Source organism: Bos mutus, chromosome 22 (assembly GCF_027580195.1).
Source record: "Bos mutus isolate GX-2022 chromosome 22, NWIPB_WYAK_1.1, whole genome shotgun sequence".
Taxonomy (NCBI): domain Eukaryota; kingdom Metazoa; phylum Chordata; class Mammalia; order Artiodactyla; family Bovidae; genus Bos; species Bos mutus.
The window spans coordinates 49,811,325-49,881,204 of NC_091638.1; the positions used below are offsets into that span (position 1 = coordinate 49,811,325).

The 69,880-nt window shown below is 51.9% G+C and overlaps 3 protein-coding genes across 12 annotated transcripts in view; 1 reads left to right on the top strand and 2 right to left on the bottom strand.

Annotated features, from left to right (window-relative positions):
* The window catches only part of DOCK3 (dedicator of cytokinesis 3), a 304,753-nt gene extending 303,054 nt beyond the window's left edge, over positions 1 to 1,699 (bottom strand). For 7 of the 8 annotated variants that reach the window (XM_070359225.1, XM_070359222.1, XM_070359224.1 and 4 more), the window contains exon 1: positions 1,301 to 1,699. In XM_070359225.1, the coding sequence (XP_070215326.1) occupies positions 1,301 to 1,685 (385 nt within the window). In that variant the 5' untranslated portion in view covers positions 1,686 to 1,699. The remainder of the gene's footprint in view (positions 1 to 1,300) is intronic. The other variant, XM_070359226.1, reaches the window with a different exon arrangement.
* Positions 1,700 to 24,850: 23,151 nt separating this feature from the next.
* Positions 24,851 to 53,000, bottom strand: MAPKAPK3 (MAPK activated protein kinase 3). Of its 3 annotated transcripts, none has more exons than XM_070360341.1 (11): positions 52,849 to 53,000; positions 52,297 to 52,572; positions 33,238 to 33,377; positions 31,973 to 32,037; positions 31,478 to 31,557; positions 29,568 to 29,691; positions 28,274 to 28,349; positions 27,822 to 27,946; positions 27,284 to 27,369; positions 26,935 to 27,015; positions 24,851 to 26,288 (listed from the first exon to the last, which is right to left on the bottom strand). In XM_070360341.1, the coding sequence occupies exons 2-11, from the start codon at positions 52,519 to 52,521 to the stop codon at positions 26,136 to 26,138; spliced, it is 1,155 nt and encodes a 384-aa protein (XP_070216442.1). In that variant the 5' UTR covers positions 52,522 to 52,572; positions 52,849 to 53,000; the 3' UTR covers positions 24,851 to 26,135. The 3 variants fall into 3 exon arrangements, with proteins under 3 accessions (XP_070216442.1, XP_005891515.2, XP_070216443.1); XM_005891453.3 differs by having other exon boundaries at positions 52,834 to 52,989; XM_070360342.1 differs by lacking the exon at positions 24,851 to 26,288 and adding an exon at positions 26,321 to 26,485 and having other exon boundaries at positions 52,834 to 52,990.
* Positions 53,001 to 63,079: 10,079 nt separating this feature from the next.
* Positions 63,080 to 68,674, top strand: CISH (cytokine inducible SH2 containing protein). Its single transcript, XM_070359240.1, has 3 exons — positions 63,080 to 63,396; positions 66,630 to 66,850; positions 67,092 to 68,674. The coding sequence occupies exons 1-3, from the start codon at positions 63,377 to 63,379 to the stop codon at positions 67,613 to 67,615; spliced, it is 765 nt and encodes a 254-aa protein (XP_070215341.1). The 5' UTR covers positions 63,080 to 63,376; the 3' UTR covers positions 67,616 to 68,674.
* The last annotated feature ends 1,206 nt before the right edge of the window (positions 68,675 to 69,880 follow it).

Consider the following 69,880-nt stretch of genomic DNA (forward strand, 5'->3'; position numbering starts at 1 on the left):
AGAATAGCGGTGTCAGTTGCCATTTCCTTCTCCAGGGAATCTTCCTGACCCAGGGGTTAAACCCATGTCTCCCACACTGGCAGGTAGATTCTTTACCACTGAGCCACCAGGGAAGTCCTGTTGTGCCCTTAGAGCATAACAGATTAAAAACTTCAGAAAGTTGCCTTTCAAAACAAGATTTTCTACCAGCACAGATCTCTCTGCAGGTCCTTAAATTTAAATAATTCAATTTCTACATAATTTGCCTGATGGGATTCCTAGACGTTTGTTACAACTGACAGTTTAAAAGTTACTTTGTAGTGAACTGTGAACTAAACCTTCATTGAGCTGCAGAAAATATGGGAAACAAAAGTTTACCTTCAGACAGATTTCACCATCTAAAATTTTCCATTAAAACTTCAGGGGGAAAAACCTGTACACTCATTTTTCTATCTAACTGAATAAGATGACAGGTGACTTACAATAATGCAATGTGGCTGAACTCTCTTGCATAATCACCACAAAACACACTGTAAAACTAATGTTCAAGCCCTTAAATTATTGAATATTCTTTTCAAAATAATTCAACACTGTAAGAATTATTTAGCTTCTGGAGTTTAACACTTGTAACAGATTTTTTTAAAGGAGATTTTAAGAGGAATAACGGTCTCATCTAAAAACAGATTCATCTGTTTCCTAACAAAACCATGACTATAATATACACTAAACACTGGGGCATGTGCAAGAACACTTCCTATTGTAACGTAATTACTCTTTCTAATATTGAAGGCAAAACAAAGTAAAACGGATCAAACATTTCCAGTCAAATGTCTGCAAAATTCTGAATAGAGAAAATGATGTCAACGTATTTTATCCCTTTTTTTTTCCCTTAAGGTTGAGTCCAAAAATAAACAGTCATCCGGCTCATCAACTCAGGATCAGAAACTCATTAAAACTGAGGTTCGAGAGCAGAGAAAACAGATTCTCAGAAACTGGCTTCTTGGGTAAAACTGCCCCGTGCCCCGCACCAGAAGCCTCGGGCGGCCGCCGGGGCCCTGCCCGCCCCTCCCGCCGGCCGCACCTGCCGAGGCTGCGCTGCCAGCGCCCCCTGCCGCCCTCCGCGCGCCTAGAGACCCACTCCCACCCCCGCGCCTCGCGCCCGCGCCGCCCCCACCCCGCGCACACCTCGCGCCGAGGCCGCGCAGCCTGCGGGCCGCGGCGGGGGGCGCGCGGGCGCGAGTTGAGGCGGGGCCCGCACGAGGCCGAGAACACGGGCGCGTCCCCCGAACCCCCGCAGCGACCAGGCCCGAGCCTCACCTACCTACGCCGTATTTCTCTTCCTCTGTGGGGGTCCACATGGCCGGGCCGGGCGCGGCCCCGCGGGCGCGGCGACCGGGCGACAGCGCGGCGGGGACGGCCGCGGGCCCGGCTGTGGCGCACCGCGAGCCGAGGCGGGGGAGGTCAGGCGGCGCGGGGCAGTGGGCGGCGCATCCCTCACAGGCCGTCCGGGATGCCGCCGCCGCCACGTCTGGACCGTGAGGCTCCGCGGGTGGCCCGGCAGTCCTGGTCGACGCGGGTGAGGGCTCGCCACCTGTCCGTCCCCGCTGCTCTCGCGCCGCCGCTTCGTCCCTCACAGCTTCGCTGCTCGGCTCCCGGCGCCGCCGCGGTTCGGCTCGCCTCAGCGGGCTCGCAGGATGCCCGCGCATGCGCCGCTCCCCGGCGCGCGGGGCTCGCGCCGCCCGGGCTCGCGCCGCCCGAGCCCGCGCGCGAGCCCCCACGCGCCGGCGCCGCCGCGCGCCAGCGGAGGGAAATCCGCGAGAGGCGATTGGACGGCCCGGCGGGGTCAGGACTGGCTCTCAGGCAGGCCTAAAGCCCTGGGTGGCCCCAAGCTCCGAAGGAGGCGGGGCTGGACAGGTGGGATGCCCTCGGGCCCCCAAGGGCTTCGAGGTCCAATTCCTCCTGCACCCAGAGATCGCAAGTGGAGAGGAGAGAGCAAGGAAGAGGGAATAATACCGCTTTAAGACCCATTCAGCTGCCATCCACAGCCCCGTCACGACCCCATCCCTAAAAGATCCCTGGTCCCGCAGGGCGGGGTCGCCGTGGGTGAACGAAGTCGGGCACACTCATGGCCCTCGCTCTTTGGACTCTGGGACTCCTCCTTGGTTCTTGTCACCCTGAGTTGGCCTGTGTGGTAGATGTTTGGGGTCAGAACAATCACTGCACCCTTCCTAGTAAGGAAGCACTTGTTCGTTGGGGGCGTGGGGGTGGGGGATAAGGGGTGGTTGTTCCTGCACTGGGCACCGCCTCTGCTGCTCCTAGGTCTCTGTCTTACAGGCCATCCTGAGTTTCTGGTTTGGTTCTGACACTTTCCTCCTTTCTCTCCTCCCTAAGAATCCATTCACTCTTAGGTCTGCAGATATCACTTCGTGACCCTAGATCAGTGGCTCATCAAAGACCAGGAAGGTCTTGGCAACTGCAGGACTTCTCCTTTCCATCTGCATCTGGATCGCACAGTGTTCTTAGCCCTAATGACAGCAGATCCGTACATTTCTGTCACCAGCACCACCAAGTCAAAACCCTGGTGTCACCCCCCACTGTCACTCCTGAGCACTCCGACTCTTCAAAAGCCAGTCCAAGGCATCACCTCCAGAAAAACCTTCCCTGATCCTGCAGCTAGCAGACTGGATCCTTCTTTTGTCTGGGATTCAAGCTGTGTGCCTTTGGGTCTTACTTTTCCTGGAAGACTGTCAGCTCCCAAAAGGCAAACTCCAGGCTACAGTTACTTTTCTGGTTCATCATGATGCAGCCCAGCACCTGACACACACTTGTTGAATAGGAAGTGAGGCTAATACAAGAATATCTTGGTTATCAACAGATCTTGTTGATTCTTCATTCACCATATTCTTTATGATTCATAACTCCTCCCAGGCCTGATTGTGCTCACCTGGATCTTGCCACAGACTCCCATCTGCTCACCTATACACCCCACCTCCCACCAATGAAGGCTGCCCACTCCTGCCCCCTGAAAAATGTTCTGTAAATGACTGAGTTTCTTAATAGCTTGATACATTTTGACCCGAGAACATACTAAAAGACATATCCTCACTTATGTTGCTTTCTCTTCCAGAGAGCTAGACCCCTGCCCAGTGGCCACCGTTGGATGTTTGCCACAGAATGAAGCCCCATTCCCACAAAGCTCTCTCCAGGGAGCTATCCAACAAGAGGTGCCAAGCTACACAGACCCTCTGAACAACCTTTTAAGAGCTCTTATTTCATCCCGTAGTTCTACTCCCATTGACTGATATATGTGATGATAATCTCGGAGCCTAAGAACTAGTTTTCCCAAAGTTCACTTACTCCCTGTCTCAATCCATCCTAGATGATGCCTTCCCCATATAAAGACAATTCCAATCCATGTCTCCACAGTTCAGCTCAGGGGTGGGAGGGCTTTAATCCCAATTGGCAGAGAAGAGAGGGAGCCAAGGTGAGAGGGAGGGCATCTGATAAGTCCCAGACTCCTACAGTCTTGCTGTTTGCACTAAATTTAGCACATTGTCTTGAGTTGAAGCAAAAGGGCAAAGCACAGGTTGTGGAAAATCAGCATTTAGCAGGACAATGCACCTGCCCTCCTATACCTACAGCATCTGCTCTGAGCCTCTCCTCAGGTTCTCAGTCCACTCACCTACGGAGGCTCTCAATCCACTCTTACCCTGCACAAACATACCCCTTCTGGCATATGAACCGACTTCCAGCTTGCCTCTGAAAATCAGGCCCCTCAGTGCCCCACCCTCTCTTGCTTTCCACACACTCTTCCATATGTTCTGACCACCAGGAAACCACTGCACCATTGCTGCTCCCTGTCCCCCATCTTCACCCTTTGTGCTCCACAGGCTCTTTCTGTGGTCCCAGGAACACCTGTTGGTACTCTCATCCCCTATTCCCTCTTGCGTCCTTTTCTCTCGCCCTGACTTCAGAGAAGAATTATCCATTCCGAACCCCTTTATTTCAGCACAATGTATTTGACTCTCAGTCCCCTGTGTTCTGGTTTCTGACACTGTCACCTCCAGGAAACTGCTCTCATATGAGTCCCTGCTGCTGCTGCTGCCAAGTCGCTTCAGTCATGTCCGATTCTGTGCGACCCCATAGATGGCAGCCCACCAGGCTCCCCTGTCCCTGGGATTCTCTAGGCAAGAACACTGGAGTGGGTTGCCATTTCCTTCTCCAATTATAAGTCCCTGCTGCTGCTGCTGCTAAGTCTCTTCAGTCGTGTCCAACTCTGTACGACCCCATGGACTGCAGCCTACCAGGCTTCTCCGTCCATGGGATTCTCCAGGCAAGAACAATGGAGTGGGTTGCCATTTCCTTCTCCAATGCATGAAAGTGAAAAGTGAACGTGAAGTCGCTCAGTCATGGCCAACTCTTCGCGGGGCTATCCCAACTCCAGACACAACCATATACTATTTCCTGGCTCTTATTGGACCTTTGTATACAGTATCCCTCAGCCTATGTATTTTCCTCTCTTGAAACTCATGGATCCTCCTCACCTTCCAAGGACTGCTTTCCCCAGGAAAACTTCCCCAGCTGCCTCTGGCTAAAAGGGATTTTGCTCTTCCATAAGGAATTTTCCTGTAGCCGTTACCCATCCCACCCTCCTCCAAGAGATCAAATATGTCCACCTTACACATTGACAAACATTTGTGTCCTTCAGTGGTAAAGATTGCTCTTCACTTATTTTTACCCCACACAGAGACTAACATGGTGCCTGCCACCTAACAGGAATTCGGTATATAGTCTTGGATGGATGCTCTTGTATGTTTTCAAGGAATGTAATGAAGTAGATAGGGAAAGAGAACTGAGAAATTTACTTCAGGGAGTTACAAATCTCCAAATTCAGAAACTTGAGTTAATTAGGGTAAATTTCTCTGATACAGGCACACTGGCTTTAATTAAAAATTCATCAAGACATGTTACTGAGTATCTATTCAGAAGATAAACATGGCAGAGCAATTTATCTAAGAAATAGAGAGAAATGGAGAATTTTCAAACAGTTTGACTTAACACATCACTATTACTTTCGGATTGAACTGATTACCTCATAATAAATCACATTGTAATAAATGAGTGAAGAGGGAATCAAGTTTTCAACAGGATATTCTTTAAGACTGGTGACTATCAAAAATAGCCTAAAACCAATGGATAAAGAGGGTGTGGTACATATATACAATGGAGCATTACTCAGCCATTAAAAAGAATGAAATAATTCCATGTGCAGCCACATGGATGGACCTAAAGATTGTCATACAGACTGAAGTAAGTCAGACAGAGAAGGAGAAATACCATATGACATCCCTTATATGTGGAGTCTAAAAAGAAATGAGACAAATGAACTTACTTGCAAAACAGAAAGAGACTCACAGACTTAGAGAATGAACTTACTGTTGCTGGAGGGAAGGATGGGGGGAAGGGATAGCTAGGGAGTTTGGGATGGACATGTACACAAGGTTATATTTAAATGGATAACCAACAAGTTCCTACTGTACATCACTTGGAACTCTGCTCAACGTTAAGTGGCAGCCTGAATGGGAGGAGAGTTTGGGGGACAATGGATACATGTATATGTATGGCTGAATCCCTTCGCTGTTCATCTGAAACTATCACAACCTTGTTTGTTAATCGGCTATATTCTAACACAAAATAAAAAGATTTTTAAAAATTTAAAAATAGCCCATAACCAAACAGATTTTGTAGTAACATAAATGTGGACAGTATCATCTTTTTGTCTTAAGTGGAACTCAAGTTAATCAACCACTGTTTAACAGAAGCAAATTCTGTAACGATGATCCCCCCTCGTTATCTTTGCTGAATGAGACTGGCCCTCTATAAACTCAAGGAGCTACACTTCATATCTCCTCTCCTCATTTTCTGCTGCCTGGAGAATCAGACAGCAGTATTTAAGGAGTCAGCCAGTCTGATGACTCAGCTTATAAAACAATGTGTGGCCACAAAAATGATGTTTATCCAGGAGCATCCTGGAGGCTTTTGCAACTGAAGTCGGCAAGCAGTAAGGCAAGTGGTACACGATGCTCATTCTCCAGAGAGATTTTGGCCATGGTGCCAGAAGCACTCACTTCCCTCACCCAGCAGCTGAGCTCATCTGGTGCTCTGTCCAAGCAGAATGATGGGAAAGCTTCAGAGAAATGCAGCAGGTAGAGAGGCAAGCCCAAGCGAAGTGCAGGTGAGAGTGGCGACAGTTTGCCTTCTCTTCGTCAAGAGGTGCTGCAGCTACAGCTTATGGCCATCTGCACCCCGGGGACAGGTGGCTAAGAGGCTCAGAATACATGTTATCCAACTTCTCTCTCCCCTGCTGGGCTCAACTAGGAATGGGTCTGCTCTGGTTAATAAAGCATCTACAGAGCGGGTTTCCTTCATGGTAAGCTAGTCTCACTTCACCACCAACCCTTATGCTCCTTCAAAGCAACATCTTTTAGGAAACCTTCTCTCGGGAGGTAACACTAGAATAAAAGGCTAACAGAGTAGGTTAACACAGAGATGGCTGACAAAGTTAGGGTCCTTTCAGGTGAAGAGACCTAAGTGACAAAGATATTATTAGTATTTTCCTTTAAATTTTGTTGCATCTGAATATCTTTGCAGTGGGGAGGGGACAGGGAAGAGTGTGAAAAAGAGACAGATTAAGCAGTGCAATATTTCATTATTTTCCCTAAAATGACAAACTTTAACCATCTGTTCCTATTTTACCAACCCATTCAAAATATCGTTAAAATGCAGATTACTTGCAGTTAGCCAGGGTCTTTCAAATGAGAAGTGACCAAAGCCTCCCTGATTTTAACCACCAGAAATTGATGTGACACTCCTGGATGGGCTGTAGCTATCAAGCCTCACCAGGGGAAGCACCTTGGGATGTGTCACAACTTCAGCACCTTAATCCTGACCATTCAGGACTTTGAGCTGGACTTCCCTGGTGGTCTAGTGGTTTAGGATCTGCCTTGCAATGCAGGGGACACGGGTTCAATCCCTGGTCTGGGAAGATCCCACATGCTGCAGAGCAACTAAGCCCATGCTCCACAACTACTGAGCCTGTGCTTTAGAGCCTGGGAGCCACAACTACTGAAGCCCACCCACCATAGAGCCTGGGCTCCACAACAAGAGAAGAGACCCCAATGAGAAGCCTGTGCGCCATAACTAGAGAAACCCCTTGCAACAATGCAACCATAAATAAATAAAGACTATGAGCTACCTAGAGACAATGGCTTTTTCTTTTTCTGCTTCCTTAGTGCTTAACAGGATCTGACACATAGTATGTACTCTGTAAATATTGCTTGAATGAATGCATTAGTGAATAAGTGCTTTCCCCCTCCCCCAAGAAATGTAAATCTTTGTTCCAGTATGGTTTTTGTTTGTTTCCTGTTTGCTTCTGGCTAGCAAAATAAAAAGAGATAGAATCAAAAACAAGATACCCCTTGGAAGGAGGAACAAGGTGGTAGAGGCTCGGCATCACTTAGCTCACCTTTCCCTTTGGGGGAAATAACTGTGCCCTTGAATTTCTGCACTAAGTCATCAAGGAGGAATTGAAATTAAAAACCTTGGAGAGTAATTAGCAACAAAACGTTCTAATGTCAAGAAGTGAATTTTATGGGACCATCTTTGTAATATTAATTGGGCCTCTGCGTAGCCAAAGGGTGAAATTATTGCTCCAATACAAATAGGCCCAAAAGAGAAAAACAGCCCAAAATAGCACAGATATTGCAAATCAGGACAGAGGTAATTTCTCCACACATAAAAAGCAACCAATTGCAAAGCCTTTACCATTTTGCTTAAGTGCGAAACGCAGGCTGTTTGTTTGGTGTAGCACCACCTACCCCATCTCTGAACTGCTGTGGGGCTGGAGCGAGAAAGGGAAGGCTTCATTTTCACCAGCTCCTCATACTTTTTACCTCGAAGTTTATGGAAAATTTTAATCATTCATCTACCAAATATTTATTGAGCACCTATTGTGGACCAGGTCCAGGGCAGCTGTTCAGTCTTTCCCATCACAGAGTTTAACCATTCAGTTGGGGGGAAGAAACCCTGAACCAATTATCACACAAGCAAATCTCTAATTAGAGACAGAAGTACTAGGACAAGAGTACACTTACAAAGGGAGCATTCACCAAGGGAACCGACCTAGTTTGACAAGTCTGGGAAGACTTCCTGGAGGAAATGATGTTTAAACTGGGACCTAACAAGAGAAGCCACCGCAATGAGAAGGCCGTGCACCGCAACTAGAGCGGAAACAACAAAGACTCAGCGCAGCCAAAAGTAAAAAAAAAAAAAAAAGCTGGAACCTGACAATGCAGACAAACCAGCCAAGTAAAGAAGGGGAGAATGTGCCCCAGGCAAAGGGAGCAGCATTTGGGGAGGCAGGTCAGGTAAGGAGTTCAGCGTCTCTGAAGAATGGAAAGGCCAGTGTGACCAGGATGCGATGAGTGAGCAAGCAAGTAAGTGGAGAGTGGGGAGAGATGTGGCTGGAGTGGGAGGCAGGGCCAGGTCTTGGGACCTGACCGGGTCTCGTGACACTGGGACACCAACCATTGCCAGGCTATGGGTCAGAACCACTCCCCAGCCAGGGCCACTCCAGGCTGCCCTCCCCTCTTTGAGTCAACCGTTCCTTGATTCTCTCACACCTGAGTGGAGACTTAGCCCTCATCCCTGAGGCTCAGAGAGGAAGAGTAACTTACCTCCTACAAAGCACATCCCAGAGTCTAGGAGGGGTCCTGGGCCCACTGGTTAACTGTGACCTCAACTCTTGGTTTATCCCCCGGATCTGCCCATGCCAAGGGGTTAGGGCAAGAATATCACCAAACATGCCAAGAAGCAACTGGCCCTGAATCTGATCAGGAACCACTGCTAATCTCTTTCTTGAAGAACATAATGAGTCCTCACTCAGTCGTGTCTGACTCTTTTGAGACCCCATGGACTGTAGCCTGGCAGGCTCCTCTATCCATGGGACTTCCCAGGTAAGAATACTGGAGTGGGTTGCCACTCTCTTCTCTAGGAAATCTTCCCAGCCCAGGGACTGAAGCAGCATCTCCTGCATTGGCAGGTAAACTCTTTACCAACTGCACCACCTAGGAAGCCCAACATTTAGAAGAGGATGCAAAAAAAAAACAACACCAAGACAACAAAAACCTCTAAGGAACTCTCTGTGGAACTTCTCTGGTAGTCCATTGTCTAAGACTTTGAGTTCCCAACGCAGGGGGCTTGGGTTAGACGCCCGGTCAGGGAGCTAGATCCCACATTCTGCAACTAAGAGTTTGAATGCCGCAACGAAAATATTCCACATTCCCTAACTAAGACCTAATGTAGTCAAACAAATAAATTAACTTAAAAAAAAAAGAAGGACTCTTTCCTGAGAACAAACCTTAAGTGAGTACTCAGAACGTGTAAGACCCTGATCGAAGAAGCAGCAACAGTACTCACCCTCTTACCACTGAGGAAAAACAACTCTAAGAAATGTAGATTATTTTGTTCTCCAATTAGCACTGAAGGTGATGGATCAGAATTTATAATATGCAGTCATGAATTATGGAACAATCGTGGAAGTGACTCCGACCCGGAAACCTGCCATGCCAAGAGCCATGGCAATTTTTCACAAGAACTTGTCACCAGGTGGCTCGTGCCAAAACCATCACCCATACTCAGCCTCCCCCAACCCCGACCCCAACCTGTCACTTGAGGCTGCTGCCAGCCCTTGAGCTTTCTCAAGTTGTCATTGACCAAGCAACAGCAAATAAGAGTTTGAAGGCTCTGGCTTCACACCCAGCTCCAGACACTTCCCAGCTGGGTGACCCCAGTTTCCTTCTCTGTCAAGTGGAAACAATAACAGCTTCTATATCAGGCATTCTTCTGAGGAGAATGCCTAGGAGGCTTTCAACACAGAGCCTGCTCCTGCTATTTAGTCACTTAGTCGTGCCCGAGTCTTTGAGACCCCATGGACTGTAGCCCACCAGGCTCCTCCATCTGTGGGATTTCCCGGACGTGAATACTGGGGGTGGGTTGCCATTTCCTCCTCCGGGTATCTTCTCGACCCAGGAATCGAACCTGCATCCAGCCTACCAGAAGGTAATTGTTCACTCAACATTGTAACCTTGCTCCTATCCCATCAGCTCAGATTGCTTCCCAGAAACACTGGGTCTCCTTCTGTTTGGGGAACCTACTTCTCCTCCGAGCCAGCCTGTAAGAACTGGTTCTGTCACCCCATCCAGCTGGGCTGGCCTCCTGGATCCACCTCTCACCAGCCAGCACTTAGCTCAGCCCCAGTCCCTTCCTGCTATTTAACACCAAAAGGTATTGATTTCCTTGAGCTATTTCCATAATGCAACACTACTGAAAACTGCATATCCCATCAGTTTCCACCATGACCATCATACCCCTTGCTCACAGCCACTTCCCCTAGAGCCCCAGCTGCCAAGGCTCAGGTCTGTTTCATTTTGCACTGGTGGAAAGGTCAAACATGAATTTCTCCCCATTATTGTACTGTGTCTTGTCACACAGACTCTCTCTGTTTCATGCATTAGTCACAGTCTTGCTATCAAATTAAATATTCCTCGGTAGTTATTTTTAGAGAAATCTTTTTCTAACGCTACATGGTGCAATGATGTGTGTGCACCCACAGCTCTGGAATCCAAGCATTACCAGGTGGGCTCCAAATTGTGTGAGGGCTCAGATTCCTCTGGAAAGCAGCAGCAGCCAATGGAACAACGGTCTGTAACCTGGCTCTGTCCACGGAATCCCCTGCCCAGCCAAAAATAATTAATCCTCCAGACCTTGGACGACCCAGTCATTCATCATTCGGTCCAGGAAAGGCCCAAAGGAGGTTCTCAGCACAATCGTGAGTTAAACGGAGCATGTCTGTACCATCCCAACTGCTTGTTTGGCTGTCTCCTGATTCCTACTACAAGGACACCAAGACTAATTGCACTCCCATGCCCTGCACCCCCATGGAAGCCTGCCTTCAGGAGGCCTGAGTTAATGACAGTGGTTACATCCCTACTCACTCCTATAGGGTCTTCATCGACCAAGGCCAGCATTGATAGAGAAATGAAGCCCTCAGAACAGAATTTCTAACTTAGCTGGGGCATGTGTACAGGAAGAAGGAGGGGCTTGCTAAAGCAAGTCCTCTTCATCCACTTGAAGACACTATGAGGAGAAGTTATGCATACCTGAGCTTTAGAGCTCACAGTGGAAGTAAAGAAACAAAGAAAGAAAGTGAAGTCGCTCAGTTGTGTCCAACTCTTTCCAACCCCATGGACTGTAGCCTACCAGGCTCCTCTGTCCGTGGGGTTCTCCAGGCAAGAATACTGGAGTGGGTTGCCATTTCCTTCTCCAGAAGATCTTCCCAACCCAGGGATTGAACCTGGGTCTCCCACATTGTAGGCAGACGCTTTAGCATCTGAGCCACCTGAAATTGACTAGAAAATAATTCAAGACACGATTAGGGGTGGACTGTGGGGGAGGGTGGATTTCTCACTTTCTTCGATGTTCCCTTCCACATGCAGGTCCCCATGGGTTGTGGTACCCCAGTCCTCACTCACCCAGGGAAAGTGAGACTAGGGGACCGGGAAGAGGTGAGCCTAGTTCTGGGCTTAGTTCACCAGCCCCTGTGTCCTCACACTAAGCTTCTTCTTCCCCCTCAGCCTTCATCAGTGAAGAAGGTGATGCTTTGGCCTCCAACTGGGTTTTTATTTCACAAGTTCTTCCAAAGCTGAATAGAGGACAGGGGATGACTTACTGAAGACCCTCTCAAAGAGCCCCTATAAACTATATACGCTATAGACATTCCGAAACAGGAGGCCTGGTAGACCAGAAAAATCCAGGTAAGGCTCAGATGAGGAGGCAAGATCACAGATGACAAAAGTGACTGAACACGGCTCAGGCGTAAAGAGGGGCACTCTTGACGGAGGTTTCACAAACCCAGGCACAGAGCAACAGAGAAGCAAAGACAGGCAGAAAGCAGTAATAAGGCCAGGGTGACTGGAGCCCAAGAGCTCCTTGGGGCAGGCAGCAGGTGAGTGGAAGCAGATGACAGAGTTCCTAGCAGTCAATAGAGACTAGATTGGTCAGTTGGTCAAGGCATGTTTCCCAAACACTCTGCCAGGTCCAGGGCAAGCAGCCAGGGCAGAGTTGATGATGGCTCAGAGGAGAGTCTGTGCAGCAGGCTGAGACACTGCTGTAACTATTCCACAGTTCCCTGATGTGGGGATGTGGGTCTGGCCTGGGGAGGGACACTGAAAACTGGGCATCAGGAACTACATGAGACCCTGAGGAGGAAAGATGTGACGGTAAAAATTGGTTAGGGCAGTGGAAGGGCATGGAGGGTGGAATCAGAGAGCCCACTCGGAAAAGTACAGGTGTGGGTCCCTTGATAAGACCTGCTTCCTCCCATGAGGACAAAAAGAACCAGTAAGTGAACATATAGGAAAATGAGTATCTTCTATAACCTTCAAGAAAGGCAGCTTTTTTTAAAGATTTTTTTTATGTGGGCCATTTTTACAGTCTTTATTGAATTAGTTACAACATTGCTTCTGTTTTTTTTTGTTTTCTGGCCGCGAGGCATGTGGGATCTTAGTTCCCCAACCAGGGATTGAACCTGCACCCCTGCAGAAAGGTGAAATCGGAACCACTGGACCACCAGGGAGGTTCCCCAAAAGACAGCTTGGAGCTGGAATGAGACCCCATCTTGGGCCCATCAAATAAAAAGAAACATCTTAAATGACAGTGTGCAGGCAGTTAGGAATATGAGAGTAGGCTGCCTCATGTAGTGTTTTCTCAGCAGGGTGGGTGTAGCTGACTCCCCACCAGCAATATGGCAAGTGGGTATCACAAACCCCAAAAAAGTTAGTTCTGTAAAAATGGATCCAGGGAAAACTCCACACACATAGATAGCCAATGCAGGACTGTCTCTAAATACTGGAAGTAACCCCAATGACCACTGGTAGGGGATGAGTTAACTGAACACGGGGCATTCCCACATACAATTTTATGCAACTGATAACAACAACGAAAGCTATATAACAACATGGAGAATGTCTATTATGTAACATTCAGTGAAAAATAATCAGGCCCAAAACTCTGCTCACAGCATGGCTATAATTATGTAAGAACAATTGCATGCAGAAACAAACCAGAGTCAAATACACCAAGAAGTTAACCTTTCCCTCTTTTCTGCAATTTCCCAATGCATATGTGGTGCTCTTAGGACAAACTAACCGGTATAAACCAGTGCAGCTTTCTCAGGAAAATAACATACAAAAGGACATGGAGCTGCCCTATGAGTCCACCCTCCCCCCCTGCCTTGGAGCCCATGCCTCGTGGTGATGAGCATAGAGGACTTCTTAAAGCTGGACTGATATCAAGCCAGGGACAGTGCTGGGCATGGATCCTGTGCCTATTTCATCCTTTCCTCTCTCCCCAGCCTGTCTCATCTACTCATCCACATCAGCTGGTGCAGGCTGTAACTTCCAAAGCACAGGGCTCACTTTTCTCTTTTCATGTGGCCAGTGAGAGCTTTGGTCTCTCAGAAAATGCCTAGAGCCCTCAAGGCTCCTCACCAGGTGCTTTGGAGAAAGGCTGCCACTCCCTTCTCTGTGCTCACTGCCACTGCTTCCATGTCTACATTTCCCACCTCCCCAGCTGGGCTTTCAGCTCCCTTACTCCATATTAATGCTTGTGTTGAGGTCACCAAGATGCCTGCAACAGAACATCTTGTGTTTCTCTAACCTCCTATTTTTCTTGCTTAACAGCATCCAACACAGTGACCGTCCGTTTCTGGGAACACTTCCAAATAACTATACTCTTCTGGTTTTCATCCTACCTCACTGTCCCCTCTCAATCTACTTTCCTGGCTCCTTCAGGTCTTCCTATCCTCTACTCCAGGATGAAGTCTCCTTTTCATCCTTCTCTGTGTTCTCTCCTCTCTTGTCTGGTCTTGTGGCTTTAGAGTCCATCTAAATCATGATGTTACCCAAAAGCTGTGCCTCAAGTTACATCGTTCCAGCTGCCCTCCTGAGACCTTGAAAGTCTAACAGTATTTGGAAATGAAAGTGGTCAAGGGGCTTCCTTGACCGCAGTCCTGGAGACCCAGGTTCAATCCCTGGGTTGGGGAGATCCCTTGGAATAGGAAATGGCAACCTGCTCCAGTATTCTTGCCTGGAGAATTCCAGCCGGGTGGGCTACAGTTCATGGGAATGCAAAGAGTTGGACATGACTGAGAGACTAGAGCCAATGCAGGAGACTCACATTTGATCCCTGGGTGGGGAAGATCCCACAAGACAAGGAGCACCTAAGTCCATGCACAACAACTAGTGAGCCTGTGCTGGAGCAACTGAGCCCATGTGCCACCACTACTGAGCCTGTCCTGTAGCGCCCGGGAACCACAGCGACTGAAGCCTATGCACCCCAGAGCTTCTGCTCCACAGCAAGAGAAGCCACGACAACTAGAGAGTAACCCCCACTCTCCACAGCTAGAAAAAAGCCCTCGCAGCCGTAAAGACCCAGCACAACAAAAATAAAAAAGAAAGTGGTCAAAGCTGCACCCTCAGCCCCAATTTCCTCATCTCAGTCGATAGCCTTTCCATCCCCATTCCCCCCAGCAGCTCAAGGCAATACTCCAGCGTCATCCTTGGTTCCCCTCTCCTTCCCCCACAGTGAATTCTGTGACTGCAACTCCAAATACATCCCAGATCTCCCATCATTCCAGCCTAAACGACCCGCCTCTCTCACTTGGAATTCTGCAGCCTCCTTATCAATCTCCCTGCTTCCCCTTTTGCTGTTACAATTCTTCCCAGGCAGCCAGAGGAATTTTTTTTTAAGTGTAACTCACAGCATGGTGTCAATAGAATGGCCTTCCAAGAAACAAAGCCTCAGCCACACTCGCTCCTTCTCTGCCCTCACCACTACTCTACATTGTATTAGAAATCCCAATCAGAGCACAGGCAAGAAAGATAAAGGCATAAAGATTGGAAAGAAAGAAGTAAAGCTCTCGTTATTCACAGATAGCCTTATTGTGAAAGTGAAAAACTACTAGAGCTAATGAGAAAATTTAACAATGTCACAGAATACAGGTTAATATATAAAAATCAGTTGTATTTTTATAAACTACTCATAAAATAGTAATAAACTATTGGGAAATTAAATACTTTTTAATTCTACTTACGATAGAATCCAAAAACTAAAAATACTAGGTAGGAATTAACATAATGCTAGATGTTCAAGATGATAAGATATTGCTAAGAAGCATTAAAGAAAACCTAAATAAATAGGAAGATATGCCATGTTGATGGACTGAGCAAAGTCAAGACAGTATGGTATTGGCAAATACATAGACAATCAATGAAGGAGAATAGAGTCCAGATTTATATGCAAGCAAGTGGCTTTTGATGAGTGCCATGGTAAGAAATATTTATTTTTCTTCAAGAATGCTGTTGTTGGGACTTCCCTGGTGGTTCAGTGGTTGAGAATCCACCTGCCAGTGCAGGGGACACTGGTTCAACTCCTGGTCCGGGAATATTCTACATGCCAAGCTGTGGGGCCAACTAAGCCTGTGCACCACAACCGCTGAGCCTGTGCTCTGGAGCCTGAGAGCTGCAACTACTGAAGCCCATGTGCCTAGAGCCTGCACTCTGCAGCAAGAGAAGCCACCACAGTGATAAATCCACATGGCGCAAAGAAAAGTAGCCCCACCCACTGCAGCTAGAGAAAGCCTGTGCACAGCAACAAAGACCCAGTGCAGCCAAAAGTTTAAAAAAAAAAAAAGAATGCTGCTGTCTAGATATCCATATGGAAACATATAAAACTCAATCCTGAGCTCTCGCCATATTCAGAAATCAATTACAGATGGCACATGGTCCCAAATGCAAAAACTAAAATTATACAGATTCTAGAAGAGGGGAAAAAATTGAAGAATATCTCTGTGACTTTGGGATAAGTAAAAATTTCAGGTCAGAGAAAACACTAATCATAAGAGCAAACAATGATAAATTGAATTTCAAAAAAAACGAAAACCTTCCCATCAAAAGCACCATAAGAACATGAATAGGTAAGCCCTGGTGTAGGAGAAAACATTCCCTAACTCATATCCTTTGACAATGAATGTATATCCAGAATATATAAAGAACTCCCCAAACTCAATAATAAAAAGACAAACAATCCAAAGCTTGAAAATAAGCTACAGACTTGAACAGATATGTCAATTGCCAGTAACCACATGAAAAAGTCCTCTACATCATTAATCATCAGGAAAATGCAAACTAAAACTACAATGAAATAATACTCCATATCCATCAGAATAGTTAAGATAAAAAAGAACAATAATACCAAATGTTGATGGGGACGTGGAGTAACTGGAAGTCTTGTAAATTGCTAGTGTGAATGTAAAATGACACAACCACTTTGAAATCTGGTAGTTTCTCAAAAAGTTAAACATACACTTAATGTATGTCCAGAGACTTAACTAGGTATTTAGCAGCCATTTCAGTCTAAAAGAAATGAAAGAATGTGTGCCTACAAAGACATGTACATGAGTATTCATAGCGGCTTTACTCATAGTAGCCAAAAACCAGAATTAAATAACCACCAAACTGTGGTACCTTAGTAAAATAGAATATTCTTCAGCAATAAAAAGGAACAATAAAAAGGAAAGAGCTGCTACTCCATAAACATGCATGAATCTCAAATGAAGCAAAAGAAGCCAGACACAAAAAAGCTATCTACTTCCATACTGTATAACTTCATTGATATGAATGTCTAGAATTTATCTGTGATGATAGAAATCAGATCAGCATTCTGTGATGAGGGGTTGGTTATTGGAGACTTTCTGAGGTGATGAAAATGTTCTTTATCCTGACTGGGATCCTGGTTACATGCGTATATACGCATGTTTAAAATAATTTAATTTTTAAAAACATTTTTATTGGAAGATTGAGAGAGTAGCATGGAAACATATACATTACCATAAGTAAAATTATTTACTTTTACATTTAAGATTTTATTTTGTATAAATTATACCAAAGAATCAAACTTTGGAAGCTACTTGTTTGACTGTAACAGTGGCAAGCAAACCTATGGGCTGTTATTAAAGCCCCATCATAGACCCAATGCTATTCCTTTTGAAAATCAAATAGTATGGATATAGATATAGCATGGATGTGGTCTGGCGGGGTTGGATAAATCAGGCCTGGGAGCACACTGTATGTATTTGATCTGATTCATTCATCAGGACCAAGCCAGGCCTTGACTATTGGACTCAGAATCTCACTCCTAGAAAGCAGGTAGCTAGCAGACAGGGAGGCTGCACGTGGTGGGCAGTCTAGGTTGAAAGGCTGGCTTATGAGCCTACATTTACTCATTTATAAGATGGGGATTAAATGCAACAAGGCACTTTCCAGCTCTGACTTTCTCAGATTCCATCTATTCATCCATTCCAGCTCTCAAAGCCATGTCTGAACCACACCTGTGTAGATTTTTCATTGCTCCAGGATCTACTCCCATCCTTGGAGGGCTAGGGTTGGCCAGTCCAGGAAGGCACGCACAGAGGGGAGAAAGTACAGGGGCCCAAGAGTTACCTTTTCCCTTCAGGTAATTGGACTCTGAAGAGGAAACATCAGAATCCCTGAAGCTGGAACCCACAAGTTCTTTTAGGTCCCTCCAGTCCTGACACCCTCTTTCCCTACCCCCAAATTTAGGGGTATCTCCCAGGAGCCTTCTTTTATTCACAACTCCATTACTATATTAACCTATATATATATATATTATATTATATATATATATAACCATTATATATTAACCTATATAATTAACCTATATTAATATATATATTAATCATATATATATATGATCTGGGACAAATCAGCTCACCCCAGACTACCTTCCTTCCAGAAGGCAGAGCCTGTCTGCCTGTCCTTCTCCGAAACCTCTTCCCATCTATTGCATCTTCGCCATCTCCAGGCACCCCTCCCAACTTCAGGTGAGTGGGATGTATTCCTCAGAATTAGCTCTCTGAGAAGACACACCCGACTGCCAGAGTAATGGAAGAAAGCCTTCAGGTCAGACCCTTAAAAAGCAGGAATGAGTGGGACCACTCATTCCTTGGTAGTGCTCCCAGCCCAGTTCCCTAGCCTGCATTGATTCCTGGGCTGGAGAAGGGAAAACCTTGTCTCCTGCTGATGGAGATTATTGTACACAGCCATTGTCGAGAATCTCTGCACAGCCTACACCCCAGGATCTCCCACCCAAACATTCACACAATTCCAGTAAGATCAAACCCCATTTACAGGAGCCCACTAAGAGGAATTGATGCCGTCTCTGCTGGGCCCAAGGGCTTCTCTGGTGGCTCAGATGGTAAAGAATCTGCCTGCAATGCAGGAGACCTGGGTTCGATCCCTGGGTCAGGAAGATCCCCTGGAGAAGGGAGTGGCAATCCACTCCAGTATTCTTGCCTAGAGAATTTCATGGACAGAGGAGCCTGGTGGGATACACAGTTCATGGGTTGGTAAAGAGTCAGACATGACTGAGAAACTAACTACCTTCTAGGCCCAGAAGTCAGGGCCTTAGCTCTCTAGAATCTATATCCAGAGTTAAGTTATATGTCATTGCATCTTCTCCATGCACAAATAGACACAGTACTGGCTTTGCTGATATTAACAGCCCCAGAAAGTTTTGCATGCACAGTTTAGTGAGTTCAAATTATTGTCAATGGTGAGATATTAAAGCCATCATCTCAGGGGAGTCGAGGGTTGATTCACATCTGGCCAAGCTGCCCTGAGTCCTGGATCAGACCCTGTGCTGGGTGGTCAGTGGCAGAGCCTATAGAAAGGCACCTCCAAAAAGCCCAATTTCCTGGGCCCCCATAAGGCCATCCATACACTCACTTCTGTCCAAGAGAGGCTGAACCAGCACTCTCCAAGCATATTACACTCATGTTTGCTCCTCAGATAACTGAAGGTCTTTTCAGCCCCAGGGCCTTTGCACTTGCTTTCCCCTCTGCCTAGAATACCCTTCCTTCTGTTCTCACAGCAACTTCTTCTGGTCATTCTTCCTCAGCTTCATTCCCCTTTGCAGAAACCTTTTCTGACCCTCCTATCCCTGTCTGTCACCCACTTTGGCTATAAACTCTTGTCATTAAGAAGAAGTTTCATCTTAGGTTGCCCCAGTCGATAGTCCGAGAGGATTGCCCAAAGCAGACATTCTAGGCCAGGCCGTTCTCATCATCTGGCTGGTATGGTGACCAGCCCTGTGCCCTGCATTCCCTGGATACCTTCAAAAGCCTGTGAGGAAGAGTTCTGTGAACCTCCCTTGGCAGCCTCCTCTTCCTCACTGTCTCCCCAGCATCCCTGGCCAAACCCGCTGCAGAGCCCACTGGGCCTTGGCCTGGCCTTGGCCTGACAGGGACCTCCAAAAAGAGGTCACCAGGGCAGGTGGGCAGCATACTGACTGCAGCTTCTTCCAAGAAGACAGCCTCCTCTCTGACAGATTTTAGCCTACAATTCAATTCATCCCAAGACACCATCAGATACTACGGCCTCTTGTGTGACGTGACATTTTCCAGGATCTATGATAGGCTACGAGCTCTTCAGGGCATCCTGCCTTACCTTTCCCAGTCTTACAGCCCAGGGGGCAGATGTCGCTGTCCACATGTTCTAATGAGATGGGTTCAGAGGAGTTAAGGGAGCTGTCCATGGTAAGCAGAGCTGGAAGGGGCCCCGGGCTGTGTAACCCAGCTCAGCTTCCATCTCTTCTGCAGGGAAATGCCTTGGCCTTAAACCATGCTGACAGGTGCCTGGCACTCCCTGCCAAAGCTGTGGGGCCAGAGAGCAGGGGAGCCCCAGCTCCAAGGGCCCTTCCTCTGGCAGCCAGGGGCACAGAAGATCAGGGAAGAGGTCAGGCAGGGTTGGCATTCTTTGGGCAGGGACAGCATTTCCATTAGGGATCATAGAACCCCATGGAGAAGGAAATGGCAACCCACTCGTTTTCTTGCCTGGAAAATCCCATGGACAGAGGAGCCTGGTGGGCTACAGTCCATGGGGTTGCAAAAGAGTCAGATATGACTTAGTGATTAACAACATAGAGCCCCAAGATCCTGGGTTTAGACCCCCGCCCTGCCACTCACCACATGTAGGAACTTGGGCACTTGACCCCCATGCTACTCAAGCCTCAGTGATTTCATCTGTAAGATGAGCATCACCCCTGCCTAGGAAAGACAAGTAAGTAAAGGTCACATATGAGATATCCTGGCTCACTCCAGATGCTCGAAGCACGGGCTCCAGCATGTGACTGGAGCAGGCCAGTCTGAGCTGGGTAGCCTGGCTCCTCACTCACTGAGCCTTTCCTTGGTGGGGAGATGCGTGGCCCATGGTCGAGGTTCCATCAATTAGAAGCGAGGCTGCACTAGGGAGGTTCTCCACACTGGGAGTGACTCCAGGGGGCGGCTGAAGGGCCCTCCTTGCTCTGCTCAGAGGATCTCTGCCAGGTCTGATGGCTGACTGGTTTGCTGGTCTCTTTGTCTTGTCGTGAGCACAGCTGAAGGCTGGGGGTGCGTCTGGGCATGTAGTCTGCTTTATACACACGGCCCCTGCAGCAGGGACAGGTATTTGGGGATGAGGTAGGATCCACAATTCCTCCCCAGTGCCTCCTCATCTCTATCACTTCCTCTTTGTCCCAACCTTCTCTCAACTCTCCACCAGAAAGAGGAAAGAAATCCAGCCTAAGACAGCACGGATCACCACATCATCTCTGTTCCCCTTTTTAGCGCCCACTTGCCACTCATTGCAGATGGCTGCTCTCTGCCTGTCCCCATGGAGTCGGGACCCTCTGAGGACAGTGGAAGAAAGGACAATCGTGAGGGCATTTTTCCGTATCAGAGCCTAGTCCTGGACCTCAGGAAGCTACTAAGTCACACTGAGCCTCAGTTTCCCATCTGTAAAATGGGGTCATAAGGCAGGATTTAAGATAAATGTTAAGTGTCTTGTTCAATGGCCCATGATTTTTTTTTAATTTTTTGGCCATACCATGTGTCATGTGGGATCTTAGTTTCCTGACCAGGGATTGAACCCATGTCCCCTGCATTAGGACAACAAAGTCTTAATCACTGGACCACCAGGGAAGTCCCCCATAAGCTTTTTAAAGCACACAAACCCTTGTTCAAATTAAACCTCAGAAGAAAATACAACACAGAAAATAGCTCTGTTGGAAGCACAGGCCACATCCTGAGGGTCCAGGAAGGCCAGTGTGAAAAGATTCAACTCTGGAGCCACCTGAAAAGGCCAAAGCAGCAACAGGAGGTGGACACATTGTTTGATCAAGAGCCGGGTATCCCACTAGGAGAGGGAGATGTGGATATGAGGAGGAGGGAATGTAACCTCCACACACAAGTTTGGCCTGGGAGTGCTAAGACAGAGAAGCTGCCACCAGGTGCCCACTTCTCACCCCTAAGGCCCCCACCCTGACTTCCTACAGGAGATGGAATTAGAAAATGAGAGACTTCCTGCCTCTCACACTTTAAACAGACTTTTCTCTGGTCTTCACATGGCACAGCCCATTCCTGCCTCCTCACCTCACCTCATCCTATACCTGCTAGCTCAAATGCCCTTTTCCCAAATCTCTTCTATCCAGATTTGCCCTTCAAATTCACATGTCACCACCTCTTGAAGCCCTCTATGATTGTCCCCAGCCAAAAGTAGCACCCCTTTCTCTGACCCCCTCCGGCTGAGACTGAGGGCTCAATTTCTCCATCTGTAAGATGGGAATGTGAGATCCATGCAAAGCACCCAAGTGGGCCTGGCATGCAATAGCCACTCAGTAAATGGTAGCTATTTGTTATGATTCTATGGTCTCCCCCTCCACCTAGGCAGGACCATAGATGCCTCAGGCTCTGGTACACAGTAGGCGTCTACTGAATACTCACCAGGTGACCAGCAGGTGGCCCCACACCCCAACTAACCTGCCCTGACCAGCACCTCTGAATCCCAGTAAACTGGTTCCACTGGCTCCTCCTCCTGGTCAGGGGAAACAGAGAGGGCCCAAGTGACGGAGTCCTCATAACTGGATGTGGCACCTAGTAGACACTTAATTTGCATTGGTGACCAAGGTCTTGGGGCTTGACCACACCCTCCCTTTTCCAGGTTTCTCTAGTGGCTCAGACGGTAAAGAATCTATCTGCAATGCAGGAGACCCGGGTTTGATCCCTGGGTTGGGAAGATTCCCCTGGAGAAGGGCAAGGCAACCCACTCCAGTATTCTTGCCTAGAAGATCCCATAGACAGAGGAGCCTGGCGGGCTACAGTCCATGGGGTCGCAGAGTTGGACACAACTGAGCAACTAACACTCCCCTTTCCACTGCAGCCCTTCCCCACCCTTAGGAGTATTACTCCCATTAAACAGGTAAGAAAACTGAGGCTCAACAAAGTGCATTACCTGACTGAGACCATAGAGCATTCTCACAATCCACCAACCAGTGGCAGCATGTCCACCAAGGTGCAGAGAAGAGTTGGCCCTGATTAATCAACGTCTCATTTTATTGATGGGGACATCAAAAAGTGGAACAGCTTTGCCCAAGGCTTCATGTAAACCGGAGCTGAGATCTCCTGGCTCTAAACTAAATAACCCCACCCTACCCTACATACAGGGTGGGAGGGGGCTTCCCAGACCCTTTCTTGCCTGCTGGCCTCGATTCCAAGGGGTGAACATGCAGGCTGTCCAGAGGGACAAAGCGGAGGATTTTATGCTGCTGGGTTTGTGGGCATCTGCGAAAATCCACTGGGGGTGCAAAGGCTCAGACCAACACAGCCAGGTCTGGAGGGAGACAGCGACCTGTGCCCCTCCCATGTCTGTCAGAGAGAGAGAGAGCTTCTAGCAGACCTGGAAGCATCAAGACCCCTGCAGAGGTTGCAGCAAGCTACGTTTTTGAGGCTCAGTTCTGACACTGCAATGGAGGGGCTGAATCGAGGGCGGAGAGGGGCTGGTGCGGAATAGCAATGAGCCAGGACACTGGAGACCGGCCAGCACCAGGTCTGCAAGACAGAGAACGCTGCTGTCAACTGGGTCAGGGGGAGCATCACTGGGAAGAACTCTCTCTCTCTCTCTCTCTCACACACACACACACACACGTGAATATACTTCTTACCGATTCTTTATTGAAAGCTCCTAGGGAAGCCACATGAAGTCCATGTGAATGCAAGTGTCTGAATAGGCTGATGTGAAACATGAGGCCCCTTGGCTTCTTAGTTCACCTGGTAACAGCTAAGTGTAAGGATTTGCTCCCATTTCACAGACAGCCACACTGAGACCCCGGGAGAAGCACAGACTGGCAGAGTTGAGGGCCACACTGAGTCCTTCTGTCTCTAAGACCCTGGTTCTCCCTGCAGTTCTGCCTTCAACCTTGCAACCTATCAGGCACCCTCCCCAGACCCTGGGACATAAATTGCCTCTTTGATTTAAACTACACAGTGACAACTCCTCTCAAGCCTTGCCTTTCTTTGGGGATCATATCAAGCCCATGATTCAACATGCGTTTGTGAGGTATTTTGTCCTTCTCCCTCACGTGTTTAAACTCCCTGAGACTCTATCCTCAGCTTCCCCTGCTGCCTTTCTTGCACACAGCACAGGGTCTCCAGCGGTGTGCACTGAGCAGTCAGGGGAAAGAGTCGGTCTCTACTGCTGCAGCTTTGTACTAGACAGACTTGACCTGCCTTCGCATCTGACAAGCATTTTACTGAGCTGAGTGCATGACAAGGGTTGGTCGGAACCACAGGCTCTGCGAGGCCCCCAGAATTCATTTAGGGAGTCCAGGGGCCCTTCAGAAGGAGGGGCCGCCCTCCTTGAAGCCCAGGGCTGGAACCAAGGTCCAGGAAGCCCATACAATGCTGTTCTGGAGAGCAAGCCCTTGGGAGTAAGACCCCTATGGATGGAAAAAGGTAGAATTTCAGGTGGAAAGTCTCAGAGGTAGATTTGGGGCTGGACTGCTTTTCCCTTGAGCAACTTCAGGTTCTTCTCTCCTTCCTTACAGCTAAGGATGCTAGGGTGGCAAATGGGAGCCAGCCACGTACCAGGCACCCCACTGAGTGCTTCATATGTCACATGCCTACATACCCTGTGGCCTCCCCACGGTGGACAACCCCACTACACAGTCAAGGGAATCTAGGCAGGAAAGCTGGGAGGCTTGTCCAAGGTCGCCAGGCCAGGAAGTGGCACTCAGCTCAGGTGACTTGCCTGTCCAGCCTTCTAACATCACCCTCCCCTACAGCCTGAGGGGAAGGGAGGTGGGGAGGGAATGCTGTGGGTTCCAAAGGAGTTCTTGGGGACTCGGGAGGACAGAAGCTGGGGCATCTGCCACAGTCCGGGCCCCACTCGGGCTGCCCAAAAGGGCTCCCGGGGGGCAGAGGGTGCTCTGTTGCTGGAGTAGTCAAAAGACAGTCTCCAGCGTCCCGCCCCCTCCCCTCCCCGACACTCTCGCTGCCAAATGAAATCTGGCAGCTTCTGAAAATAGCTCAGCGCTGCAGCAGGCGCTCTGCCCGCCCTTCAGCAGGCTGGCACACAGCTGGGGGTGGCCACTGTGGGCAGACGCCAGCGCACACCAGGCCGGGGGTGGGTGTCACACACACGGTGTACTGGGAGGCATAGAGCTGGGGACACGGGGCAGCTGCCATCTCTTCGCCCCCTTGACCTCTCCAAGCTGGTGAGGCCATGGCCCTGGAGCCAGCCTGGCATGTCTACCAGGCCTGAAGCACCCTGTCCAGCAGGAGTGAAATTACTAGTAGGTGTGAGCACATGCCCTTGGGCTGCTTTTGTTCACTTGTGTAGATGAGAAACCCAGGAACAAGGGAAAAATGCCAAAATGCTCTTTATTAATACCTGGATATAAAACCCAGCAGTGTTGTCCTCCCTGACATGGTCTAGGGTTTCCCAGCCAGTGAGAGAAGGGTGAGGAACCAGGAAGCAGACTGGGGCCAGGCACTGGCCAGGCCCATATCAGGCATTCAGCATCCTGAGGCTCCTAGGGAAGTGTGGGGCTGGGTGAGCCTGGAGCAGCAAGGGAGGGGCCCTGTCTGCTCCGACTCAGGCCAAAAAGAAAGGACCAGACCCTCTAAACAGCAGCCCTCCACTACCTCAAGTCTGACCCAAAGTACAGAAAGAGGCCCTGGATTAAGGGGGAGCCTCTTAGCCCTGCCTCCAGACATCCACTCTCACAAAAGTACACCAGGAGACAAGCCCTGTCATCAACCAGGACAGAGTAGGGGGTGAACCCTTAAGGACAGGCTTTCCTGCCTGGGATCCGATGAGCAGGTGGGGGCAGGGTAACTGTACTGGCTTTTGTCACAGTGACATTTTCCAAAGTAAAAAAAGGGTTAAAAATATCTGCCCCCCCTAAACCCCTCACTGAGATGAGAGGCCACTCTGGGTGGGGGTAGGGGGGTGTCGTAACAGGATGGTTGGGCTCAGGCACTCTGTGGAAGGAGACTTCCAAGGGCCCTGTGGGATGGGTTGCAGCAACACAGCGCTGGACCACCCAGGGAGCCAGGCAGACTGACCCTGACACTTCAGGGAGACCAAAGATGGAAGGGTGGAGGGGAGTCTGAGAGGGGTGAGTGGCACAAGGAGAGCATCCTCCCCAAGAAGGCAGGCAGACCCTCAATTGCCCCCCTCCCTCCCTTGCTCACTCACTCAGCATTCGAGACTGGCAACTCTGTCCCTGGTCGCCATGACAACCAGTGGCCGGATGCCTTTCCCAAGGCCAGGCCCATCTGCCCACCCTCTGGGGAGCTTTTTCCACAGGAAGGAAGACCAACCACAACGCCGAGGGGCCTAAAACTCTAAGGCCAGGCCCTGAGCAGGATGCAGCCACAGGGCATTCAGGCCACCGTGATCAAAGGCACTGGAGCTGCAGCACGTGGCTCCCTGGGGCCCAGGTTTTGGCCCTTCTCTAGGGCCTGACCCCGGGGTGCGATTCTGAAGGACTTGGGGTCATGTTCCCCCATCCCGAAGTTCCAAGTGACAAATTACAACACAACACAAACAACTCTTTTGTTAAAAAAACAGGGCCCTGAGCCCTCCAGGTCAGGGCTTCGGCCCACTCCAGTGTGTCCTCTGGCTCCCCCAAGGTCGCAGGAGTTACTGATTGTTGCAGCCCTGCGAGCCGGAGGAGCTGCCTGCCTGCTTCTTCCTCCGCTTGTTGAGGAGCCGGTTGTTAGAGGTCTTCAGGTCCTTGATCTTCACCTGGTCATAGTCCACCCGCATGGTTGCCAAGGCGCTGGTCATCTCCTCCTGGGGATGGGGATGGGGGGGAGCAGGTCTACTGACCTCAAGAGACCTCACCTCCTGCCTGAGTGGCCCCTTAATAGTGTCAGTGACGGCAGTGGCCACCTTTGCTGCCCGACCGCCCCCATGTACCCAGCTCTGGGCCCATCGCTTTGCCTCACGTAGTCCTCACTCCAGTCCTCTGTGGTAAAGACTGAGCTTACCTGAAAAGTCACAGGAAGTGTGGTGACTCCCTGGGACTACACCAGGGGTAAGCAGGACAGGGACTTGGACCAAAGGCCTTCAGGGGACACCATCGTGCTGTGCACCCAGGTTACCAGCGCCTGAAGACTGTGCCCAGATTGCCCCAGGCTCTGAGCCACTGCCCCACAGGCTCAAATCTGGCCTCTCCCGAGTCTAAAAGCAAGCTGACCGCCCTCCCAGACACTGCAGATCATAAGAGCAATTATGGCCAAAGCTTGAGGCCAAAGCCCCACTTCACTGAGAGAACAAGTCGGAAGCACTGCCCTGAATAGGGTAGTGTGGCCCAAAGACCACTATGCGGTCACTGACACGAGGCGAGAGGGGGCCTAAGACCCAGGTTCTGGGAGGTCACCACCCTACAGTCCCTTTTTCCAAAACCCTGAGACCTGCGGGGAGATGGTCCACCCACCTTGACTTCATCCCAGTGGTCTCTGTCCTCCTGCAGCACTCGGGCCGTGTGGAGTGGAGTCTGGGGCACCACCATCGATTGCTGGAAGGAGCCCCAAGCCCATGGATCAGACCCTGCAGGCACCTGGGACAGCACCGGCTGCCCCCGACCCCGAACCCCTTTCTTTTGGGCTCATGGGGAATCTGAGGCTCAGGGTGGTGAAGGAGCCTGATGAGACCAGGAGCAGGCAAAGGCGGGGCACTACCGCATATCTGTGGCCCACCCCAGGGCCTCTGGAGCCGTCGACCACCCCCCCGGCAGCCCTGCTCAAGCTCATCACCCGGCCCGCCAAGGACGAGGAGGCACTCACGTTGATCCAGGGATGGTTCATGAATTTCGTGATGGTCAGCCTCTCGGTGGGGTCCGTCTTCAACAGGAGGCGGATCAGCTGCTTGGCTAGGGAAGAGAGGGCAGTGGTGAGGCTGTGGAGCTGCTCAGAGCCAGTCCCCCCTCCCAGAGACCGCCAGCTCTGCAACGCGCTCCCAAATTCCTAACCCACAGGAACAGTGCGCTGATAAGGGCTTCTTGCCGTAAGGCGCTAAGTGTTTGGGGTAATTTGCTAGGCAGCCATAAATAACTGATACAGGCCAGCTTTGTTCATGGTCCCCAAAGGGAAAACATGAATGAAGGACAAGAACTAGGGGAAGTTTTGAGGAGGCAGGTTTCAAGCCCATTTGGCAGACATAGAGAAGGACGTTCAAACGGTGAGATGACTTGCCTAGGATCACACAGCTGGGATGTGGAGGAAGCCAGGATCTAAACACAGGTCGGTTTGACACCTAAGTGGTCTCTCCCGGAAGGAAGGCGGCTGGGGTCCAGTGGAGCGAGCTAAGCAGAGAGTCACTCACCATCCTCGGAGACCTCGGACCACTCAGGGCTGGGGAAGCCATACTGGCCCAGGCGGATCCTCCTCTTCATCCCCGGGGAGATGGCCTGGCCCGTGTTGGAGTAGAAGGGCGGGAAGCCGCACAGGCTGGGGGAGGGCGGAGGTCATTCAGCACGGGTGTGGGGGCAGTGCCAGGGCGGACCCATTCTCCTCCCCAAGACCCTGACTGGGAGACAGGCAGCTAGACACCAGGGCAATAATATCAGCCCCCTGTACTCGGGGATTCGTCCCCAGGAACACCAGCTGCCCTCGCCATGGGGAGGCCTTTGGGGAGCCTGAAGGAGAGGTGTCCCATGACCAGAAGGGAACAGCAGACTGCTGGAAGAGTGGCCCGCTTGAGCCCTTCACCCTGCAAGGTGGGGGCAGAAGTGGTTCCAAGGGTACCCGCGGGTGCAGGAAAGGGATGGCACTCACAGGATGTACATGATGACGCCCAGGGACCACATGTCACATGACTTGTCATACTTCTCTGGACCCAGAACCTCAGGAGCTGCCAGGGCAGAGGGCACAGGAGGACCCTCAGTCCAAGGGTCTTGGGGCACCGGCAGGAGCCTACAGCCTGGGCAAGGTGGGAATAGGTGCCCGAGCCGGGGATGGGGCAGAGCAGATTGGTGTCTGGCACTTTCTGGGAAGGCAGCATGTGTGTGAAGTTGGGGGAGGAACAACAGCTCCCAGATAAAATAAACCCGTTTTCAGGCTGGGCTGTAAGAGATGATAACCTCCTAGCTACCTTGGGCCAATCTCAGCCATGGTGCGGTAGGGGAAGGAGAGAAGGACAGTCAGGGGTTGGGTGGGGTCCTGCCATAGCAGAGAGGGTCCCAGCCCAGCAGCTGCCCCGCATCCCCTGTCTCCTGAACAGACAGCCTAGGTCATGGGCAAGGAAGGGCCATGGCCAGGGCTCTGGGTTCCACTGTTCACCTGGCAACCATCCCATGGGGCCTTGGTCTTCCCATCTGTGTGATGAGATCGGTAGGCCAGGAGATTACTAAGTCAAAATACTGCAAAACACATCCTGGTAAACAGAGTGCCATTCCAGCTGTCTCAGGGGGCTTCCCACCCCTTCAACAGCTCTTGGAAGGCTTATCCTGAGGGAGAAGAGTCTTCTGTAAACAAGTCATCACCCCACTCTCCACGAAGGGGCACTTTCCGGGGGTGGGTGGGGTAGCTTCTCCAGGTCTAGGGGCTACCTGCTCACAGGGGAGCAGGGAGCTTTTCCAGGAAGTATGAGTGTGTGTGAAGCCCCGGGGCCCATCCTGGCCCTCACCTAAGGGATGCTTTCCCAAAACGCAGGTGGCTGGCCCCCTGCTTCCCTCTCATGTAGGAGGGCGCGCCTGCCCACTTTCTGAATATGACTCCCAGGAAGATAAAAACCGGAGAAAAACAACCGCACTTGGACTCCATCCCAAGCCGACGGCAGCCTTTTATCACATATATATTTAGAGCCACTGTGATGTCATTCAGCTCACAGGCCAGAGCCAGAATTTTCCTGAATCTATTTTCAAAAGCAAAAACTGAAGTTTGGGAGAATATTTTTGCAGCCTCCGGCCCCCCAGCTGCCACCTCCACACAGACAGAACCCCCCACTTCCCTCCTCACAGCGCTTTAACCCTTTGGCTTCTGCATCCCACAGGCTGCCCCAGACCACAGTGAGGCAGGGGTGGGGGGTGGGATACAATAAAGAGGTACCAGCCACATCCCAGGGACTCACCCACATAGTAGGGAGTGTAACATGGAGTTTGCAGGGCATTCTGGGTGGTCTCTTTGGCAAAGCCAAAGTCCGTGAGCTTCAGCACCGCATCTTTATCCTTGGACGTGTAGAGCAGGTTTTCAGGCTGGGCCAGGGAGAGAAAACATTAGTCTGGAGTCAGGCACCAAGTGGGGGCAGATTTCCACAGTGATCTGCAGTCAGATTTCCTTCCTCCCTCCCTCATCCAGACTGAGGCAGGAGGAGCTGGATCCATCTCACTAAAAAAGACCTGGGTCTTGGCCGCCAATGATGTGGGCCAAAGGTGGAGGAGACTAATGTGGCTGAGAGGTGACACCTTGTTTCACAGAGGGGAAACTGAGGCAGTGGTTCCACCAAGCTGGGGATAACTAAGTGCCACAGAGAGCCCAGGGGTAGGAACTTCTGAGCTTGAGTCGGTGATGCTGCCATGAGATGCCAAAATGAGGGTTCCAGGGGAACGGGGGGCTTCTTATGAGCCAGTGCTGCCAAGCACATATCCTGTACGCAGCCCAGAACAAGCCTGTATGACAGGCCCCTACCTGAGGTTGCTTGGGGAACTCAGGCCCCAGGAGCTGCATAGAGGCCAGTCTTCCTGGTTATAGGGCACAGAGGGTCTGAGGGATGAAGGCAGTGGGGAGGTCTGCATGGAGGAGGCAGCACTCAGGCTGCTTTCTAATGAATGGGTAGGACCTAGGCCCACAGAGAGAAGCTGCAGAGCTGGGGCAGAGGCATGGAGTGGCACATGGAATTTCAGTTTGGAGCCAGTGAAAGCTATTTCTCAGGTTCTATTTGAGATGATCCAAACTTGGACTGGGGTGAAAAACAGGGAAGCAGTTTTTGTATAGGAATCTTCTCCATAGAAGGCTTTTCTCCCCTTAAGGGAAAAAAAGGAGGCCAGGGCCAAAATAAAGCAACAGTTCAGAAGGTGAGACTGTTGTGGCTCCACGTGTATCCAAAATCAAAGGGTAACTGCAAGACTTGGTGATACTCAGCCAGGGGAAGAACCTGATGCAGCAGCTGGACCTTCGGGTCTCCTCTGCCCGGCCTTAGGAGGAAATAAGTCTGGGGGACAGGGCAGTCAGGGTCTAGGTGGGGGCCGAGGGTCCAGGAGTCGTAACTCTGCTCTGACAGTGGCTGGCACATGCAGGTGAGTGTGTGTGTGCCTGTGAAGCTGCCTCGGTTTCCATTTCTTCCATCTGATCCTGATCACCTGTAAGATCCAGTCCTCCCTGGACAGGAAATTTGGAGAGAACATTCTCAAGCCCGTCCACTGGAGGGACAAGCAGTTCCAGCCGCTAGGATCACCTCCGCTCCTTTGTCCAGTGCCCAGCAAAGGGCCTCCTTCCCCTAAAATGCTGCCATCAGAGGCTCTGCCTACAGGAACTATGGCTGTTACTTCACACAAGCTCCAACAGTGTTGGACAGCCCTGTCACTGAAGCCTGGCACACTGTCTTCACAAAATTCTTGCTGAGTGAACAAATGAATGCATGAATCCCCAGTGAGGCATCTGCAGAGCCTTGAGCAAGACAACTGCTCTCTGAGCCTCAGTTTCCTCATCTGTCAAATGGGTAATGGCACCCTCTCACAGGACTGGGTGAGGATTAAACGAGATGCTTCTCAGGACACAGTGGCTCAAGGTAGGCACTAGTTTATTCTTATGCCTACTGGGATTATATATGCTTGAAGGAAACTAGGAGACCTATCTGGCTAAAGCACAATGAACACACTGGGACCGTGGGAGGAGAGGCTGAGCCATGCAGTATGGGCCGCGGGGAGAGGCCTGGAATGCCAAGCAAGGAACATGGCCTCTATCCAGTGGATGTTGGGGCCACTGGTGTTTGTGGGTAGCACTCTTTGTCCTGGTCCCCCAACATGAGTCCTGGAGCCTCACCTTGACATCTCGGTGGGCGATGTTCCGGCTGTGCAGAAACTGGATGGCAGTGCCAATATCCCGCATGATCTCTGCGGCTTCTGCAGACACAGACAGAGGAGGGGGCCACGGATGCCACTCAAGGGTCAGGCAACCCAGGGGGCCCCTCCCCATCACCCCTCTTTGGAGAGCACAAGATGGTGCACTCCTGCCACCCAGGACCCCACGTCAGACCCCAACCCTGGTCCCCCTAGTTTCTTCTGGAGATGCCCCCAGCTCAGCTGCTGGCTGGCACCAAGAAGCATTGAGGCCTCCATCCCAGGCCCATGGGGAGTCCATCTCTGACAAGCTGCCACAGACTCACAGAACCCCTTGGGGGAAGAACACTCTCCCCCCAACCCTTGTTCAGGTGGGGAAACTGAGGCACAGAGAGGGACAGGGTCTTGCCCAGCATCACAAAGAAACTCTGTGTGCCCCATCTCAGCCCAAACTCCCCATGCAGCGGCACATACGTACCTCTTTCAGTGAAAGCCTGGTCACCACGCTCCTGAATCCTGCTGAACAACTCACCACCTTCCATGCTGTCAGAGAAAGCGGGGACAGACGGGGAGAATCAGGCGTCGATCTGCCCCTGCCCCAGGTCATGGGCCCAGGCCTCCAGCCCTGCTGCTGCTCCCCTGGGGGATGGTCACTGTCAGCCTCACCATGTCTTGAAGAGCCTTGTATGTGGTGGGCTGCTGGCTTGGGTGGGTTGAACTCAACTCTTCAAACTAGGGGAAGATCTTCCCCAGGGAGAATCTATGTTCCCAGGGACACTGTCTCGATCTGGCAGCCCCACCTTTATCCAAGTTTACCCAGGTGAGGAATGAGATGTCAGTTATCATCCTCATGACCACCGTTTTCTGAGCACCTACTGTGTGCCGTGCCCTGGGCAAACCCTTTGTGTGCACTGCTGTGTGATCCTGGGTGGGTCCCTTCACCTCTCTGTGCCTCAGCTTCCTCTTCGGTAAAACAGGGATTATCGCACCAACCTCACAGAGTTGGGAAGACTGATTCAGCAGTACACACAGAGCACTTAGAATGAACAGGGTGAATGCCACACTAAGATCTCCCTCCATGTAACTTTACATGAAAGTTACAGTGATCCAGAGAGGTGAGAGGCCTGACCAAGGTCACATAGCTAGTGAGTGACAGAGTCAGGATCTGAACCCCAAATCTGACTCAAGAGCTGCTACCCTATGGGGTGAGGGGGAACTTGAAAGGCAGACAGGGAGGAGCTGGAGGCCAAGACCCAGGGCCCAGGTTCTGAGGAAGGTTAGGGCTGAGCCACAGTGTTCATGGGAGAAGCCTAGGATGGAGGAGGCTGCTGGCTCCTGGATCCAGGCCAGGATCACCCAGCATCGGGAGTGGGGGGCGGGGGGGAGCCATGGGAGTGCAAATCCAGGCGAGGAGAAAGCCGAGGGACAGCACATATCTGACTCCTCCCCCAGTCTTCCCCCATCCCAGCCACATTCAGGGCTTGGTGGCCTTCTCCGACAGCTCTCCCAGCCCCTCCTCACCGAGGGGGAATCACACCCAGGGAAGCCATATTACAGTCACTGAGGATTCCACCCGTGCAGGAGTGCCCTTGGGGCCAGCTGCCCAGGTCCATCACCCTTCAGGGGCTGGGGGGCCCTGCCGGGGCTGCTATCTGAAGAACAGAGACCTCTAAAGAACGGTGGGAGTTCGGGGGGTGGGCACAGGGGTACCAATGAGATGCTGAGAGAGGATGGGCAGCATACCATTCCATGATGATGAGGAGACAGCGTTTGCTATGATGCATATTCTCATAAACATCCAGGATGCGCACGATGTGGGGGCCACCGGAGGCCTGCCAGTGGTGGTCCACCTCCTGCCGGGCCTTGGGGCTGTCGTACAGGAGCTGAGGGCAGGGAGGCACAGACAGTGTCAGGCCCAGAATCCACTTTCCCAGGAGCCACCCAGACAGTGCCACTGCCCTCACTTGGCAGACAAGGACACACAGGCTCAGAGAGGCCTGTGACCTGCCTGAGGTCACCCAGCTGATGAAGGGCAAAAGGAAGATTCCAGTCCAGGTTGGATGCGTGGTCCAATGAGCCCCTGCACTTGGCTGAGGGTCAGCTTCAAGCAAGCTTAGCTCGTAGCTCAGGAAGGCCTGGGAGGTAGCTGAAAGCTTGGAAGGGCTCAGAGGCCAGAGAAGCCCCTGCCTCCTTTCCCAAGGGGAAGCAACTAAGGTGGAAATTGAGAGGATTTTGTAGTCAAATCACACATCAGTGTGAGACCCTGTGCCAGGAGCCACACATCCGTAGAGCCTCATGTTTCCAGTGGGATGACATGAGGGTTGTGGGCCAGAGGTAGAGGCTGGCGGGAAGGAGGACCCTGCTTGATGGGGGTGACTCCTTGGTAGGGTGAGGTTTCCGGGCTTGGGGTTAAATTCCTCCATGACTCAGTGTGACCTCAAGCAAACATTCACAGCTCCAAGCCACAGCCCACAACTCCGTAAAATGGAGTAATAACAGTCATCCCCACAGGATGCATCATAGCGAAGCAGGCAGCAGGTGGGTGGGCGTCAGGATCTTTGTTCGGGTTAACTCAGCCCCAGACTGTGGCTGCCAACCTTAAGGCCAATCGCCGGAAATGAGCAAGACCTTGAAATGGTCATGCTCAGAGGTGGAGGGGGTGGAGAAGTTGGCCTTCTGGGGGAGGCAGCCCAGAATGGGGAGAACAGGGATGAGGCATCCCCAGGTAAGGCTGCTCACATCTGCTTCCTGGTTGAACAGGGCTGAAGAGCAAGGCTGCAGACCAAGACAGGCTGAGCCCAGCTCTGTCTGGCTCAGTACCCACAGGACCCTGGGCCACCATGGGCCCTGCTTTCCTCCTGGGCAGGATGGTCTCCCCTCCTCTAGGGCATGTGCGGGGCAGCCTCTGGGACCAAGCTATCCAGGCAAAGATCAACTGGGCTGGAGAGGGAGACAGTGGGTCTCCGCATCTGTCTGATGCTGGTCTGGGGGGCTGTTCCCTTTGACCCTAGTGTGGAGTGCAAGGAGGTGGGGAAGCCCCTCCACCAGCTTGGGGCTCCCGCTCCGCTAACAGTCCAGAATGGGGCACACAGAGGCGGCTGTAGGCAGACGCTCCCAGCCTGGAAACCATGGATCCCTTGCTCGTGCTGCCTTTGCCTCCTCTGTTCTCTGCCCACACAGCTCCCATGCACCAGCTTCTTACTTAACAGCACTGGGGGAAAGAGGCTTGGTCACATCGGCTCCCCCTGCCCCCACTGCGTCCTGAGGTGCCTCCACAGGATCAAAGATGCATTTTCCCTCCCTGCTCTGTCCTTTCTGCACCTCGTCTCTGCTTGGCCTCCCAACACCTCTTCCCTAGCCGACCTGCCCATGTCCTGGCAGGGCCTCCAGGGGGGTTCCTGGACCCTCACTCTGTCCTGCTTCTGGTACCCCAACCCCTGTACCAGGGTCCTCTCTCTCCTCTCCTCAAAGGCCCAGCCCACAGCTGATAGGTTTTCTGTGGGGTCCTCAGTCCCACCTCCTCCCCTCTGGCTCTTCTCCACCCGTCCCCACCCTCACTCCTTAAATCTCTAGCCCTCATGCTCCAGATAAAGACCACCTTCTTCCCTGGTATCCAGAGCTTGCCTTCCTCTCCGGGCTCCCTTTCTGCTGCCCTGGCCCCAGAACACCTGGCTCAGGTCGGAACACCAGACGCACTGGCCCCAAACAAGCCTCACGCTCTGCCCACACCCTGTGCTCTCTTGCTCCATCTCCTTCTCCACTGGGCCAGCTCTCCCTTGTTGAGGAACGTTCTGGGCTCGGTTCAGATGTCTCCTGCTCTGAGAAGTCCTCCCAGCACCTCCCTCAGTGGTTTTTGCCTCTGCACCTCCACCAGGCTGGAGGGAGCATGAAGGTAGAGGGAGGTGGGGTTAACCTGGGAGTCCCCGGCTGGGGTCTGGGAGAAAACACTGAGCTCCGGAACAAAGGATGGGATGATGGGTTTGATCCCTGGTCAGGGGACTAGATTCCACACGCCGCAACTAAGACCCAGTGCAACCAAATAAATAAATATAGATTTTTTTTTTAATCTTAAGAAAACATTGCCCGCTCCCAGAAAGCTCCTGCATCATCTCCCTTTTCTCTTCCCTCCTATGCACCACTTTCTCATGACCTACAATTAGCCTGTTCCTTTGATAACTCTATAAACACACACATACACATTTAGACAATACACTTTCAATATGCCTGGCTCTGTTCTGAGCCTTTTACAAATATTAGGAGGAAGGGACTTTATTACCACCATGGAGGCAGGGAGAGATGAGTAACTGATCCCAGATCATGCGGCCGTTTCCCCAGTCAGGCTGGCACTGGGCCGTCTCCGGCTTCAGACTGTGGGCCCCCATGGGCAGGGCCAGTCTGGGTTCCAGTGCTGACACAGAGCACTGGCTCAGATAATACTTGGGGATTTAATGAACAAACCTATCAAGTCGGGGGAAAGGGAAGAAACCCTCACAACCCACCATGAGGAGAGAATAAGAAGAAACTGAGGGAGGAGCCAGGAAGGCTCAACAAATGAGAGACATGACAACCCAGCCCAACTTCCTCCCCGCTGTACTCACCTGCGCCCTCTGGCGAACCAGACTTTACCTCTTCTAGGAAGCCCATCCTGACTCCTCCGGCCCACAAGCCCATGGCTACAAGTAGGCTTCATTCATGCAAGTACCTGAGGGGTCACTATCCTTCATAAAAGGGGTCCTCAAGCAAGAGCCCCATCTTCCCAGGCATGGAAAAGGGCACAGGGCTAAGACAGGAGGCCTGGGTTCTACTCCTCTTCTCCGTGTGACCTGGGGCTGGTCTTTTGCCTCTCTGTGCCTCTGTTTCCCTGGTGTTAAGATGCAGGGCTTGGTCTGCACTGGAAGGATGGGAACCACAGAGGGGACCTCTGGTCAGGGGCTCCTCAAAGTACCTACTACAGCCCCTTGCCAACATCACTGTGCTCACTGAGCAGCCTCTGGGTCTCCACTGACCCCCATATCCTAACACCTGAAACTGCTGGAGGCCACTCAGTATCCTGGTCCCCAGTCACAGCTGGGAAGAAAAGAAGATGGGGTGCCCAACAGATCCACATCTTGGTCTCACTCCCACTCGATGCCCCTGAGCCCCCCCAGAGGTACACCAGAGTTGGGAGGGTCTGTGATGTCTCCTGAGTTGCTCCACGGTTCCAGCTAGTGCCCAACAGGCTCCCCTGCACACCTGTGGGACGGAACCCTGGCGTCTTCCTCTGTGACGGCTCCCAGCTGTGCTGGAGGTGTGCCCCCGCCCCCCCACTGATGTCAGGTAAGTACTGAATCTGAGATGACACTTCCTTGATCAAATGACAATGCTCTAGTTACAGACTCTGCTGAAGTGGTTTCTACTTCTCCCTTCTCGCCTCACTCTCCTTTGCCATTTCTCATCAACCCCCAGAACCCACAGTCAGACGGCTGAGATGCTGACCAACCCCACCAGACTGCAGACCCCCTCACAGCTTGAGGACAGAGGAGCCTGCTTCCCAGAGACACAGCTGCCCATGCCCCTCTGGCTCTCCAGGTGTAATGGAGCCTCAGAATCGGCCAGACCACTCCACTATCTCCACAGTGTCTCTTCCCACTCAAGCACAGGGTTTACGGCGGGTGGAGGGATTCTTGAGTTCAGGAGCTGGGAAAACAACTGCAGCAATTGACTGTTTGGAAAACAATTTATAGTTTACAAAACACTCTTTTCCTTTATCTCATGGGAATGCTTGGTGCCACCCTGTGAGGCAAGCAGGGCGGAAACCAACAGCCCCAGTTTGCAGACTGAGGCAAAGAGTCTCTGGAGGGTGAAGTCACTGCCCTGGGGCCGCCAGGCTGGAGTAAGGTGAGGCTGGGAGAGCAGGACTCCACACAGAGCATCCAGACAACCCCTCCCAGAGCGGGGATGAGAGGCCAGGGTGGCCCCAAGTCAGAGAGGCAGTGGCCAAAACTACTGCTTGCAAGACTCGGGAATCTTGCTCCAAAATAAATGTGTGCATAGGGGCGTGGCGTGCACACGAGCAGGGGAGTATGTGTGTAAGTGTGTTCATGTGCTTGGAAACATGGGTACCTGAACACATGAGTACATGCATGCAAGGGGTACGTGCATGGGTGTGTACGGGTATGAGGAATGTGTGTCAGTGTGTGTGGGCCAAGGTATGTGTGCGTCTCTGAACTCTATGATATTAACTTTGAAAATAAGGCCCATCGATCTGTCCATTTGGGTTTCCCAAGTGGCTCAGTGCTAAAGAATCTGCCTACCAATGCAGGAGATGTGGGTTCCATTCTTGGATTGGGAAGATCCCCTGGAGAAGGAAATGGCAACCCACTCCAGTATTCTTGCCTGGAAAATCCCATGGACAGAGGAGCCTGCTGGGCTATAGTCCATGGGGTCGCAAAAGAGCTGGACACAACTTAGTGACTAAACAACAACAATCTGTCCATTTATTTGTCTATTTTTCTCAATATTTTCTATTTTTCTGAAGTGTCAAGCAGAGAACTGGGTATAGACAGGTGCCCAAGAAATACTGGGGTCTTGCTGCCACAACTCAACCTGTGACAGTCTTGCCTGGGCAGGTGACCAAGCCTAGACCCTTCTGCTCAGACCTCCTCTCCCACTGAGATCCTATCTCCACTGCAGGACCCTCCACCTCATGTTGCCCAGAGCTGTGAAAGCACTCTGTCTGCCTTCCCAGAGCATCAGACAGATCTGGGGTGTCTGCAGTGACTCTGTAAGACACAGCCTAGGGACCAACCCCCATCACCCTTCTTCAGCCATCTCCCAGCCCAGGAAAGGCTACCTTCCCAGACCCACATGCCCCTTCACATAGCCAGTTCACCCCTGGACATCTTCTCTAGTAAAAATGTTCACAGTATCGCCCTCTCTCTCCGCCCTCCCACACACACAGGACGCCCCAAGGCCCTGGGCTGGACAAGCAGCCTCTCCCACTCCACCCCAACCTCCACACTCCCAGCCAATTAACCTACAGCCTTGGCCAAGCTGCTGGGGCCTCTGCCGGAACACCCACTCCTTCCGGGGGAAGATAGCTGGTTTATAATCTCTCCCATCAGTGAAACAGCAGCAAATTAAGAAATATGAACTCTGGATTTCAGGACGGCCCACAGCCTGAACCTCCCAGAGGCCAGGGATCTACTTCCTCTCACTGATCTGTGGGTCAGCAAATTCCCATGATTTCCACTTTCTTGGAATTCCAACTTTGTTTGGTGCCCGAGGAGAGAAAGGCAGGAAGGATTGCTGAGCTCCCCCAACACCTTCTCTCCCACGCCGGGGTCTCAGCCCAGCCTCAGGCAGGGGTAGGCTGGAATTCTCAGGAGTGGCATCTCTGGGTCGTTGATTACACCACAACACGCACGCTGGGTGTCAAACACTCAGGCAGTGGGTCTGCACAGAATGTTATGGGGAAATCTAGGTTTGCGACGTTTTTTTTTCCACTGTGGAGAACCCCAATTCTCTACAGAGTGAGGTTACAGGTGAGAAAAAGCACTTTGGACTTACTAAACCCCCTCTTGGTAAGAGTTTTCAACTCAACCATATCTGAGGTTCTTTCTGGCTCCAAGCTCTGTAATTACTTGGGATTATTTTCCCATGGGGACATATCTAACTTTATGAAACACCACTGGAAGAGCAGGATTCATTTCAGAGCCAGATGTTGAGACCACCCGCCCTGTGCCATTAGCAGCAGGCATGGCATTCCGGCCCCTGGCCAGCTCATGGGACCCGTGCTGGCTGCTTTGCCTACTTAGAACGGAGAGCATAGCCTCTGATGGGATGGTATAGACTGACCTCAAGTTCAGGGTTCTAAGCAGGAATTTCCTTCTTAAGGTCTCAGTATCTTCATTATAAGGGCTTCCCAGGGGGCTCAGATGGTAAAGAATCCACCTGCCTACGTAGGAGATGCAGGTTCCATCCCTGAGTTGTCAAGCACCCCTGGAGGAGGGAATGGCAACCCATTCCAGTATTCTTGCCTGGGAAATCCCATGGACAAAGAAGCCTGGCAGGCTATAGTCTATGGGGTCACAAAAGAGTCAGACATGACTGAGCCACTAAATAACAATAACAGTTTTCTTTATAGAGCCAGACTCGTCCCCTCCTCACTGGCTTCACCCTCTCCTTCCCCGCAAGGGCATCAGTGCTATTGGAGAGCTGTTGGTCACGTCAAATCTGACTTTTTAACCACAGTCTCAAATTAGAGCCTCAGACATGTGCCATTACTCTCTCACGCACTCATTTCCCCGGCTTTCGTAGCTCATTAAGGGAGCTAATGGAACCGATTTTGCAGCTATGGATGAGTTGGCCCCACGCCAGATGAGACCTCGCTTCATTAAGTTCTGGCTGTATCCTGTCCTCCTCAGCGGCTGAGTTCCAGGGAGGTCGGCTCACATGATGCTCCTGACCCCAGATGCCTGGGCCCCGTCTGAACGCCGGATGACTGATGGAGTTACACCCCCTTTGCAACAACTGTCCCTCCCTGGTGCTCGGCCAGTGCTGCGTTGGCCACGGTGCTTGGTCACAGGCACCACCTCATTCAGGACTCACCATCTGCTGAGGAGAACCAGCATCGTCCTTTTCCTGTGGGGAAGCCGTGACTCTGAGAGGTGAAATGACCTGCCCAGAGTCACACCACTAGGTCGTGAGAGTCAAAACTGGGACCCGCAATGAAAGAATAACAGAACTCTACATTGCCAAACCTACGATTTAATAGAAAAACCTGTAATCACTTTTTAAAATCCAGATGCATATCAGAATTATCCTGAAATTTTTTGGAAAAAAAACAAAACTTAGACCCAGACCCGCTGGCTTCTAGGCAGTGAGGACAATGCAGGCAGCTGCTGTGCTCCTTTTGTTCATGGAGCTCAGCCCCACAACCCTGGGGCTAGACCAGGCTCTGCCATTTAATGATTGTTAACAGCGGCTGCGACTGCGGCAGTTCACAGAGCGCCTCCTGGGTACCAGGCACTCTACACACACCTGAGCTTTTGTCCTTCAACAAGGACACCACTGACCATCATTCTCAACTGAGGAGACAGAGGCTCAGGAAGGTTTTATAGCTTCTCTGGGTCACAAGTGTCACACAGGGCCACCTCTGAGTCTAGGAGTCCTTTGGGAACCAGGAGTCAACCGTCATGCCCAGGGAGGACTGCCCGTTTTACAGATCTCTTCCTGACCCCTACGAACATTTACTGGTCCTTCCTGGGGGCCAGGCTGGGAGCTGAAGTTGGGAATGCTGCCACAGACTGTCCCCCGGGACCAGGGTCTATGGATGAGTTACTGCTGGTTAGGATGCCTGATGAGGATGTAGGCACTAAGGAACTGGGCCTGGATCCTTCTCCTCTCTTTTTCTTTCTTTCCAGATTTAGAACCTGGCAGACCAGAACCAGGAACAAGGAGGGCCCCCAAAGAGCTGCTCCCAAACCAGGCCAAGGCTGGGGTATCTGATGGCTGGGAATGAGAGGAAAGTGGCTTGACTGGCTTGGAGCCTCCCTAATCACCTGCCACCAGAGTCCTGGGAGGTGGGAGTGGCTGGGGCTCTGAGCCCAATATCTGCCTGGGAAGCTCTGCCAGCAGGAGAGCCAACACACATTTTGAAATTGTGAAATCTCAGGGGGCTTCCATGGTGGCTCAGTGGTAAAGAATCCACCTGCCAATGCAGGACACACGGCTTCAAACCCTGACCTGGGAAGATCCCACATACCATGGAGCAATGAAGCCCGTGCACCACAACTGCTGAAGCCTTGCACTCTAGAGCCGCTGCTCCGCAACAAGAGACACCACTGCAATGCGAAGCCCGCACATCCCAACTAGAGACAGCCTGTGCAGCAGTGCGACCCAGCACCACCAAAAAGAAAGAAATAAAACAATTAAAAAAAAAAAAACTAAAGAACACAAGACTCCTTCAATTTGCTAAATTTTGGTGGCCTCAGTTTGTCTGCCTCCTACCAGCCCCAGAAAACCTAGAAACGAAAGTAGAAGTGCCAGGTCTGGGTGAGGGTTGGGGTAGGGGAAGAATGCTTCTGGAAAGAGGAAGCTAAGCCAGGCTCCCAGTGAGGGAGGGGGAGGGCCGGTGGGAACACAAGCGCTAGCTGGAGCAGGCGCGGGTCCCACGCATAGGAAGGACCAGCTATGCCACAGGGCTCTGGGTCAGACAGACCTGCATGCTGGATGCAGGGGCCAGTTCCATCCGATCCGCACCGAACCAATCTGGAAAATGGGGACCGTGACAGTACTTACTGAGAACACACAGAGAGCTCAGACAAGCACAGTGCCAAGTGCAGAGTAGAAATGGGCTTTGAGGTTTGCTTGGCTTCACGAGTCCCCCTGGGTCTCGCTCTGATGTGGCCTCCTGCTCTTCACCTCTCTGGTCACCAGAATTGGGGGCAATTCAGGCACAGCCTCTAGGACCCAGGGAGGCTGATCCCCTCCAGTCCAGCAGGTCACAGGAAACAGATCCTGAGAGGGACAGGACCAGGCTGTGCAGAAGTAGACTAAGAGTCAAAAGTCTATGGATATTGGGACTTCCCTGGTGGTCCAGTGGTTAGGCCTTTCCAATCCAAAGGTACGGTACAGGCTCCATACCTGTCTGGGCTAAGATCTCACATGCCTCGCAGCCAAAAACTCAAAGCATAAAACAGAAGCAATATTACAACAAATTCAAGAAAGACTTTAAAAATGGTCCACATTAAAAAAAAAAGAAGTCTCTGGATACCGTTTTGCTGTGAAAGACTCAGTGAGGAGGGGCAGGCCCTCCAGGGTGTGGGAAGATCAGGGCTGATCTCAGGGAAGGGACCCTGGGGCACAGGAACCATGGCTGAGTGCTAGGGACCTAAACCAGGGGACTGACCTGGCCCTCAGCTTGGGCAGACTGGAGGTAGGGGCACATTCCCACTCTCCCAGGTGGCAGATACCTTTACATCCTGGGCTCGTTCGTGCCCCTGTTCAAGCAATGTCCCCTTCTGCAGAGTATGTAGTGACCCTGACCTTAATGACCTGAACCCCAGCTCCTCATCTGTGAAATGGGCCTGCAGTCTCCTCACCTATGGCACTGAGGGGAGGGGAGCAGGCAGGTCTGAGACTATGGGCACCCGTTTCATAGGTAGGGAAAGAGGCCCAGAAAGAGCTAGAACCTCCTTCCACTCCCAGAGGTTACACAGTGTGTAAGTGGCAGGATCAGAGCTCCCTCTGCCCCAGGAGGTGGCAGACCCCAGCATCTGGCCCACAGCCTTCCCACAGCAGGTGAGGAGAGGCCATACACGTGCCTTGCAAGCCCCTGAGCACATACTCAGAGGGTCTGGCTTCTCTTATCGTCTAACTTCTTAGAGGAAAAGAGGATTTTTCTGTCAAAATCAGGTACATAACGGTGAAACATTACCCTGGTTCTGTTTCTTCTGTGATAGCATAAAAATAAGACATCTTCATCCTAAGACAGGAAAATTCTTAGCAAATGTGTTTTAGTTTAACCTCAAAAAGGTCTCTTCTACCTATGTCTGATTCATGTTGAGGTTTGACAGAAAACAGCAAATTTCTGTAAAGCAATTCTCTTTCAATAAAAAATAAATTTAAAAAAAGGAGGATCTCTTCAATGGTCCCTCCTCATGAAGAGACCCCACCTTGGCCACAAAGTCTGTGCCCCCAGCTGGCCAGTGGTGCCCATAGAGCCCGCGCAGGGCTACAGAGGACTGGCAGGTGTGGAGAGGGTGACTGAGGCCATGCCCAAGCGACCCCTGCAGAGGCCCCCAGCTGGCCATGCTGTGGTCAGCTCTGGAGAAGGGACCCAGCACACCCGAGCTCTCACAAGAATGACAGCTGGTCTCTCCCCTGGAGGACGAAGATGACAAAGGAACACAAAGTGGCTCTGCATCTCTCCCGCTTCCCTTGGCTTCAGCCAACCTCATATCCGCTCTGCATCTCTCCCGCTTCCCTTGGCTTCATCTGCGTCCCTGCAGCTCCCCACACAGACCTGTGTGAGCACCAGCAGCCAGGCTCCTCCCTGGGGAGGCAGGGAAACCGGCTGCCCAGGCTTCCAGCCTCGCTTGGCGCCTGGCCCCTTTCTCTCTGCTGCTCCTGTTGGGTTAGAAGGCTCCAGGCCTTCGACACCTGACCCCTGGCTCCTGGCAGAAGTCTCTGGAGCCACAGCCATGAGGAAGAAGTAGAAGGGGAGGAAGGCCCCGCCCTGTGGGCAGCCAGGGTGACAGCCTGGCAGCAGGGACACTCCTGACACGGGAATGGGCTGAGTGACTCACCCTCCCTCTCCCAGGCCTCCAAGGGTAAGGACACACCCCAGTACAGGCTCAGCTGACTCAGGGCGTGAACCGAGTCATACAGAGCAGTGGAGAGGGGTCTTCGAACCTGAGTCATAATCGCCCAGCTCCTGTCCCTAGTAGGACACATACCCAACCGGTGGTATCACCACAGCTGACTGTTCCCCTGGCAACACCACTGCCAGCTGGCCCAGGAGCGGCATCTTGGGGTATCCTCTTCATAGCCGTCTTAAAAGGGGGGCCCTTGAGAAGCAGAGCACCCAGCCCCTTACATTACTGACCCCCACTGACAGGGCACACAGGGAAGGAAGGCTGAGAGCCACCATCTGGCTGCCAGACAGGCCAGGGTTCCAGGGCTTCTTTGCCTTTCTGAATCTCAATCTCCATATCAGTGACAAGGTGGTGATAACAACCCATTCTTGGATTCTGTATTTGTGTTCAGCATGTTGGAAGCATTCAAAGGGACAAGTGGGTGCTCTTACCCTCACCCCCACCCCCTGTGCCACTGCCTGCCAGAGGGCATGGAGAGCACCCGCCAGGCCCTCAGGCACAGCCCAAGAAGGGGGCTTGTGTGGGTTCACGGAACAGCTATGGAATAAACTATGAGTTCCTTGGGGGCTTCCCTGGTGGCTCAGATGGTGAAGAATCTGCGGGAGACCCGGATTCAATCTCTAGGTCAGGAAGATCCCCTGGAAAAGGGAATGGCTACCCACTCCAGTATTCTTGCCTGGCGAATCCCTCGGAGGCTGAGCCCTTAAGAACAGGGCAGTGCAAGTGGCAGGTCAAGGCTCTGGCCCGTCACACTCCTGAAATAGACTGTGAGCCACACTGAGGTGGGGGTGGGGGCAGGGGCCGGGTGCAGGCTAGAGGGCCAGCGGCTCAGGGGTGCTCAGCCCAGGAGTGCGGGGCGGCACACAGTCTCACAGGTGGCCCCATCGAGTCTCGGAGCCCCACTCCAGGCTCCTTCAGCCCCTCTCTCCCCAACTTCAACCCAGGAATCCTGGGGGGTCCCAGTCTTGCACCACTGTCCCAAGCAAAAGGCTCAACCATTGAGCCATAAAAGGAGACCCACCGGCGGAGGCCACAGCCAAGGCTGACTTCCCACACCCCACGGGGACGCCTCAGGTTACAGGTTTGACGCTACTGCTCCAGGAGCACCCGGTCAAGGCCGGAATCAGGAGGAAACACTGAGCAGCAAGGGTGTGGGCGGGGCTCCTCCTTCTTGTCCTACCCTCGTCCGATCCCTGGGGGTGGAGCAGACTTTCAGGGTGACTAGGATGAGTCCTGAGCACCGGACCAGCCCCCGTCTGTCCTCTGCCTGCCCTCAGCCAATACCAAGCCCGAAACCCACAGGACAGAGGGGCAGGGTCTGAGAGGGGAGCAACCAAGTGACAGCAGGAGAAACAGAGCTGGGAAAGAAGAAAGGGAAAGGACAAGGAGGCGGAGAAGACAGAAAGGGAGAGCATCACAAAGGGAAAGCAGCAAGCACAAAGCCACAGTCAAAAGAGAAAAGCGATCCTAATCCCAAACCGGCAAAAAATAAAACCCAAATCAATTTTCTCAGCGTCTCTGACCTGTCCAGTGCTAAAAAGGCCTCCTGAGGTGCCCTGTTCCCCCAAAGAGCCACCTGGTACCCCTGCCCTAAACACACTGCCACAGTTCCCACACAGAAGGATTTTAATCACAATTACACTAGGCCTAATCCAATTAGTTCCTGAAGGGCAGAGGGTGGGGAGGGGATTCTTTCATACCATTCTTTCCAACCCTGGAAGCGGCTGGCTGCCCCAGGTGCAGTGTGAACACAAGGGAGTCCTGACGAAGGCCAAGAATGTGCCGCTAAGAAATGCTCCATAAAGAAGGCTGAGCACCAAAGAATCAATGCTTTTGAACAGTGGTGTTGGAGAAGACTTTTGAGAGTCCCTTGGACTGCAAGATCAAAGCAGTTGATCCTAAAGGAAATCAACCTTGAATATTCATTGGAAGGACTGATGCTGAAGCTAAAGCTCCAATACTTTGGCCACCACATGTGAAGAGCCAACCATTGGAAAAGACTCTGATGCTGAGAAAGATTGTAGGCAGAGGAGAAGGGGATGACAGAGGAGGAGATGGTTGGATGGCATCACCAACTCAGTGAACATCAATCTGAGCAAGCTCCAGGAGATGGTGAAGGACACGGAAGCCTGGCGTGCTGCAGTCCATGGGGTCACAAAGAGTTGGACACGACTGAGTGACTGAACAACAACAACAAAGAAATGTACTCAGGCCGCCCCAAATGACAGCCCTGGGCCTTACAGGCTCTTGCTGTCTCACGACAGGATCCTGGGGATGTTAGCCACCAAGACCAACTTCTGCTTCCCACCACATATCCAAACCCCTTGCCACAAAGACAACTGTTTTGCAAAAAATTCCCAAACTGCCTTTTTCCAAGGTTACTCGGGGAGAAGGCAGAAGGAAGCCCAGAGTCTGGTCCTCTCTCAAGCCCAGGCAGCCTGTCATGTGGAGCCACACATGGCCCCAAAGAGGCAGGAGGGAGGGCAGCAAAGTTCTCCTCAGAAAAGGTGGGAGCCTGTGGGAGCTGACTGGGGCTGTGGTCTCTGTACCCCTAGAGCAGCAGACCCACCCATCCACGTAGCACCTGGCACCCACTTTTACAGCACAGGTGTGCTGGCAAGGTGCCTCACCTAAGGACAACCGCTGTCCCCAGTCCTTGCTTGGTGGCCATCACCTTTGGACACATGGCAGCCAGTTGCCAGGCTGGGACCAGATGAGGCTGGGGGCCTGCAGAGCCAGACGCTCCACCTGCTGCACCCTCGCAGGGGCCTCCTACGAGGACGTCCCAAGGAGGCCCTGGGAGAGGAAGATGAGGGATCCGAGTAGGAGAGCAACTTCCCCAAGGGCAAACCTGGGGACCAGGCAGACACATAACAGACCTCTGTTGTCAGGGAGACCAGGCTGTGGGCTGAACAATAGCCCAGGTGACCCAGAAGACCCTACAGCATCCCTGGAAATAGCATTTCACAAGGGTCCTGGTGACACTACGAAAGAAAGTTCTGGGAGAAGGAGGGCAGGTTTCTGCCCACCTAGTGAGGGAGGGCACCAAAGACAGACAGACGCCTCAATGCGGGAGACCCGGCTTTGATCCCTGGGTTGAGAAGACCCCTGGAGAAGGAAGTGGCAACATACTCCAGTACTCTTACCTGGGAAATCCCACGGACAGAGGAGCCTGGTGGGCTGCAGTCCATGAGGTCGCAAAGAGTCAGACATGACTGAGCAACTAACACTTTCAATTTCACTTTCTAGTCTAGTGGGATGACGTATGAATCTGAGTTCTGACAAATGGCGAGGGAGAGCCACTGCTGACCTTTCCCCAATCCTTCAAATCCTACCTAACTGCCTCTTCTTCCACAGGGCCCTTTGGTCCCTCCACGGCTCCCCAGAGTTTGTTAGGGCCTGGACATCACTTGCTGAGATGAGGACACAAGACTGGGAGTGGGGAAGCAGTACCCCACAGCAAGTGCTGAGTTGTGCAAACCAAGCATGTTGTCACACACACACAGCCCCTGTGCCCTCCTCTGTCATCCACATGCTTCTCAGACCAGAGGCCTGCATGGAAGCTGGCAGTCTCTTCCAGGAAACCTCCCCTGGCTGGCCCAGTCCTGACAGTTTCCTCTCGCCCACTCACCAACCTAACTTCCTGCCTGTGGCACCCTGGACTTTTGCTGGGCTGGGCTTGTCTGAGACTCACAAGGCTTGAGATGAACCATACACCCTTTCTGAGGCATTCCCACAGCTAGCACGGTCCTTGTGTGCTGGCTTTGTGGGGGGGGGGGGACCACCACCTGTCTACTCCCAAGCATAGCACCCTGCACAATGAGGAGAGCTAGACAGACGCAGACAAACAGCAGCAGGACCGCCTGGGGCCCAGTGCAGTCATGGAGGACGCTGTTAGCCTTCTTCCAGGAGCCGAGTGTCAGAGAGCCTCCTACGTCCCCACAGACTTGCATGAGGCATGAGGTGAGTTAGGCACTAAGACTCTGGGATCAAACTGCCTAGACACATGTCCCAGTCCTGCCACACAGCAGCTGGCCATCTTGCGCAAGTGAATCACCTCTCTGAGTATCAGTGTCTTCATCCATAAAATGGGAATGAAAAGAGTTAGGTAAGATAACGTGTACTGTGCACAGGGCCAGGGCCCGGCAGACAGAACACTCCGGAAAACTGTCGGCCATTCCTGGGAGTATCAGACCCCACAACACCAAGGTCTGAAGCCTGGAGAGATAGCATCAGTTCCCGGCTGGGGTGGGAAAATGATTCTGAAAGTCCCAGCAGAGGGGATCCTGACAGCAGGCTAGGAACACAGCTGCTGAAGCTGTGAGGGAGGCCAGCTGGGCCGGGCCGGAAACATCTCAAAACAATCCCCTTCTGGGACTTTCCTGGTGGCTGAGTGGAAGAGAATCTGCCTGCCACCAGGGGACGTGGTTTCGACCCCTGATTCGGGAAGATCCCACATGCCACAGGGCAGAGAAGCCTGTGCACCCCAACTATTGAAGCCACAACTACTGAAGCCTGTGAGCCCTAGAGTCCGTGCCCTGCCACAAGAGAAACCACAGTGAGAAGCCTGAGCACCACTAGAGAGTAGCCTCCACCCGTCGCAACTAGAGAAAAAGCTCACGTAGCCATGAAGACCCAGCATAGCGAAAAATAAAGAAATTTTTTTATTAAAAAAAATAAAGAAAAATTAAAAAATTTTCAAACTGTCCCCAAATCCTGCTATTTGCATTTCATAGGGCTTGACACCCTCCCTAAGATCCTCATTTCAAAAAACAAACTGCCCACTTCTGGCAGTTCAGAAGGCTACTTGAGTCTGGTAGTACTGGAGTTACTCAGATTCTTTCCTTTCAGGAGAGGGGCGGCCTGGAGAGATGCAGTAAAACCACTAGGGGGGACTCCATTGTATGAGGCGGCCAGCCCTCCACACGCTTCCTGATGTGTCAACTCAGTAAACGAGGCCCTGCAGAGGGTGATCTGACCGGTCTGGAGGTGGTAGGTGAAGGGGTGGCAGCTGCTAAATGAGAAAGTACCTGGCCTGCCAGGCAGCCCCACCCAGCCTCAAATCCAGCTCCACAGCACCAGCTCCAACAGGCCAGCCCCACCCATGGAGCAACGCAGGGACCTCCTGGCATGTGGATTCAACACCCCAAAACTCCACTCCGACAAAGACAGGACGAGGACGGCACTGGGAGCCCCAGGGGCTCCTAACATTTTTTAGTGGACCCAGAGGCCGGAGAGCAGGACTGGGAAAGAAGACTCCCACTGCAGACCCCCTCAAGCTACTCAAGCCTTTGTTTTTTTGTTTTCTATGATTTACTTTTAATTGAAGGATAATTGCTTTACGATATTGTATTGGTTTCTGCCACACATCAGCATGCATCAGCCATAAGTATACATACGTTCCCTCCTTCTGGAACCTCCCTCCCACAAGCCTTTGTTTCCATTTATCTAACTGTCACTATCATTTCTGCCTGCCAGGCGGCCAGGGATCACACGTGTACTTGGCAGAAAGTCAGGAGGGGAGATGATTCTGGTCTCTGCTATAATTTCCCATCCCAATCAAGTCATGTGGCTTCTGACCACTAACTAACTCCAGGTCCTGACTTTCTTATATGGATAAGGCTTGAGGGACTGGCTCTCCATGTGAAGGGGTGGCTGTGTCCACTTAGCAGTGAAGATATGGGGTGTCAATGAACCAGTTAGCCCTGGAAGGGATTACAAACAAGAGGTCAGTAGGAGGCAGTCCCCTGCCCCAGACACTTGGCAGGCAGACCTCCAGTTCCTGCCAAAGGGACTACAGAGGTGCTAAGGGTGGTGTGGAGACTGGAATGTCGGCACTGCGGGTAGAAGCTTCCTCGGGAGAGAGTCACTGAGTGTGAGGGAGGCCAAGACGGATCAGGCCAAGTGGTCAGGGGCTCAGGGAAAGGAGAAGAGGCCCAGCTCCCCAGGAAGGAGGAGCCTGCTTCTCTGGGGCCCCCAAAGAACAGCAACAGCTACAGGGACACTGACCACAGCTCTTCCTGTTTTATGAGCGTCTGCTGTGTTCTAGGCTTCATGCCAAGCACTATCTATCACTTTGAGCAACAGGGCCAGGAAGACAGGCACGAAGAGAGGGCAGGACACTAGGCCTGGCCCACAAATGGCAGAGACGGCCTGGACAAAGCCAGATTACAAGCCAAGGAGAGGTCTGCCTGGGAAGGGATGTAGGTCCAGGGAGGCAGAAAGGCCAGAGCCCAGGGCCTCTGCTTAGGCTGACCAGGGGCAATTGGGGAAACAGCTAGGCAGAAGCAGAGAGAGGGCTGAGACCCACTCAGGGACTGACTGAGCTCCCGGGGCCCAAGACAGGCCATGTGCTGAGGTCTCCTGGTCCTGGCCCTCCTGTGCAGGGGCAGAGGCTATAAACAGAAAGGTTTATAGGTTTATAGCCTCACTAGAGCCATCACTCATAATATAGGTATGATGTGCTAGAGGTTGTGGTTGTCCCATCTTGGAAGCAGGAGAGGACCTGCCTAGTTGGGTGGGGATTTGGTCACTGGAGTGGGGTGGGGGGTGGCAAGAACAGGAAGGTGCTGGGGTGGGGGCCTCATGGACTCCATGTCCCCCTTGTGGGCCAACCTAACACCAAATTCTGAAGATCCCAAGCCAACATCTCTAGCCATGCTCACCCAAAAAGCCTAAAGGGGAACAACAGGGGAATCTGTTCTGGATCTGCCCCCTTTCCAGTCCACAACAGGGACCACTATCAAACACAGCACCTGCAGGAAAAGTCTTAGAGCCAGTCCTGCTTAAGCCAGTGCTGCCTGGGCCCATGAACTCCAGCCTCCCACTCCATCCCTGTCTCACTTACAGCCTCTGGAGTACCACACGGGGTGGTCGGAGCTCAGCCCTGGCTCACAGGGCCAAAACCTCAGTATTAAGAAGAGGCTTCAGATGGCCCCTTGCCCACCCAGGCTGCACCCTGACCCAAGCAGGAGTGAAAGGGCCAAGATGGTGCTGAAGGAGAGAATGAAGATTGTCACTGCTCACTTCCTTAGCTCCATCTCCCCTCAGAAGAGCCACCCTTTTCCTGAAGGACTTGGAGAATCCCCTGCCAGGGGCTCCAGAAGGGCTCCCAACCCCACTCCATGGCTGGGTTCGTAAGCAAAGAAGCTGTGCCTGAGACCCAGCCTCACCAGCCCAGCCCTGAGATCTTCCAGACCCATCCTCATGATCCCTTCCAAGACCACCCTGGGGAGATGACCCCCTCTATCACTCCTGGTAAGCTGGGCCCAGGTTCCTGCTCAGATACTTGCAGACTCTGTGCCCTAAGCAAGTCCTGTGGCCTCGCCAGGCCTGTGCCAGGCCACTTTCTCTACATGCATGATTCCATTCCAAGCTCACATTAACTCCGTATCTTAACAACCCTTGAGCAGAGGAACCTGATTTTTGAGAGTCCAAGATCTAGTCCAAGGTCACAAAGCTGGCAAATGCAGGCCAAAGATTAGAGCTACAACTGCAGGACTCTGGGCTCAGGCTCATAATTGCAACACCTGTAAAATGAGAAGATCTTCAGCTGTATTCTAACCTCCAGGAGCCACGCTCCTTGCCATGCTCTACCTATCCACCAAGTCGCTGGCAGAGGCTGCAACTAAGTGAAGTTCCCAGCGAGGACAGAGTCAAGGGATTTGAGGTATGGGGCACAGTCCTGGGCCCAAAACTGTATGACCTAAGCCAGGGCTACGGAGCTCGGTCAGCACCCTCAAGACTCCGGGACTCCAACTATATCAGCGAGGTCTTAACCAGGCCCACAGAGAGTCTATGGTGTGATGTGGCTAGATGGCTGGCCCGCCCTCTGCCCAGGAAACGGGGTGGGTCAGGTCGGAGGAGGGTCTGCCCCTTTCAACCCGGGTCTGGTTGACTCATTTGGAGCCCATGAGTAGCTTCCTGCCCACAGGGGCAGTGGGTGTCAGGCTTGCCTACCAGTCAGCCCTGGGAGACTGTCACCACTCCAGCCTAGGCAGACAGGGGCCTCAGGAGAATTAGCCCCACCCCAAGCTTTTGTGGGGACTCAGGCAGAAAGTAAGTGAAACCCATTCCAGTCAGAAGAGTTTCTCATAGAAGGAGCAGCCAAGCTGAATGCAGGTCCCCCTCAGGCCCAAACTCACAGGCCCAGCCAGAAACCCAGAGTCAGGAATTACTCACTCCTTGCTTCCGGGTACAGCAGGCTCTACCCACAGCTAACTACACCCCCTTGCTCCCTGGGACATTCTGAGCTTAGCTAAGCTAAGCCTCAGTTTCCTCATCTGTGAAGCAGGAGGGACCAGGAGCCCAACCTTACACACGAGTAAGAGGAGAAAACGGTAATGCTTAGCCTAAGAAGCTTAACAGAGGCCCTAGGCATAGCCCGTATCCACAGGGCTCTGCTGTTGGGCCCCCGCCCATGCGGGAGCGCGGGGTCACTGACCTTCAGGGCACACTTCTGCCCAGTGCGCCGGTGGAAGCACTCCAGCACCTTGCCGTTCACACCCAAGCCCAGCACCTGCTTGGACAACTGGTAGTCATCGGTCACTGCGTACTTCTTGGGCTCCCGCCGCCCCCCGAGGGCGGGGGCGCCGGCGGAACAAGGTCCGCAGGGTACACCTGACGGGGGCGCAGGGCCCCCCTGCTCCTCTGCTGTCTCCACGTCCATAGCCCCGCGGGGCGCTCAGAGGCGGCCCCAGCCTGGCGCGTCCGGAGCCACCTGGGAAAGAGACGAAGAGTGAGTTCCGCTCAGACTCCTTCAATACACTCCAGCCAAGGACGCCCTCAGCCGGACTGGGCTTCGGGCCGGGGACAGGGCTGGGAATGAGGAACGAGTTGCTGGAGAGGACGGACCCGCGGCAGGGGGCGGTGGTCACGCAAGCCGGGCACCAGGCGAGTCCTGCCCGGACCACCAGTCAAGAGGGGAAAGCGCCGGGAGGTCCCGGGGTTAGGAGGTGGAGGGGGCCCTGTGAGGGCGTACCTGACGAGGGCGTACCTGACGGCAGCTCACAGGGCCGTGGTTGCCGGTAAGGGGCAGGGACAGGGGTCGCCAGAGGCCGCGGCCCTGAGCGCCCAGAGCCGAGAGTCGCGCCGCCGCCTGCCCACGTGACCGCTCCCCTCCCCCGCGCGTCCCCGGCTACAAGCCGGGCTGGGTCAGCCTTAAAGGGCCAGGCTGGCCCAGGCAGGACGGGGCGGGGCCGGACCCGCCTAGAGCGGCGGCAGAAATAGGGGGCGTGGCTTCTAGAGGGGGAGGAAACCTCCTAGGCTCCGCCAGCCGCTGGGGAAACCCAGCGCTAGAGCGGCCGGCTAACGGGTGAGTTGTGCGAGCAGCCAATTGTACAAGCCACCAAGGAAGTGGCAGCACAGAAAATCTTCTCCTGGAGCCCCAGGTAGCCCCTGGAATCGAGTGTTTTCTCTGGAAGCTCCCAAAAGGCCCTCCAGTACAATGTGAAAGGTTTGCAACTTAGTGGTGGCCCACTGCCAGTCTATCTAAAGTCTTAATTTTTGTCAACAGGGAGAATGAAATGGAATTTTGTTGAGATTCGCGTCTCTCTGGTTCCTGGTTGCTCTTGGGATCTTTCTAGCACTGGTATCTCTCCCCTTCTGTGCATCTCTTGTTCATATTCCCTTGGAAAACAGCATCCTAAGACTGCTGCTGCTGCTGTTGAGTCGCTTCAGTCGTGTCCGACTCTCTGCGACCCCATAGACGGCAGCCCACCCAGGCTCCCCCGTCCCTGGGATTCTCCAGGCAAGAACACTGGAGTGGGTTGCCATTTCCTTCTCCAATGCATGAAAGTGAAAAGTGAAAGTGAAGTTGCTCAGTCCTGTCCGACTCCTAGCGACCCCATGGACTGCAGCCCACCAGGCTCCTCTGTCCATGGGATTTTCCAGGCAAGAGCACTAGAGTGGGGTGCCGTTGCCTTCTCCGATCCTAAGACTAGAAATCCTAAATTCCTATTTGGTCATATCGACCAACTTTTCACCTTATGACTTGAACTTTTGGTGTCATGTTTAAGAAGTCTCCTCCTTCCACCCTAGTGCCAGATATTCTTTATTAGCTAAGTGGTCTTCCCTTCCACTCTGAGCCCATCTTAGATTGTGTGCTTAGTCGCTTAATTGTGTCCAATTCTTTGAGACCCCACGGACTGCAGCCTGCCAGGCTCCTCTGTCCATGGGGATTCTCCAGGCAAGAATACTGGAGTGGGTTACCATGCCTGCCTCCAGGGGATCTTCCCAGCCCAGGGATCGAACCCAGGTCTCCTGCAGTGCAGATGGATCCTTTACTGTCCGAGCCACCAGGGAAGCCCCCATCTTAGATTATCTTACATATTTTGAACTCATTTTCCCATCACAGACTGTTAACTCTTATTTCACAAATAAGGAAAGTGAGGGCCCCTAAGAGGAAACGACTAGAGCTTCAGGATGTGTGGCTGTCTCGAACAAGCCTGCACTGCTCCTGCCCTTCTCTCTCACCCCACAACCCAGGAGGAGGTGGCTCACTTGGAACAGGGAAGGTTGGGTTGAATTGGGGCAAGATCTCTGTGTGGGCCTCTGCTGCCATCTACAGGCCACTGGCAGGACCTGTCCCACCGTGCCCTCTGTCCCACCGAAAGTTATCTCCTCTGTATACCCAAGTATCCAAAAGTGTCTTCAGGCCTGCATCTTTTAATTTCATGGCTGCAGTCACCATCCGCAGTGATTTTGGAGCCCAAGAAAATAAAATGTGCCACGTTTCTATTTTCCCCCCATCTATTTGTCATGAAGTGATGGGACCAGATGTCATGATCTTAGTTTTTTTAATATTGAGTTTAAAGCCAGCTTTTAATCATTACTACAAACAAGGCTAGTGGAGGTGATGGAATTCCAGTTGAGCTATTTCAAATTCTAAAATATGATGCTGTTTAAAGTGCTGCACTCAATGTGTCAGCAAATTTGGAAAACTCAGCTGTGGCCACGGGACTGAAAAAAGTCAGTTTTCATTCCAATCCCAAAGAAAGGCAATGCCAAAGAATGTTCAAACTACTGGACAATTGCACTCATTTCACATACTAGAAAGGTTATGCTCAAAATCCTTCGAGCTAGGCTTCAGCAGTATGTGAACTGAGAACTTCCAGATGTACAACCTGGGTTTAGAAAAGGCAGAGGAACCAGACATCAAACTGCCAAATTCATCAGATCACAGAGAAAGCAAGGGAATTCCATAAAAACATCTACTTCTGCTTCATTGACTACAAGAAAGCCTTTGACTGTGTGGATCACAACAAACTGTGGAAAAATCGTAAACAGATGGGAATACCAGACCACCTTACCTGTCTCCTGAAAATCCTGTACATGGATCAAGAAGCAACAGTTAAAACCTTACATGGGACAATGGAACAGACTGGTTCAAAACTGAGAAAGGAGTGCAACAAGGCTGTATATTGTCACCCTGCATATTTAACTTCTATGTAGAGTACATCATGCGAAATGTCGGGCTGGATGAACCACAAGTTGGAATTAAGACTGCTGAGAGAAATATCAACCACCTCAGATATGCAAATGATTCTACTCTAATGGCAGAAAGTGAAGAGGAACTAAAGAGCCTCTTGATGAAGGTGGAGGAAGAGAGTGAAAAAGCTGACTTAAAACTCAATATTCAAAAAACTAAGATCATGGCATCTGGTCCCGTCACTTCATGGCAAATAGATGAGGAGAAAATAGAAAATAGCAGATTTTATTTTCTTGGGTTCCAAAATCACTGTGGATGGGGATAGCAGCCATGAAATTAAAAAATGTTTGCTCCTTGGAAGGAAAGCTATGACAAACCTAGACAGCATATTGAAAAGCAGAGACACCACTTTGCTGACAAAGATCTATACAGTCGGACCTATGTTTTTTCCAGTAGTCATGTATGGATGTGAGAGTTGGACAACAAAGAAGGCTGGGTGCTGAAGAATTGATGTCTTTGAACTGTGGTGCTGGAGAAAACTCTTGAGAGTCCCTTGGACAACAGGGAGATCAAACTAGTCAATCCTAAAGGAAATCAACCCTGGCTGATGCTGAAATTGCAATACTTTGGCCACGTGATGCCAAGAGCCAACTCATTGGGAAAGACCCTGATGCTGGGAAAGATTGAAGACAAAAGGAGAAGAGAGTTGCAGAAGATGAGTTGATTAGATAGTATCACCAACTCAATGGACATGAATCTGAGCAAACTCAGGGAGATAGGAAGGACAGAGAAGCCTTGGGTGCTGCAGTCCATGGGGTCGCAAAGAGATGGATACAATTTAGCGACTGAACAACAACAGAGAGCTGAGGGCAGAGGCTGGCTGCTTGTTGTAGCCAAGGGTATCTCTGCATGCTGTGGTCTCTGGACTCTCTTATTTTCTAAAAACTAGAGTTAGATTACAATTGTTTTAACACTTTTGTATTTTTTAATTAATCTCTATTAAATTTTAATTGCATAAGCAAACTTGCTTGTTACAATAAAATTGAACCATACAGAAATGTAAAAAGTAGGCAATGGCAATGCCTCTCGTTTCACAGTGTCCACGCCAAAGCCAATGGGTACACAGCACACACAGTCTCCACATGGGTTCATCATAGACATGTTTTGCAACTGACTCGGGGAGCCAGGATGCATAGTTTCCCCTCGCTGCTCACATTCCAGCAAGCATCTGCCACCTGCACATTGATGGGAGGATTCAGTATTTGGGACAGCTGGGTCGGGGCAGGTGGGCTGTTGTTTTAGTCGCTAAGTTGTGTCCAACTCTCTGCGACTCCATAGACTGTAACCTGCCAGGCTCCTCTGTCCATGGAATTTCCCAGGCAAGAATACTGGAGTGGGTTGTCATTTCCTTCTCCAGGGGATCTTCCCGACTCAGGAATTGAACCCACATCTCCTGCATTGGCAGGCAGATTTTTTACCTCTAAGCCACCAGGAAAGCCCAGCAGGTGAATACAAGGTAGCAAGCTGTGCCACACAGCCCTCCGTGAAGAATGTATGTCCAAGGGGATGGGGGCCGAGAGGCTTTCGAATAACTCACCATGACCATGGGGCCCAGTGAGTGCCTGCGGGGCGGTTGTGGGGGGGCAGGTGAACCCCCTCTGCCCCAACACACACACACAGCGTGTGGACTGTTCTTTGGGGAGAGGAGAGGCTGCACACAGGAAAGTTTAGAGATCAAACGAGTTCGACTTGAGGAAGGCACTGCTGTGTATTCTCATGACCCACCTTGTGACTGTTCTGGGTGGGGAACGGCAGAGAGATCCTGCAACTAGAATCTCTAGGGTGCAGGGGAGGGTTTTTTCTAGAAGAAAGAATCCATGGAGATGTGGCACGTGAAACTAGGAGAGGCACTGCCACTGGGTGGCAGTGTGGGCCCAGCAGACAGGGCAGGAGGGGTCATAATTAGATGGCCAGAGGGACCCACAACACCAGGGGCAGGCCGATACCTGGGGCAAAACAGAGGCACACCACTCTTCCCAGAAAGCAGGGGAGGTGCACGGTGCTGTCAGAGTCACAAGGGGCAAAAAGTGTGTGTTAGTCACTCCATTGTGTTCGACTCTTTGTGACCCCATGAACTATAGCCTGCCAGGCTCCTCTGTCTATGGAATTCTCTAGGCAAGAATACTGGAGTGGGTGGCCATTCCCTTCTGCAGGGGATCTTCCCGACCCCAGGGATAGAACCCAGGTATCCTGCTTTGCAAGCAGATTCTTTAGCATCTGAGCCACCAGGAAAGACCCCTTCACAAAGTGCAGCTGGAGGGCAAAACCCTTGGAGTTTACACACAGAACTGCACAATCACTGATTTCTGTAGGGGGCGCTTTCAAGGAGACCCTGGGTGCTCTGGTGTTGACTGGCCTGGAGGCAGGGAAGCTTCACTGAGGACCTAAAAGTTGGACCCTGAAGGATGCCTAGGAGTTGGCTTGTCACAAGAGCTAGAGAGGAAGTATGTTGGGGTGGACTGGGGGTGGGGCTGGGCCTGTGAGATCTAGGGTATATTTTAACCTCTCTGTGCCTCATTTTCATCACCTGTAAAGAGGGGACAATATGTAGTAGTTAGACAATGAAATGGGGCTGGAAATAGCTGAGGTCACCAGGCACATAGTAAGCGTTCAGTACAGTAGTCACAGGTAGAGGGTAGGGGTAGTCTTGGGGCAGAGAGCTTGGGGTCTATACCCAGGGAGACTGAGGTTCAAAGCTGTGAAGCCCCTCTGTCTTCACAGTAATGTGGGGTAGCAGATAGTTCCTACTGGAGAAACAGCACCTTACACAAGGGCCCCATGCTGGGCTCTTCCAGGAGCCCCAGCCATCAATGTGTTAACGAGGCCTCCACACCCATGCCCATCCCAGGCAAGCAGCTTCTGGCCTATTCAGGAGGGAAAAGAGCAGTGATCCAACAAGAGACTGACCAGGAGCCTCCATCGGAGGTGTGGGTCAGTGGTGGCCTGCTGCAGGGTTGGGGGCCCTGAGTGCAGCAGTGCATGCATGGGACCTTTTGAAGGAGGTCGCCATTATCTTCATTACCTCCACCATAGTTTGGCCTCAGGTCAAATAACAGGGAGGGAACACAGCCCCGCCCATCAACAGAAAATTGGATTTAAGATTTACTGAGCACCCATCAGAACAAGACCCAGTTTCCCTCTCAGTCAGTCTCTCCCATCAGGACGCTTCCATAAACCTCTTATCCTTATCCATCAGAGGGCAGACAGAATGAAAACCACAATCACAGAAAACTAACCAATTTGATCACATGGACCACAGCCTTGTCTAACTCAGTGGAACTATGAGCCATGCTGTGTAGGGACGGGTCATGATGGAGAGTTCTGCAAAACGTCATCAACTGGAGAAGGGAATGGCAAACCACTTCAGTATTCTTGCCTTGAGAACCCTATGAACAGTATGAAAAGGCAAAAAGATAGGACACTGAAAGATAACCTCCCCAGGTCAGTAGGTGCCCAATATGCTACTGGAGATCAGTGGAGAAATAAATACAGAAAGAATGAAGAGACAGAGCCAAAGAAAAACAACACCCAGTTGTGGATGCAACTGGTGATGGAAGTAAAGTCCAATGCTGTAAAGAGCAATATTGCGTAGGAACCTGGAATGTTAGGTCCATGAATCAAGACAAATTGGAAGTGGTCAAACAGGAGATAGCAAGAGTGAACATCGACATTTTAGAAATCAGTGAACTAAAATGGACTGGAATGGGTGAATTTAACTCAGATGACCATTATATCTACTACTGTGGGCAAGAATCCCTTAGAAGAAATGGAGTAGCTATCATAGTCAACAAGAGTCCGAAATGCAGTACTTGGATGCAATCTCAAAAACGACAGAATGATCTCTGTTCGTTTCCAAGGCAAACCATTCAATATTACAGTAATCCAAGTCTATGCCCCGACCAGTAATGCTGAAGAAGTTGAAGTTGAACAGTTCTATGAAGACCTATAAGATCTTCTAGAACTAACACCCAAAAAAGATGTCTTTTTCATTATGGAATGCAAAAGGAGAAAGTCAATAAATACCTGGAGTAACAGGCAAATTTGGCCTTGGAGTACAGAATGAAGCAGGGCAAAGGCTAACAGAGTTTTGCCAAGAGAATGCACTGATCGTAGCAAACACCCTCTTCCAACAACACAAAAGAAGAAAGACTCTACACATGGACATCACCAGATGGTTAATACCGAAAACAGATTGATTATATTCTTTGCAGCCAAAGATGGAGAAGCTCTATACAGTCAGCAAAAACAAGACCAGGAGCTGACTGTGGCTCAGATAATGAACTCCTTATTGTCAAATTCAGACTTAAATTGAAGAAAGTAGAGAAAACCACTAGATCATTCAGTATGACCTAAATCAAATCCCTTACGATTATACAGTGGAAGTGACAAATAGATTCAAAGGATTAGATCCAAGAGACAGAGTGCCTGAAGAACTATGGACGGAGGTTTGTGAAATTGTACAGGAGGCAGAGATCAAGACCATCACCAAGCAAAAGAAATGCAAAAAGGCAAAATGGTTGTCTGAGGAGGCCTTACAAATAGCTGTGAAAAGAAAAGTGAAAGTCAAAGGAGGAAAGGAAAGATATACCCATTCGAATGCAGAGTTCCAAAGAATAGCAAGGAGAAATAAGAAAGCCTTCCTTAGTGATCAATGCAAAGAACAGAGGAAAAGAATAGAATGGGAAAGACTAGAGATCTCTTCAAGAAAATTAAGAGATACCAAGGGAATATTTTATGCAAAGATGGGCACAATAAAGGGCAGAAATGTTATGGACCTAATGGAAGCAGAAGATATTAAGAAGAGGTGGCAAGAATACACAGAAGAACTATACAAAAAAGATCTTCATGACCTGGATAATCACGATGGTGTGATCACTCACCTAGAGCCAAACATCCTGGAATGCAAAGCCAAGTGGAGGTGATGGAATTCCAGTTGAGCTATTGCAAATACTAAATTTCAAATACTAAAAGATGATGCTGTGAAAGTGCTGCACTCAATATGTCAGCAAATTTGGAAAATTCAGCAGTGGCCACAGGGCTGGAAAAGGTCAGTTTTCATTCCAATCCCAAAGAAAGGCAATGCCAAAGCATGTTCAAACTACCAAACAATTGCACTGATCTCACACGCTAGCAAAGTTATGCTCAAAATTCTCCAAGTCAGGCTTCAACAGTATGTGAACCATGAACTTCCAGATGTTCAAGCTGGATTTAGAAAAAGGCAGAGGAACCAGAGATCAAATTGCCAACATCCTTTGGATCATCGAAAAATCGAGACAGTTCCAGAAAAACATCTACTTCTGCTTTATTGACTATACCAAAGCCTTGATTTTGTGGATCACAACAAGCTGTGGAAAATTCTTCAAGAGATGGGAATACCAGACCACCTGACCTGCCTCCTGAGAAATTTATATGCAGGTCAAGAAGCAACAGTTAGAACTAGACACGGAACAACACACTGTTTCCAAATCAGGAAAGGAGTACATCAAGGCTGTATATTTTCACCCTGCTTATTAAACTTGTATGCAGAGTACATCATGAGACATGCTGGACGGGATGAAGCACAAGCTGAAATCAAGATTGCAGGGAGAAATGTCAATAACCTCAGATATGCAGATGACACCACAAGAACTAAAGAGCCTCCTGATGAAAGTGAAAGAGGAGAGTAAAAAAGTTGGCTTAAAGCTCAACATTCAGAAACTAAGATCATGGCATCTGGTCCCGTCACTTCATGGCAAATAGATGGGGGAACGATGGAAACAGTGACAGACACTATTTTTGGGGAGCTCCAAAATCACTGCAGATGGTGACTGCAGCCATGAAATTAAAAGACGCTTGCTCCTTGGAAGAAACGTTATAACCAACCTAGACAGCATATTAAAAAGCAGAGACATCACTTTGCCAACAAAGGTCCGTCTAGTCAAAACTTTGGTTTTTCCAGTAATCATGTATGGATGTGAGAGTTGGACCATAAAAAAAACTGAGCGCCAAAGAGTTGATGTTTGGAACTATGGTGTTGGAGAAGACTTTTGAGAGTCCTTTGGACAGCAAGGAGATCCAACCAGTCCATCCCAAAGGAAATCAGTCCTGAATATTCAATGGAAGGACTGATGCTGAAGCTGAAACTCCAATACTTTGGCCACCTGACGCAAAGAACTGACTCGTTTAAAAAGAACCTGATGCTGAGAATGATTGAAGGCAGGAGGAGAAGGGGACCAAAGAGGATGAGATGGTTGGATGGCATCACCGACTTGATGGACATGAGTTTGAGCAAACTCCAGGAGTTGGTGATAGACAGAGAAGCCTGGCGTGCTGCAGTCCATGGGTTGGCAAAGACTCAGACACGACTGAGGGACTGAACTGAAGTGGGGCTACACTGAAGTTCAAGTTCCTTTAAGGAAACTGACAGAGAAGTGGGTTTCATGAAGCCATTTCTCACGTGAACCAATTATTTTTGTCATATTGTCCTGCTTCACGGGCTTTTACTTTTGGATCCCTCAGTCTTCCATCCCCTCCCAGGCAGGACAAGCTCAGCCCTGTCTGCCCTGGGGAAAGCCTGGATACTACCATTTATGCCTCTGGACACTGCCAGGAGCCTGTCATCCCTGCGAGGGGACCTGAAGTTTATCTTCTTTCCAGGGAACTTGGAGGGTACACACCCGGAAGATGGAGTGGACCCTACCACTGCTCCAATTCTCTCATCTCCTGGCCCACGGGCTTCAAGGATATGTGTGCAGCCCCTTTAAGGATACTCCCTGGTGAGTCCAGTGAATGGGAAAAGGTGGAAAGGATCAATGGTAGGGGCATGTTCCCTGGGGCTCAGCAATAATGGGAGAAATACCAGCTATTGAGGATCGCATGTATCAGAGCTCCGTGTAGATGGGAGAGGCTGTCACTGCTCCTCCTCTCTACTTTTATCCCCTAGCTTCAGTTTATCTCTGGGGGTTTGGAGCTCCAGGTCTCTCTCCCATATTTTTAGGGGGCCCACCAAGCCAGAGACACATGTGAACTGTCCTGTGGGGTGGGCTGGGGGCTCTTTATCCTTGCCTGTCTCCTCAAGTCGGTAGTCATTTCGGCCAGCTTAGGGCTGAGACTGGATAGCCCCACAGAGTGCAAAGGTTTGGATGGCGCCTTCTTCCCCAACTCCCAGCGGAAACCTTCTCGCCTGGATCCTATTGGCTGCAGTGGCTGCAGGCCATCCGTGAACCTGCTCGGATCTGGATACTCCCTCTGAACCCCTTTTCTCCCCTAATGTTTCTCGCCAAACCACAACCCATGCCACCCGCCTCCCCCACACAGGGTCCAGGGGTCCAAGTGCAGCCCATAGGGGGCGCCTGCACACCAGCACACCGCCTTGGAGGAGCCATTAGCTGGGCGGACAGACCCGTTGCCACGCCCTCGTGCTGCCACCGGTCCTATTCAGAGATAAGCGGGCCTGTCGCTAACGAAGCGGAGTGCCCTGAAGGAAATCTGAGCTCAGGTAGGTAGAGCAACGGCCTCTCCCTAGCCCATTCAACTTGGTTTTCACCGGTTGGTCTCTAGGTCACGCCCAACCCCCTTGGCTTACGTCAGCCTCGAATCCAAGAGCTCTAATTGGCCCTCCCTGACCACTCGGCCCCACCTCCTGCACTGCGACTGGTCGGTGCTCAGGGCCCCGCCCCATTTTCCTGGAAAGTTCTTGGAAATCTGTCAAAGGTGTTTCCTTTAGCGGCCCTCGGCTCCAGACTAGGGGAGCCGACGCCCCCCACCCGCACCCCTCGCCGCCCGACCGCACAGCCGGCGGTTCTAGGAAGACGTCGCTTCCGGGAAGGGCTGGGACACAGAGGACAAAAGATTAGGCTGTTCGCCCCGCCCTGTCCTCCAGGCCCGCCCCCCGCGCCCTCCCGGCGCGTCCGCGACGCCACCTCTCAGTCCCGGCCCGCCGCCTGTGCACCCCGGGAGCCTGCCCTGCGAGCGCGATCCGCGCCCACTGGCTCATTCCAGCCGCCGCCGTCAGGCCGAGCCTCAGCTCCGGAGCAACAGCTGCCGCTGCCGGGACATGGTCCTCTGCGTTCAGGGGTAAGCGCGGCTCTCTGCCCCAACCCAGCTCCGCGCCGGGACGCGGCGGAGAACTGGCCTCGTGCTAGCCACCGAGTATTAAGAGGGTCGGAGAAAGACCTCGGGAGTGTGATAACAAAGAAAGGTGACAACATCGTCACCACCTCTACTGGCACTGTGGGTACGGAAACTGGGGGTCAGCTAGCGACAGGGGAAACACCGGGTGGGCTAAGCTTGGGTTCTGGCTGGAGAAGGTGGGCGCTTCAGGCAGCGCCTCCTCCCAGACGTGGCTCACTTGCCCAGCCGTTCTGGATCGGGAGCGCTCTACCCTGGCCTGCCGGCCCAATAACCTACTGTGACCATGGGCTAGCCCTTGCCCCTTTCTGTCCTGCCATCCACTCTCCTGCCTCAGGCTCGCAGTTAGGCTCTTCTTGGGAAACCAATCTGAGATCCTTACTTCTACCCAGGTTGGCACCTGCTAAATAAGCAGCTCTTGGAAGATACTAGGTTTGACCCAGTCCTGTCTGAGGCACCCCCTCACAATGGCCTCATCCCTACTCTCAGTCCAATATGGGATCCCAGTGTGAGAAGTGCCTTGGCTCCTGCCTCCCTTCTCCAAGTTTCCCAAAACTTGCAGGGGGTGGGGGGGTGGGTTTATAAGACAGTCTTGGCTTCAGCTGAGCATTCTTAACACATTCCTTCTGGCCAGAACCTCAGCGTCCCCTTCAACCAAGGGTCTGATGCTCTCCAAACTCATCTGACAGGAGCTCAGAAGCTCCAGGGTGAGTGAAAGGAGATGTGAGTGGGTGCTCCACAGCCAGAGAGAATTAGGTGGCCCAGTGACTGCTGTTATCAAAACTGGTATCGTACCAAGTGAGGAAGGGTGGAAGGTGGGGCAAGGCTGAAGTGCCCCCCAGCTCTGAGCAGTCCTGTTTCCAGCACCTGGAGGTGCTAGGAAGACTGTACGTGCTTCAGTTTCTCCCTGAGCATCTCCAGAATCTCCCTTGCTCCTCTCTGCACTTTGGGACTCCCGAACACCTTCCCCCATGCTTCTGCCTTTGTTCACAGGACCCCAGCCAATTCTAGGGTCCCACAGTCTCTCACTTTGCTCCAGCTGAAGGCCCCCTTGGAATATCAGTGCATCAGGCCAGTGCTCTTGTCAGGGAGCAAGACCAGCTAGTGCTCTCCTGAGCCAGGGAGCAGGAATTCCCAACTGTAGGTTTGGGGTGTCAGCTTTGCTGAGGGCTACCTGCTCAGGGTTGAGTTTGCTTTACTAGTTTATGTCCCCAAACAGAAAGCACAGGCTGGCTGCACTGCAGGCACCCTCACATACTGGCCACCTACGCCTGGAGCACCACAGCCACCACCAACCACGACACAATAACACAGCTGTGGACACACCCCTCCCCAGATATATATAGTCACTCACCAAGACCTTGTGGTGACCAATACAGCCACTCATACATCCAGATATCATATCATCATCCCTAGAGGTCTCTACACCCACATATGCTAAGCTGTTTGGACATGGCCACCCCCAGAGACTCTATCCAGTCTGACTGGCTAACCACCTCCTATAGTCCTAGAAGGCCCCTGGCCTGAGCGGAGCTCTGGGTCCCAGTAGGGAGGCCCTCAGCCAGTTGCTTGGATCTCAGCCTCCAGCTCTTCTAGAGGGAGTCCAGAGCTCCCACAGTGTAGCCAGAGTTGGGGTGAAGAAGTGTCACCAGGCTATGGTGTGCCAGGGTCTTATGGCCCCTTCTTCTCATGAGCAGTTGCCGGCCCCCTGATTTGTTAACATCTTCTAGAGTCACCTATAACTTACATCAGAGCTGGTTCCTCTCCCTGGCTCCTGCCGCCAGCTCCTGCCTACCTCTTCCTGCCGTGTAAACAATACCTGGCAGTGTTTCCCGATGTCGTCATCTCGGCCTGCTGTGCCTTCGCTGCTTCTCCTTCCTCTGGCCTGAGACTCAGCTCAGGAGCAGGCTGACCCTGACTCCCCTGTAACATCCTTTGCTTCTTTATGACTTTGGGTTATGAGCACTCCTTTAGGGCAGGGCCCAAGGTTACGTGATCCTGATGTCTTGAGGCCTGGAAGAGAACCAGACCCAGAACTGAGATCCGAGGATTTCTTTTGTGACGAGTGGGAGAGGAATGGCAGTCTCTTCCACAGGAACCAGGGCCATGCCTCTCACTCCCAAGAACCCCCAGGATCACTGCACTGGGTGGGCTTCTCTTAAAGAGAAGCTACTACTCAGACTGGGGCCAGTTCAGCAACCCAATTCTAGTCATCTGAGAATATGGTGTGGCCCAACCCCTCAGTGTCTGGGCTGGGATGACCCCTCACTGGGGCAGTGGGGAAGTGGACCTCTAGTGAAGAGCAGTGTTTGCTTAAGATCACGGTGTCTGGTAGGGCAGGCCTGTCAGAGTGGGATCTGGAATGTGGGATGAGTACCCTGCCCTTTGGTGGGAGCTCATATTTATGGGAGGTGGGACTTAAGTGCCTTTAGAGGCCACTGTGTACCCCAGACCCTCAGCTGGGAGGAGGAGAGAACAGGATGAGAGTCTGACCTGTTCAGGGAGATAATTCTAGCCTCTAAGGCCTGGCCAGTGTAGACCAAGGTCCCTTTGCCAGACACTGTTGTCCATGGGGAGGTAGCATGTGACCCATCCCTTGGCTCAACCAGGACCGTGCATTTAATCAGCCACCTCTGCCAGGAGGGCACCATTGTGGGGCCTCTTTGCACTGGATCCTATCTATGTGGTGGGAACCCCAACTGCCCACTGTGAACTAGAGATGCCTACAGGGAGTGATCTATGGATTTGGTTGGTACAAAATAGAAGAGATTACAGATGGCCCTTTGTCCCTGCAGATGTGAAACCTGGGGATACAGAGAGCCCATGTATTCATTGTACTGCACCATTCATATAAGGGACTCAAGCATCCACAGGTTCCATCTCCTGGAACCATCTCCCCATGGATACTGGCTCCAACTATAATTGCTCTTTGATAAATGCAGGAGAGTGGGAAAGTCTCTTTCAGAAGAGGGTTCATATGTGGGGGAGGCCATCAAGGGGGCCTTTTGTGCTGACAAGCGGGAGGTGGAGTACTGGTCTCATGAGTGAGCAGAGGGGAAACTGGGGCTCACAGTGAGATAGACTGGCCAGAGGTCTCGTAGCCAGTCTAGGGCAGAGGGGATCCCTGGAAATGGAGAGAGCACAGGGCCTCCACTCACTGCCCATGCACCTCCTTCTAGACTTTGTCCTTTGCTGGCCGTGGAGCAGATTGGGCAGAGGCCCCTGTGGGCCCAGTCCCTGGAGCTGCCCCAGCAAGTTATGCAGCCTTTGTCTGCTGGCGCCTTCCTGGAGGAGGCAGTAGAGGAGTCCCCAGCCCAGCCAGAGAGGGAGCCCAAGGTGGTGGACCCCGAGGAGGACCTGCTGTGCATAGCCAAGACCTTCTCCTACCTTCGGGAATCTGGTGAGTCTGAGGAGGGAGGAGGAATTGTCCTGGGAAGTCTGACGGGGGAAGATTAGCTCTGCCTGTTGAGTCTAATTTGAGAGGCAAGCCTCTGGCCAGAAGAGTCTGACGGGAGGGAAGATCCCCAGCCCTCCCCAGGGAGGGGTGATGAGAAGAGGCTGAGCCCTGCCATGCCCTGGGTTGGTGCACCCAGCTACTTTCCACTGTGACCAGTTGGTTCCTTTCCTGTCCACTTGCCTAGGCTGGTACTGGGGTTCCATTACGGCCAGTGAGGCCCGGCAACACCTTCAGAAGATGCCAGAGGGCACCTTCCTGGTACGTGACAGCACCCACCCCAGCTACCTGTTCACACTGTCCGTCAAGACCACCCGCGGGCCCACCAACGTGCGCATTGAGTACGCCGACTCCAGCTTCCGCCTGGACTCCAACTGCCTGTCCAGGCCGCGCATCCTGGCCTTCCCAGATGTGGTGAGCCTGGTCCAGCACTACGTGGCCTCCTGTGCTGCAGACACCCGGAGTGACAGTCCCGACCTTGCCACCACCCCGGCCCTGCCCACCCCGAAGGAAGATGCGCCCAGTGACCCAGCCCTGCCCGCCACGGCCGTTCACCTGAAGCTGGTACAGCCCTTTGTGCGCAGGAGCAGCACCCGGAGCCTGCAGCACCTGTGCCGCCTCGTCATCAACCGCCTGGTGGCCGACGTGGACTGCCTGCCGCTTCCCCGGCGCATGGCTGACTACCTCCGACAATACCCCTTCCAGCTCTGACCCGGCCGAGTAGCCGCCTGGCCTCACCCAGCTGGACCCTGGAAGGGACATGGGCCCCAGCTGGACTTGGGCTCCCATGACCCCTCCTCCAGTCATCCTGGTGCCCGTGAGCATCTGGCAGCTAGACCAGGAACGGTCTGCAGGAACAAGGCTGGGGGTGAGGGGTCAGGGGAAGTTTCACACGACTTGGAGGTCAGCGCCCCCCGCTCCCCCGCAACTCCGTTGTGGTGGGCCGTATGTGTCAAAAGAGAGGGCACTGGCAGGACCTTATCTCAGCCGTGTGGGCTGGGCCCAGTCCCCCACTCACCTGCTGCGGACTCCTGAACTGCGTAGACTTGGCCGACCCTGGTTGCTCCATCCACAGGGTGGGGCGGGCCCCTTCCTTCCAGCTAGCCAGCCTCTGTCTCGGGGGTATATCAGCCAGAGGAACCGAGGTTGATGGTGACAGTCCCCAGGCGGGGGCACAGACCAAACTAGGGGACAGCACAGTTATATAGTATTTATTTATTTATTCTCCCTGGGTTGGTCTCGGGGTGAGCCGACCCCTCCTCTCTGCCCTGAGCACTCCAGAGGCCCCAGACTGGCCCCAGCTTCTCTGGTTCCTCTCACCCTGAGATGCGCTGCTGGACCCAAGGTGGTCCTGCATGTACTGGCACTAACCCATCCACCAGAGAAGGAGTCCTTCTCCTTGGCCTCCAGCCCTGTTTTGGGAGTATGGGTGAATAAACAAGAACATGGAGCCAACATGTTAGCGCCCAGCAGAGCCTGCCACTCAGCCCTTCCAGGGCCGAGCCCTGTCTGCACAGAGCTGGTCTCGCCGGGGCACAGGCCCTGCACGAGTTGGGGGCCGGGTCAGGGAGCAGCATGGTCGTTGGGGGGCCACTGCTCCAGCTCTGCTGGGTCTGCTTCCTGCCCAGAAAAGTGCGTTCACACAAGAGAGGGAACGAAACTCCATATCTGACGAGACTTTATAAAATAATTACTACTTAAAACAGTTTAGTAGTCTTTTTATTTTCACTGCTTTTTCTGTAATGACAATAAAATTGTACCTTTCATGTATGGAGCCCTCAGAGGGGCCTTTTTTGAGTCGTATACTGTCTGTCCCCTTCGATCTTACTGTCATTATCCCCCACTTTACATCTGGGTCAGCAGAGGCCCAGAGACCTGTGTGGCTGAGCCGGCCCTGCTAGGGCACCCAGTGAAGAGTGGAAAGGGTTGTTATTGTTGTTGTTCAGTCACCAAATCGTGTCCGACTCTTCATGACCCCATGGACTGCAGCACACCAGGCTTCCCTGTCCCTCACCATCTCCCAGAGTTTGTCCAAGTTCATGCTCACTGAGTCAGTGATGCCATCCCACCATCTCATCCTCTGTCATCCTCTTCTCCTCCTGCCTTCAGTCTTTCCCAGCATCGGGGTCTTTTCCAGTGAGTCAGGGCTGTTTGCATCATGTGGCCAAAGTATTTATTTATTTATTCTATTCAGCTTCAGCATCAGCCCTTCCAAAGAGTATTCAGAGTTGATTTCATTTAAGATTGACCGGTTTGATCCTCTTGCTTTCTGAGGGACTCCCAAGAGTCTTCTCCAGCACCACAGTTTGAAAGCCTCAATCCTTCTGTGCTTTGCTTTCTTTACTCTCCAGCTCTCACATCCATATATGACTAATGGAAAGACCATAGCCTGGACTATATGACTACTGTCATCAACATGATGTCTTTGCTTTTTAACACACTGTCTAGGTTTGTCATAGCTTTCCTGCCAAGAAGCAATTGTCTTATAATTTCATGGCTGCAGTCACCATCTGCAGTGATTTTAGAGCTCAAGAAGAGGAAATCTGTCACTACTTCCACCTTTTCCCCTTCTATTTGCGGTGAAGTGATGGGACCAGATACCATAATGTTAGTTTTATAGTGGAAGGGGTAGGGAGAAGCCCTTGTCCACTCATTCCCTCTTTTCCCCTTGGAGGGTGGGATGCAGGGCACTAGTGGGACTGCCTGCAGGGTCACTGCCCAGTGCCAGGTCGGGGAGGTTAGCAGAGGAGCATCAGACCTGAAAGATGTGTGAACAGGAGATGCCAACTAAATGCAGGTGGAATACCAGGGGTATGGGAGCTGTGGACCACTCCCGGGGGCAGTGTCTTTTGAGATGACGAGGCTTAACAGAGAAGTCAGGCTGGATCATCCCAAGGAGAAGGTACAGGGCCTGCAAAGGCACCAGGGCATGACCGGGGAGCTTATATTCCTGATCACAAGGAGGCCTAGGGAAGG

Excerpts from the sequence above, each read along its gene's own strand:
- MAPKAPK3 (XM_070360341.1), bottom strand. The coding sequence starts at position 52,521 with ATGGACGTGGAGACAGCAGAGGAGCAGGGGGGCCCTGCGCCCCCGTCA. Across the intron at positions 27,016-27,283 it reads TGAACCATCCCTGGATCAAC|CAATCGATGGTGGTGCCCCA; the intron begins GTGAGTGCCTCC and ends GGCTCCTTCCAG. Across the intron at positions 26,289-26,934 it reads ACCACTGGGATGAAGTCAAG|GAGGAGATGACCAGCGCCTT; the intron begins GTGGGTGGACCA and ends CCCCATCCCCAG.
- CISH (XM_070359240.1), top strand. The coding sequence starts at position 63,377 with ATGGTCCTCTGCGTTCAGGG. Across the intron at positions 63,397-66,629 it reads ATGGTCCTCTGCGTTCAGGG|ACTTTGTCCTTTGCTGGCCG; the intron begins GTAAGCGCGGCT and ends ACCTCCTTCTAG. Across the intron at positions 66,851-67,091 it reads CTCCTACCTTCGGGAATCTG|GCTGGTACTGGGGTTCCATT; the intron begins GTGAGTCTGAGG and ends CCACTTGCCTAG.